This window comes from Drosophila bipectinata, chromosome 3R, assembly GCF_030179905.1.
Source record: "Drosophila bipectinata strain 14024-0381.07 chromosome 3R, DbipHiC1v2, whole genome shotgun sequence".
Taxonomy (NCBI): Eukaryota; Metazoa; Arthropoda; class Insecta; order Diptera; family Drosophilidae; genus Drosophila; species Drosophila bipectinata.
In genome coordinates, this window is record NC_091739.1 from 11900577 (window position 1) to 11970772 (window position 70196).

Genomic DNA, 70196 nt, shown 5'->3' on the forward strand with positions numbered 1-70196 from the left:
AAATGCCACTCCAGACACAGCCCAAGGCCAGCAAGCTGAGTGCGGCCCTGAACTTTAGCTGGAACCGCGGCACCAGGGGCTCCAAGGGCACTCCTACCGGCGCCAGTGGTGCGGTGGCCAAGAACTCCACCCACAGCAGTGCCGGGGCCACCAGTCCCAACAACAACAGCCCCGCCTGCTCCACCGTCGCATCTCAGTTGGAAAACAACAATGCATCCGCCAACCTCTCACCGGCGTAGATACATCCTATATATCGAAATTAAATCTAAAGTAATATCCTTAGAGACTCCGTGTAAATAGGACCGTGTACAGTTAGTCATATCTAAGTGAACTAAATATCAAAAAAATATCCTGCGTGTACATCGTCAAAGCAATAGATATTTAACTACTCGATCCAAACTCGATCTAAACTCGATCCAGAGAGAGCCCAAAGTATCTTGATCTTGGATATATAGACTTATCAAAGAGGGTTGCCATACCAACAAGTTTTCGCTCTGTTTCAAAAGCAAAACTTGCCGCAAAGCAAAGAACTTATAGATCCTAAGTGTTTTTCCAATGTGATTGCCAAATTCTACAATATAAAGCTAAACTAAACTTAAAACTAGGTTCTCGAACTAATTTAAAGTGTATTATAGAGCGTATGTCTATAATTAAGGTTAAGTTAAATATTTTAATTCTGTTTGTTATTTTAGTTTTTAAGCAAAGATTAAAAGATGAAGAAATCGGATTCACAAATGAGTTGGCCAGAGTTGGTCATCAAAATATACCAAAATATCAAAAAACTACAAATTATTTGATTTTTTATTTAATTTTTTTAGTTAAATATATATTTTTTTATAGCATTCTTTTGGGCATTTTAAGAATTTCAGTTGCATTCACCCACCAATATTGTTGCATACTTTTAGGAAACGGAAATATGTTAAACCCTTAACAGAGCAATTCTAATAACAGAGCAGTTTGACAAGGACTTGGTAGTTTCCCTGAAAAAGTTTTACAAAAGTTCCAAAGAAAGAAAAATTTCAAATAAATTGAATGGAAATAAATTTCCGAATAAGATATGGCAGTTTCTGGCTTGTGGTCTCAACGCGTTCTGCTAAAAATCCAAGCAGTTATGTACTGTACTGTACCATGACACCGACGCACGACCTAGCAGGCCATATATTCTCCACAAATTAATAATTATGATTAGTTACTGTTGATTAATAGTTGACTAGATTATATATTTATTTATTTATTTAATTTATTTTAACAACCTAAATGCATTTTATGCCTTTTGAAATCGAAAGGCCCAATCAAGACTGTTTAAATATAAAACATATTTTACTTAATGGCGAAACAATAATAAACTGTATAAACTAAACTCTAGTTGGTAAAGCTTTGTAAACTAAAACTTGATGCGAAATCCAAGCAAAATGCGAAAAGAAAATCAGAAAAAAAACACCCATAGGTATATCGAGTGAACAATTTTAGCGGGTGCCCCCTTGTAATGAACCCCGCGACTAAAATGAGACACTTCCTAGGTTGTATCAGAATTGTAAATAGCAGGCGGGGGGGTCACCTCCCACTGCCCCCTAAGAAATATCCATTGATAGTCCCCCGTACTTCCCCCGAATTTGTGTGTGAGGAAGCGAAATGTTAAATTTTCTAATATGAGCACAATGCAATGTATCCTATAAACCGTAGTCTATACATACATAAGCATACATATAGTACATATATAGCATACGGATTTGGACTAGAGCCAGTCCCTAGACATCCCCTTCCAAAAGTAGAACCTTTAACGGATAACTAAATTAGCTTAGATTACTAATTCAGCCATCAGCCATATGATATGCAATAATTGCTTTAGATCAAGATTAAGTCGTTGTGATTTTTGGAAAAGCCCCCTATGAATATATAGATATGGTATGAAACAGACCCCGAAAACAAAATGCAGTAGCACAATCATCGAGCGAGTGACAACAAAAATTGATAGCAGCTTACAAGGACTAATCCTAAACATTAACTAGATATATGGTTCTCAACCTATGCTTTCGCTATTCTGTCCAATTACTATCTATTATTTTCGATCTTATTTTGAATCGTACATATCAGCGATCGTATTTATGTAATATAGCACACCTGGTTTCTAATACTATCAATATCAGTACAAAAACTATATTAATACCACAAACTTTTATCCTAAACTTCAATCCAACTCGATAAGAACTTTTTCTCCATCGCCAGTTGTACATACGGACAAGTCAATAAGAAATTTTCGCTGTAGTTCTTCCAAACGAAAAAAATCATAAAACTTAAAAACAAAATTATTAAATCGTAATTGTAAATTGTTAAAAAGGGTCTCTGGATACTTGTGTTACTTAAGCATCAAATTGAATTCAATTGAATTGTATGTAAATAGTTGTTTTCCTGTTAATTTACTGATAACTTTCGGATAGCATATCACGGCAATGACTCTTTGTAAGGATCTTTCGTATACCGACTAAATAGTTTTCTACAACTGCTTAGATTTTATATGTAGGGAGTGTGGAGAGATGATCTTTTCAATTGTGTGCAGCGATAGAGAGCAAAATAAAAAGCGATTTAATCGAATTTATAATGTTTAATGGCAGTTAATCGAAGTAAACAGATGTCCCAATGGGAAAAAATATGAATATCAATTAAATTAACAAAATGATTAACTAATTAATTACGCCCCAACAAATAGTTAGTTTATAAATTTTTTGTAAAACCAATTTAACAATTAGTTTCACCTTTTTCTATAAGCAGATATGGATAATAATTAAAAGAACGAGATGAAAAAACCCAAAACATAAATCAAATTATGAAATATGAAAGAAAAAGTGTTTTATTTGTTCTGCAAAGTGATTCGGGACGTGGAAAATAATTAAAACAGTCACCAAAAAGCAAACTTTCTTTTGGAAATGCAAAGACAGGATCCAAGCCTGTTCCTACTACTTTCTCCGCCCTCTTTCCCAGACATCAGGCCCTGCGAAGGCGTAAATCTGCAGCAAATTAAATATGCGCGCGTGTGGCCCGAAAGGAGGGAAAGTGTGGGCTGGGTTTGTTTTAGCGCTTGTGCATGCAGTTAATGTGCTTATTTTAAAATTTAAATTGGCTTGCGCAGTGCGCACTCTTGGGCAAGGACTCGGGCCAGGACTAAGAGTCGTGGGGGTGAACGCGTGTGGAGCGAAGGGAGAAAACACGCCTGCACGACTCAGTTTAATAGAAAGTTTGCATTGCACTTTCTTCCTGCCTTTCTCGTCCTTTTTCTTGGGGCTTTGCATACAGCTAGTGGTGTAATTAACAGTTACTTGCAGCATGTGAGTGGCAGTGTGCTAGGGATATGTGTGCATTAAGATAAACAACTTAATTATTTTACTCTGTCAATGGGCTGCACTTTTCCATGGGCTGCCAAGAGCACAGTGGCTTTTCACAAGCGACAGGGCTTTTCTAGGTAATTAAGTCTAGTACATCAGGGAAAGTGCTAGTTGAGTGTATATAGCTACTAGAGAGATGATAAATTCCTGTTTACCAACCATACTCTCGCTTTCATTTCCGAGTCTCTTTCTATTTTTACTTACTTCCTACACGTGCCAGCCATCCCACACAATAAGCTTGAATGGATCGCATAGATTATTTAATTGAATTCTGGGAAGGCCTCAAATGTCACCCAACTTGGGTTCAAGTTCACCTTCAAATCGTAGAGGAAACTGACCTAGACAACAAAAGTCAGCATCCAGATTTAAGAACATAAAAGATAAATCAAACATTAGAGCTTCATGGCCTTTTTGCGCCAATTAATCGCTTGAATAAATCAGGAATAAAACAAAGCCCATCAACTTTATTATTAGACTATTTATGCAATTTGCTCGGTGGCCTGGAAACGTTTTCACACCTCAACAGTATACTGGGTTAATCAAAAGTTTCGGTGTTCACTTTTAGCTCCTGAAACTCCTAAAGTCTCTGAACGAAATACCAAAAAGTTGTACTTCAGTTGTGCCTGTGTGCCGAGGACCGTTTTGTCATTCATTAACAATTTTCACACATGGGCCAATTAAATTATTTAGACTCACACTGCGAATAGTTTTAATTAAATAATAGATACTAGCTTGTGTCCTAGTTGAGGGTGTGGCACCTTTTCAGCAACTTCTGCACTCGGCTTTCCTGTTTTCTAGTTTTCTCTCATTTGCCAGTCAACTTTCGGCAGTTGGCAAACTTTTTCCATGGCGAAACGACTCCCGAGACAAAAGCCTATGAATGTGTGTCAACTGTACCAGAATGTTCGACACACGCACTCAAAAGACATTGTATATCCCATCCAATGGGTTGTTCGGGGCCTGGCTGAGCATTTAAAATTAATGTGCTTTTGAGGCGTTTTCGAGAGCTTACAGGACAAGTCGAAGACAAGTCGAGGACATGCAGCCGTTAGCATAATTACTAAGGCTTAGCACACCCACGCAATACTCGTTTCCAGTCTAAAGTTAAGAGCCTCATCACGTGGGGCCTCTTTCAGAAACTAGAGTTCTTTCTGAGAAGCTCCAGAAAAAGTGGGTCACCTTTTATTAACTTTTAGCATGGTTGGCATTGTTCTCCTCTATTGAGCAATGACCTGGAGTGGAAGTGCAGACCATTGGCCTAGGAACTATTTGCGAAACACTTCAGCTAGTGTATCAGGTATCAAATATGATAATGGTCTTATCACTAAACAGACTTACGATACAGTAGGCTGCAACAGTCATATTTTGTGTCCACGATGGCCTCAACTGATTGGCACTAGAATAACACGTCGAAAGGGAACTATAGTTCCCATATATCATTGGTCTTTAGGGCAACTTAGTGAAAAAGCACGTCGCAAAAACTAAAACTTTAACGCTGTGAATATATTAGCTTGTCTAGATATTAAATTTCAATATTGATTAGCTGGAAACTAAAGTAAGGGCACACTTTTATCGCAAACCAATTTCTATAATATGATGGATGAATCAGTATCGGAATCGGAGCACTATTCAAACAAAGCTTAGATTGTAACGTAAATTTATTCAATAACATTTTTTGTCATTAAATCATTTCCAGTCTGAAAAGTTGACGTAATACATTTTTTATTTTTATTTTCCTTAAAATATATTTCGTTTGGCAAATTGTTTGAGAATTCCTTCGAAAGTGAACTTATGCATTGAAGGACAGTATGACACACAACGATAGCCATAACTTTGTCAATTTACATCCGATTCTTAATCGGAATACCTTAAACGCTTTGTAGATCGATTCTCCATCAAGCTGCATAAAAATCTTGCGACAAAATATTTTTAAGATTTGTTGTCAAATTTTCTGGGGCTTCCGCTTTATTTTTCAAAAATGCATGGATGCACAATATGACCCGGAGCGGAGGCCATATCTTTGGCAATTTTAATCCGATTCTTGATGGGAATACCTGAAACGATTTGTAGATCGATTCTGCGCAAATCTGCATCAAAATCTAGAAACAAAATATTTTTTAAATTTTTTGTCCAATTTTCTGGGGGCCTCCCTTCAAAAATCCCAAAAATGCATGGATGCACAATATGACCCGGAGCGGAGGCCAGGTCTTTGGCAATTTTATTCCGATTCTTGATCGGAATACCTTAAACGATTTGTAAATCGATTCTGCACAAATCTGCATCAAAATCTAGAAACAAAATATTTTTTAAATTTTTTGTCCAATTTTCTGGGGGCCTCCCTTCAAAAATCCCAAAAATGCATGGATGCAAAATATGACCCGGAGCGGAGGCCAGGTCTTTGGAAATTTTATTCCGATTCTTGATCGGAATACCCTTAACGATTTGTAGATCGATTCTGCACAAATCTGCATCAAAATCTAGAAACAAAATATTTTTTAAATTTTTTGTCCAATTTTCTGGGGGTCTTCCTTTAAAAATCCCAAAAATGCATGGATGCACAATATGACCCGGAGCGGAGGCCATATCTTTGGCAATTTTAATCCGATTCTTGATGGGAATACCTGAAACGATTTGTAGATCGATTCTGCGCAAATCTGCATCAAAATCTAGAAACCAAATATTTTTTAAATTTTTTGTCCAATTTTCTGGGGGCCTCCCTTCAAAAATCCCAAAAATGCATGGATGTAAAATATGACCCGGAGCGGAGGCCAGGTCTTTGGAAATTTTATTCCGATTCTTGATCGGAATACCCTTAACGATTTGTAGATCGATTCTGCACAAATCTGCATCAAAATCTAGAAACAAAATATTTTTTAAATTTTTTGTCCAATTTTCTGGGGGTCTTCCTTTAAAAATCCCAAAAATGCATGGATGCACAATATGACCCGGAGCGGAGGCCAGGTCTTTGGCAATTTTATTCCGATTCTTGATCGGAATACCTTAAACGATTTGTAAATCGATTCTGCACAAATCTGCATCAAAATCTAGAAACAAAATATTTTTTAAATTTTTTGTCCAATTTTCTGGGGGCCTCCCTTCAAAAATCCCAAAAATGCATGGATGCAAAATATGACCCGGAGCGGAGGCCAGGTCTTTGGAAATTTTATTCCGATTCTTGATCGGAATACCCTTAACGATTTGTAGATCGATTCTGCACAAATCTGCATCAAAATCTAGAAACAAAATATTTTTTAAATTTTTTGTCCAATTTTCTGGGGGTCTTCCTTTAAAAATCCCAAAAATGCATGGATGCACAATATGACCCGGAGCGGAGGCCATATCTTTGCCAATTTTATTCCGATTCTTGATCGGAATACCTTAAACGATTTGTAGATCGATTCTGCACAAATCTGCATCAAAATCTAGAAAGAAAATGTTTTTTAAATTTTTTGTCCAATTTTCTGGGGGCCTCCCTTCAAAAATCCCAAAAATGCATGGATGCACAATATGACCCGGAGCGGAGGCCAGGTCTTTGGCAATTTTATTCCGATTCTTGATCGGAATACCTTAAACGATTTGTAGATCGATTCTGCACAAATCTGCATCAAAATCTAGAAACAAAATATTTTTTAAATTTTTTGTCCAATTTTCTGGGGGCCTCCCTTCGAAAATCCCAAAAATGCATGGATGCAAAATATGACCCGGAGCGGAGGCCAGGTCTTTGGCAATTTTATTCCGATTCTTGATCGGAATACCCTTAACGATTTGTAGATCGATTCTGCACAAACCTGCATCAAAATTTAGAAACAAAATATTTTTTAAATTTTTTGTCCAATTTTCTGGAGGTCTTCCTTTAAAAATCCCAAAAATGCATGGATGCACAATATGACCCGGAGCGGAGGCCATATCTTTGGCAATTTTAATCCGATTCTTGATGGGAATACCTGAAACGATTTGTAGATCGATTCTGCGCAAATCTGCATCAAAATCTAGAAACCAAATATTTTTTAAATTTTTTGTCCAATTTTCTGGGGGTCTTCCTTCAAAAATCCCAAAAATGCATGGATGCACAATATGACCCGGAGCGGAGGCCATATCTTTGCCAATTTTATTCCGATTCTTGATCGGAATACCTTAAACGATTTGTAGATCGATTCTGCACAAATCTGCATCAAAATCTAGAAACAAAATATTTTTTAAATTTTTTGTCCAATTTTCTGGGGGTCTTCCTTTAAAAATCCCAAAAATGCATGGATGCACAATATGACCCGGAGCGGAGGCCAGGTCTTTGGCAATTTTATTCCGATTCTTGATCGGAATACCCTTAACGATTTGTAGATCGATTCTGCACAAATCTGCATCAAAATCTAGAAACAAAATATTTTTTAAATTTTTTGTCCAATTTTCTGGGGGTCTTCCTTTAAAAATCCCAAAAATGCATGGATGCACAATATGACCCGGAGCGGAGGCCAGGTCTTTGGCAATTTTATTCCGATTCTTGATCGGAATACCTTAAACGATTTGTAAATCGATTCTGCACAAATCTGCATCAAAATCTAGAAACAAAATATTTTTTAAATTTTTTGTCCAATTTTCTGGGGGCCTCCCTTCAAAAATCCCAAAAATGCATGGATGCAAAATATGACCCGGAGCGGAGGCCAGGTCTTTGGAAATTTTATTCCGATTCTTGATCGGAATACCCTTAACGATTTGTAGATCGATTCTGCACAAATCTGCATCAAAATCTAGAAACAAAATATTTTTTAAATTTTTTGTCCAATTTTCTGGGGGTCTTCCTTTAAAAATCCCAAAAATGCATGGATGCACAATATGACCCGGAGCGGAGGCCATATCTTTGCCAATTTTATTCCGATTCTTGATCGGAATACCTTAAACGATTTGTAGATCGATTCTGCACAAATCTGCATCAAAATCTAGAAAGAAAATGTTTTTTAAATTTTTTGTCCAATTTTCTGGGGGCCTCCCTTCAAAAATCCCAAAAATGCATGGATGCACAATATGACCCGGAGCGGAGGCCAGGTCTTTGGCAATTTTATTCCGATTCTTGATCGGAATACCTTAAACGATTTGTAGATCGATTCTGCACAAATCTGCATCAAAATCTAGAAACAAAATATTTTTTAAATTTTTTGTCCAATTTTCTGGGGGCCTCCCTTCGAAAATCCCAAAAATGCATGGATGCAAAATATGACCCGGAGCGGAGGCCAGGTCTTTGGCAATTTTATTCCGATTCTTGATCGGAATACCCTTAACGATTTGTAGATCGATTCTGCACAAACCTGCATCAAAATTTAGAAACAAAATATTTTTTAAATTTTTTGTCCAATTTTCTGGAGGTCTTCCTTTAAAAATCCCAAAAATGCATGGATGCACAATATGACCCGGAGCGGAGGCCATATCTTTGGCAATTTTAATCCGATTCTTGATGGGAATACCTGAAACGATTTGTAGATCGATTCTGCGCAAATCTGCATCAAAATCTAGAAACCAAATATTTTTTAAATTTTTTGTCCAATTTTCTGGGGGTCTTCCTTCAAAAATCCCAAAAATGCATGGATGCACAATATGACCCGGAGCGGAGGCCATATCTTTGCCAATTTTATTCCGATTCTTGATCGGAATACCTTAAACGATTTGTAGATCGATTCTGCACAAATCTGCATCAAAATCTAGAAACAAAATATTTTGTAAATTTTTTGTCCAATTTTCTGGCGGTCTTCCTTCAAAAATCCCAAAAATGCATGGATGCACAATATGACCCGGAGCGGAGGCCATATCTTTGGCAAATTTAATCCGATTCTTGATCGGAATACCTTAAACGATTTGTAGATCGATTCTGCACAAATCTGCATCAAAATCTAGAAACAAAATATTTTGTAAATTTTTTGTCCAATTTTCTGGCGGTCTTCCTTCAAAAATCCCAAAAATGCATGGATGCACAATATGACCCGGAGCGGAGGCCATATCTTTGGCAATTTTATTCCGATTCTTGATCGGAATACCTTAAACGATTTGTAGATCGATTCTGCACAAATCTGCATCAAAATCTAGAAACAAAATATTTTTTAAATTTTTTGTCCAATTTTCTGGCGGTCTTCCTTCAAAAATCCCAAAAATGCATGGATGCACAATATGACCCGGAGCGAAGGCCATATCTTTGCCAATTTTATTCCGATTCTTGATCGGAATACCTTAAACGATTTGTAGATCGATTCTGCACAAATCTGCATCAAAATCTAGAAACAAAATATTTTTTAAATTTTTTGTCCAATTTTCTGGCGGTCTTCCTTCAAAAATCCCAAAAATGCATGGATGCACAATATGACCCGGAGCGGAGGCCATATCTTTGGCAATTTTATTCCGATTCTTGATCGGAATACCTTAAACGATTTGTAGATCGATTCTGCACAAATCTGCATCAAAATCTAGAAACAAAATATTTTTTAAATTTTTTGTCCAATTTTCTGGCGGTCTTCCTTCAAAAATCCCAAAAATGCATGGATGCACAATATGACCCGGAGCGAAGGCCATATCTTTGCCAATTTTATTCCGATTCTTGATCGGAATACCTTAAACGATTTGTAGATCGATTCTGCACAAATCTGCATCAAAATCTAGAAACAAAATATTTTGTAAATTTTTTGTCCAATTTTCTGGCGGTCTTCCTTCAAAAATCCCAAAAATGCATGGATGCACAATATGACCCGGAGCGGAGGCCATATCTTTGGCAAATTTAATCCGATTCTTGATCGGAATACCTTAAACGATTTGTAGATTAATTCTGCGCAAATCTGCATCAAACTCTAGAAACAAAATATTTTTTAAATTTTTTGTCCAATTTTCTAGGGGCCTCCCTTCAAAAATCCCAAAAATTCATGGATGCACAATATGACCCGGAGCGGAGGCCATATCTTTGGCAATTTTGATTCGATTCTTGATCGGAATACCTTAAACGATTTGTAGATCGATTCTGCGCAAATCTGCATCAAAATCTAGAAACAAAATATTTTTTAAATTTTTTGTCCAATTTTCTAGGGGCCTCCCTTCAAAAATCCCAAAAATGCATGGATGCACAATATGACCCGGAGCGGAGGCCATATCTTTGGCAATTTTGATTCGATTCTTGATCGGAATACCTTAAACGATTTGTAGATCGATTCTGCGCAAATCTGCATCAAAATCTAGAAACAAAATATTTTTTAAATTTTCTGTCCAATTTTCTGGGGGCCTTTCATCAAAAATCTCAAAAATGCATGGATGCACAATATGACAATGAGCGGAGGCCATATCTTTGCCATTTTTGATCCGATTCTTGATCGGAACACCGTAAACGAGTAAAATAGTAAAATTAGTAAAATTTTCTAATTATAAGCCTTTATAAATATCAGCTAAAATTTATATTGTTTCTGTTTCTGTGGTGTTTCTGTTTGAGTAGCTGAAACCAATGGACTTTAAATCCATTTTTTTAATACTCTTTGAAAACTAGGATTAAGTGTCTGGTGTAAGTGTTCCCAATGAATGGGCTTCCCAATAAATGCACATGACAACTCTCTTGCAAATACACTTTTTTTTTATCGCTTCTATATATGAAGCTCAAACTCATTAGATATCTTATGATCGATTACCGACACATGACAGGTAATTATGTACTTGAAGACCAGCCACGGAATTTTTCCGGCTTTAGTTTTCGATCTGAAGCGGAGTCACCAGCAGTTCAAGCGGAGCAATGGCAGCAAAGGGGTACCACATTTTGGGATTTTCTTGCCTGATTTTTGTAGCCTGTCTTCTGGGCAGTCGCCTGGCTCAGGCCCAGAATACGGAGTCTGCTAGTCTCTGTAGTGATTTGCCGAGTATAGCTCTGGATCTGGACAAGGTAAGGTATCATGATGATGGATTATGTTCAATGAATAACCAAAGAACCTATCATAGTTCTCTGGCATCTGGTGGGAGGTTGCTCGTCAGCCCTCCACCTCGTACTTCTGCACGGAGGTGAACATCACAGTGGTTCCCAACGTCACTCAGGATAATGTACTGATCCACACAGCATATGCGGTGTCTCCGGACTATCCCTGGGTTAATCAAACCATGAATGCCACGATTACAGTGGCCAACATGACCGAAGTTCAGGAAGGCTACAACTTTACTTACTGGAACCCTCCCAACTACAATCCGTACACTGTGTTCAAGGTCCTTTACACCGATTACATCAACGTTACTTTCGTTTGTGGCTATACAAATCAGACAGATAGTTCGACAGCCTTTGGAATTATCCTCACTAGGGATCGCACACCCACCACCGATGACCTTGATAAAATGGAAGGTTTGGCGACGACCTATTCCTCCAATTTCCTAAATGGTACAATGTCACTGATAACTCAAGGGGAAACGTAAGTTCTAAGTAGTTTAATTAAAGAAAGAAGTTTAACGATTTTTTAATCAAAATTAGCTTAGCTTATTCAATATCAGCCCTATTTATAGTAATAGTTTTCCTTTTTTCAGATGTTATGCTGCCGGAGCCAATTCTTCCACATTAATCTCTACGCTGCTAATTGCCTTGACCTTGCTGTTTTGTTTTATAAGAAATTAATATTATTCACATCTTCTTGTTTTCATTTAAAAATTGAAAGCTCTTAATAAAATGTTTATATTATACATCATTTCACGGGTGTAAATGTAATATTATTTACATTTTTATTGTCTTGTATTTTATTATGGAAGATAATAAGTCTGATGATTCATGACTTCTCACTTGCGAAACAAGATTATTATTCGCTTGGGGTTGGATTATTTTTTCTTTAAATAATTGCCTTCTTATCCCATATTTCCATACAGAATAAGGTTCTGACTCATTTCCCTTTACTTCTTTTACAATTTCGCGATATTTTTACAGAGAGATAAATCACAAAAAGATTAAGATAAAGCTAGGCGTGGCAGACTTTATTAATTATATGTCGTCCTCTTGTATCTACCAGTAATGTGATAATGAAATGTACTCTCCTTATGACTTTGTCGAGCGTCCGAGATGAGTAATGGGGAATAGTACACAATTATCTATGCGTGTAAAAAAAATTAGATAAAGTTCGTGTGAAATATCATAATGCATAAAAACATTAGGTGTGTGTCTGGTAATAAACAAATATTACTTTTAAAATTATCAAACATTAAACGAATACCCAAAATTTTTTATTATTTTGAAGATTGTAAAGTTTTATTATTAAAGGAATAAGTACGAGATAACAATAATTAAAATAATTCAATAATTAATATAAGTAAGAGATAAGCCTATCAACATATTAAGAAGAAACATTCTTTATGAAACATTTTCAAAGCAGGGAAGCCTAGCAGCACTCTATAATATCAGCTATATTGTAAGCCTAACCATATCCTAGTTTATCATATCAGAATATGCAAAAGTACTACCAACTTTGATACCAAATAACGATAATAAAGCGCCTATACAAAAATTAAAAAGTTTAAAAACTTTCTAGCGATTGATATTTAATTAGACATCCAATCTATTTTTGAGCGAATTGATAAGTTTCCGGGAAAAACCTGGAGGCTCAATGGGCTTACCAGGTTCGATACTGTCTCAATCAGAGAACGAGAAGTTTTTATGAAGCCGTAAAGGAATAATAAAAAAGATAACTGATAACTAAAGCCGAAGAGCCGAACTTAGTCATGCCATGGAGCCGATAACAGACGTCAGATGTACGTAAATCGGTGCCTCGATAATGGCTGCAAAATAATACGGGAATGCTGAAAAAGTACCCCAGTATAAAAGACTGTCCCGGGTGCAGAGCAACTTCAGTTGAACGACGACTACCGAACCGATCGCAGGAAACCCAGAATCGTGAAGTGTTCTCTAGAGCAAAAAATCAAACCGTATCCGGAAGATAAAAGTGACATCATGTGCAAAAGTGTGTTGATTAGTTTGGCCTTTTTGGCTGTGATTTCGGCTACCTTGGCCCAATCAACTCCTCAAACCTGTGCTCAAGCCTCCAGTCTGGCCTTCGACAATGCCGCTGTGAGTGAAGCTAAAATTTAGATATATTAATTTAAAACTGTAATGAAAGCTGGCCAAATTTAGAAGAACATTTTTAATTCGAAACAAAATGAGACAGACCTCAAATTTATTTTTCATTCTCATGGAATCATGGAATTTCAAGCTAACGTTCCACCAAAATAATCTGTAACTTGTTCATTTTTAGTACAATGGAACATGGTTCGAGGTGGCCCGCAATCCCGCCCCAGCGGTGGGCTGCATTACCTTGGAAGTGAATGTTCAGCCACAGTACGTCCAGGTCAATGTCAGTCACTCTATTAGTACTACCAACCTTAAGACCGAATCCCGCGAAAGTGCGAATATCACTCTGACTGCTGGCAGCACTCTTGGCTACAATGTGTCCTTTGTGGAGGGCCAGGACACTACCTATAAATTTGTCAAGGTGCTGCAACTCATTAACAATACCTACCTGGTTGGCTGCACATATACGAATGCCAACGATGCTTCGACTAGTGCTGGATTCATTCTGGCCAAGTCCGGCTACAACTACACCCTTACCGAGGGAGTGAACAACAATGCTTCTGCGCTGTACACCAACTTCCAGAGTGGTGTTGTGAACAACGTCACCCAGACTGGGTAAGTTTTGGAAACAAAAAAGTTGTGTAACTATTTTGACTCAAAAATTGTATCCCTTTCAGGTGCTTTGCCAACTCTGCAGGACAGACTCTGCCCATGATCACCCTCTTCCTGACCATCGCCCTGCTGTTGATAAAGGCCTAAAGAGGATGGAATCGACTTCCTGCAATTCCTAGCCATCATAAAAAATACTAGAGAAACTAAACCAAAATGTTTGCCTAAGTTATTGCGTCAGTCTCTTTATTTAGTTTTTAGTTTCACCCTGCACTCCAGCGCTTCAAATCGAAGCCAAGGCAATTCGATGTCAATAAAAATCAACCTAAATGGGTGGGGACCCGCTAAAAAAACCCACTGAAAAAAAAACACAAACACAATCAAAAAACACGAAGCTAGATAAAGTTGGGCAGACAATTCCAGATGTCTTGGTTCTTCGCTCCAATCAGTGCTTTAATTTGCGGGCAACTTGTTCAAAATTCTGCGTGATAAGATAGTGGTGGCCAATGGCAACAATAACTACATATGTATATGGCTAACCAATTCACCCAAACCTCCAATGGAATTTTCTCGTCCATTGCTAATATCTAACAAGCATCTCATAAATCAATCAAAGGCCGGGTGTTCACAGACAAAAAGATTTGCTATGTTTTTCCACTGATTAATTGATTGACAAATCGCAGCCACTTGTGCTAGAATCGTTAATTACTCTGGTACGAGTTTATGGTTAGCTGATTAGAGGGATTTCAATGGATTGCTCACATTGGAGAGAGGGCCATGGGGTTTACAGCCTAATGAGGTTCATTATGTGATAAACAAAAAATCGATTGGATATAAACGGCAAATCAACTGCACAACGGTAGCCTGACTTTATGAGTCATAAACTAGTAAATTAATAAATCAAAGCAAGAGACTTTAATTATAAAAAGCAGTATGATAACACACCCCTATATATGGCGAGGAAAAACCCCAACAGTCAATTACTTTAAACCTTTTTTCAATTTCCTAAATTTATAAATTTTATGAAAAGTTAATAAAAAAAATAAAGTTTTTAATGTGAACTTTGATAAGATATTTAATTGGATCACGACCCAATAAGATTGTTTAGATAAAAGTGGCGTTAAGAAATATCATAATGTAATATTTATGCTGAGGTTTCTTTGGCGGCGAGCTTCATTCATTGTACTCGGATTTATTGATGTTAAATATTTATGTTATTGCTTGTCTGCATTTCTCAACGAGCTGATAAGATAGGAACTTATGGAAAGACAAATTTCGAACTGAAGACAAGGTACTTACTCATAGGTAAAATATTTTGTCTGATACTTGACGCTCTCATATAACACTTTGTCAAATGTCAGAACAGTTGTCACCTCCGAAAAGCACCACAACAAAAATACTGCCTCGCAGACACTTAATTGTGAGGACGAAAAAAAAAACGCAAGTCACAAGCCAGAGCACAGAGACAACTCAGTTAACATACACACTCGAAAATGTGATTTGTTTACCACCCCGTTCCACCAAAAATAAAATAAAACACTTAAAGTCCTGGCCAAGTCTCAAATCAGATACAAAATCCTCCAGAGCCTCTGCTTCTTATACACTTATCAGGCTTCGGGGCTGGCTGTTGCTGATTTCTTGTTTATTTATTCAGCTTCAACCCAATCAGACCACCCACACCCCGCCCCACACACACGCACACACTGTGCTGCAAACAAACCCACACGAATGTAAACACAAGGCCACTAAATCACTGAACACTCTCAGCTTTGGCATTTACACCACCACCAGCCCCGGTCCCCTAGTCATCTAGTCATTCAAAGGACCTGCTCCTGGTCCTGCTCCGGCTCCGGCTCCTGAAGCGATTTCTTTTGTTGCTGACCCGCGGCTCCTGTCCTCTGCCCTGTGCCCTTTTCGTCTGGCTGGGCTGGGACTCTTCTGCGTGGGGTTTGTTTATGTTTATTTGTTGGCACAATTTGGTTACATTGTTTGCTTACAATCTACTCATTGTTTGCCGGGTTCGTTGTTGTTCTTGAAATCAAGTTTACATCGATTAAGTAGCTGTAAAATCTGTTGCCAAGAAAAACACAAAGGAAGCCCGCTGAAGGTATAAATAAGCCCGGTTTCTACGAAAATGGTTTCAAAGTTTTAGTCAAACATTGCAAATATTTCTGATCTAAAAGGTGAAGTTCTTAAGGCTTCAGGCAGAATGTTTCATAACTGTAGACCAATAGCTATGTAAAGATTTAAATGTTTAATATAATTATTTATAAGCAAAGTGTTTAATGAATTGAAAGTTTGAATTCGTAATGCAACTAGGAATTCTCACACCTCCAACTAATAGATAATCAGAATACTATCCGACACAAAGAGACAATAATTACACACTCCAAAGTAGCTAATCATCCATCGAGCCGTATTACCATTGAAGCCCAGGCCAAGCCCGACCGCAACCAAGACCGGGCCAAGGTTTTTGGTCAAATGCCAGACAAACAAAGGACGTCTCCAATCAATGCTAATAGCAATGGTCCTGCAATATACCCAAAGTGCTTTGAAAGCCGAATGCCAAACCAGCACGCTTGCCGGCTTCTGCATGTGGATTCAGGATGGGAAAAAGGACAGAAATAAGGAGGAAAGCAGGACCGTGACGAGGCGAGGGGCGGGCCGAGGGGCAAAACTATTAATTAATTTCCCAGTCACTGCAGGCCATCGACATTCGACCCACCGCATGCCGTTGACATTTCAGTCAAAAGCAAAGCCAATACAATTTCCCCTCGGATCCCAATCTCCGAGGAGGTGTGCCGGGCTAATGAATTTGCCAAATGGTGTGAGCCAAGTTTTTATATACCCACAGATACAGATACAGATACACATATCGATACTGTAGGGAAGAGAGAAATTTTCTGAGACATCCATTCGAGTTGGAGGTGTGTAATTGCCGGGGAGGGGTGATGTTATCAAATAAATTGAAATCTTAGCCAAGTTTCTGGCACTCGAGTCTCGAGCATTTCTTAGAGCTGCCAATCGTCACTCAAGTATTTCTGTTCCTAAGCCACTCTAGTGCACTGAACGAAGTGTAAGTATTTCCCAAAGGTAACAAGTACATGACTTGCACAAAATTTCTCTCACTGCCTTATTTTGGGTGCGAATCCTTAATTTATGCTGATCCCTGGCCTTTCACCTATGCGCTCTCGCATTTGCATAGATTTCCCAAACTCGGCAACAAAAACATGATTTGATTTCCACCGGCATCTGATAATACTTCTCAATATGCAGCTATATGTGTGTTTATGCGGTTGTAGAGGTCCTACATGCTCCACAGGTGGGGGTAATTGAATGGAGGTCCTCAGTCATTTACATTCAATTAACAGTTGTAGGCCTGGTCGCATTGCCATCTATGAGATACTTGTGGAGACAGTGTTACTTGGTCAGCTATAAATATTCATAGAAAGCACCAGGGGCTTAGAGACGGAAGGATCTACAAAAAACTTTAAATAATTAAACTAATAGTTAAAAGTTATCATAGTTATTCAAACTTAAAAGTAATTATTTTAACTTTGCTCATTATAGTCTTTAACCTTTTAATAAAACCCCTAAAACCACCGCCCCTGGTTAATTCCTATTTGGGCATAATTTATGCCCCTTGAACTTGGGCCTTTGAGTAATGGAACTGTGTTTGGCCCCTAGTTGACTTTAGGGCTAATGCATAAGATAATTACTGTTCCAGAGAAAGTGTCTCAAGGATTATATTTCCATCAGAGGCAGCCTGTAGCCTGTAGTCAGTTGCTTTGATGAATCACAATTCAGGTCGTATGAGAAAATTATGATAAATAAGGACAACAACGAATTGCAAATGAGAGGATGTTGTGTATAATTATAGGAATGATGTGTTTTCATATGAGACATGAAACCTTTAAACCATATATCTATGTTGCGTGTGTTTCTCTGTAAGATCAGTCACAGCCTTTTAAATAAACTGAGGACGTGCTAATCCCCATTTGACAGCCCGTCACATCTGCAATTACGGCAATTAATTAAGTTGGCCCCACATCACCTAATCGGAGAACTCGAACTGTAAAAGAAAACGATAACCTGGCGGGGAGGCTAGGCATCCTCAAACCATTATTGTAAATGCCAATTCTAGGGGCAATGGCACAAATTGCTGTAAATCCACGGCGGATTGCTCCGACACCTTTGCTCCGTTCGCTGTCGATTTCCACCCATTCCATTTGTGTTCTATGGGAGCAATGGTATTCTGTTGGCACAGGCATTATTCGTAACGAGCGACATGATCATAAAAATAAACGCAAAATATAACACAAAATGCAAACACAATAATGGCCTGGGAGTGCCTTAGTTTTTATTTTTACACCTGTTTACAAACAAAGCACCAACAATGGCACAGGACGAGGACAAGGACGAGGAAGAGAAAATTTGACTGCGCCAGCACGCACACAATTAAATTTCCGGTACAACACCTACATGCATGGGGATATCCCGAAAACCCAAAAAACCATGGCGCCCCCTCAAAATACACTTTGATTTTCAATGTGTGTGTTTGTGTGTGCTCAGTGTGTTTGAGCCATTAAAATTACGCCTAACGGAGTTGCAAACACACCCAAACACAAGCAAATACGCATACACAGCCCACACACACACAAATAGGAAAAGTAAAAATGTGCCAGGCTTACGCGGCGTATGAGTATTTTTCTGACTCACTCTAACTGCTCTAACACGTTTCATTTGAAATCCATGGCACGTTTGCCTCAACAGCGACAGTAGGACCCGGACACGGAGACACGGAGCAATTTTCAATATTCCTGTCACCTCCCCAGACCCACCTCCCCAACCGCTAGGCGAGTAGGCGTGGCAGGTGACGGAAATAATGCGGCGGCGACGACAAAGGCCTGAGTTGCTGTCAAAATTGGCAGAAATCGTCGATGCCTCCGCCGGTAACTAAAAATCAAAGGCATCTTTCGCCTACTTTGAGTCCTTGGAGGGCATCTAGCTACGTGTGCGGGCCATAATATTTTCAGTTTCTGCACAAGCACACAACAACACATACACACTCGCATGCAAACTTTGGCACACTCGCTCACACTGCGTATACGTAATATTTGCTTGGGATTATTACAGGCTGGCACTTGAGACGCACACACGTCGCTCCTCCAATAAAAATGTATACATCTTTATGTATGCGCCCGGCTCTTAATAATAAAATTTCGTTTAATTTCGAGTTTTGAATTTCATTTTTATGATTCTTTTCGTTTTCCTCCGTTATTCCTGTTGCTTATTTATTTTCTCCAAGCAGGTGTTTGCCGTAACGTGATAAAAATTTAATTATATTTGCTGCCGAGGAGATTGGTTATTTATTTTCCTCTTATACTTGCTGTACTTGAATGCAGGATGAATCAGAGTCCGATTCATCGATAAACTACTTAAGATTTGAGTTTATAAGAAGGAGGGTATTCCCTTTTCAAAAATCTCACTGATGAATAGAAAATCCCTGACTCACAATCGCAATCAGCTGACGATTTCTCCTTGAAGTGAAGATCTCTAAACAACAACGAATGCATATACTTATCATTGATTGGCAACCAGAGTAACAAATTGGTTGTTTTCTATATTGTGTTTAGCTGACACATACGACCGTATGTCCGTATCATATCAGTTCTTTCAGAATGACTTCTCTTAGATAACCGAAATTATTTTATCTGGCGAAATTTTCAATGAGTCATTAGACCCAAAGAAATAATCTTTTGCAATGCCAATTAATTGTACTTTTTAATTAAATAACACATATACCTTCGCGGAATGGCACTTTTGTAAGAAAAAACGATATTATTCTGCTGTAGACGCCGCCTTAATCTGTCTAAGAACTCGACTGGACAGCCGACTGACGAAGTGTCTGTCTGATGGCCTTTCTGTTTGTTTTGCCTTCCTTTCGACTTCGCCTAATGGACGCCTGCCAACAGCTGGCAGGACACTTCGAGCAACTCAAAATATCCTGGCAGCTCCTGCGAGTGGCAACAATGTATTCGAGTCAGGTGCGTTGTGAATTTTGCTGCAACAGTCATTATAATAATGCCACAACGAAGTGTGCTCGGAAATAATAATCAACTTGGTCGGTCTAGGCGTACTACGTACGTGGGAAAGAGACGCCTTAAAATGCGAGAATGAGAGAGGGAGTGGGTGCCCAGCTGCCGGCACTTGATGGTTTCGTGTAGGTAGTAGACCAGGCAAGGCACTTAAAATTTCATTTAAATATGGACTCCTCGTTGAATGTGCAATCGTGCATTGTTGCACTTCAGCTGCCAGCCACCGTTGCAATTGCTATAATCGCCTCGAATAATAACTTTAAGTGCATAATTTCATAAAGTTTCAGCAGATCCAGGTATAGTTATTCCTGGTATTTCAAGTACGTGGGAACATTTCGCCCTGCCATTGCATGAGAGTTTTAAAAATGAAAAGGAATGTGTACATATTGCATATATTTAACCTAGATTTTTAATGATATTCCTTACAATTGAGTTTATACAATAATACAGGTGTATTCTTATATAAAGAAAAGAAAGGTCATGGGAATGCGGCTTTCCGCATGCAGTTGGGCTAGGAAACTAGCCAAAACTTGGCTAAGATATATCAGTTCCATGAAAGTCTGTAGACCATTAGAAGCTTAGACTTTGACCAAATTTAACTTTAATCTATTGTTTCTGCATTGATTCACCTCATAAATAAATTTTTCTAACTACATATTAAAAAAAATACTTATTAACTTGTTTTAATACTTGTCCAAATATTAATTTACATTCCTGAATTCGCGTATATACAATTATTTTCAGAATTAACATACGTTATTTGTGCGATAGAAAAACTTCTTACTTTGGAGTGTTCAAAAGAGCAAAAGTTTCATGTCAATCAAACTTTTTAATTTTAATTTACATTAAAATTGCGTTGACATTTATTTAGTGTACCATTTGTTGATGGGGCCCAGTGCTTTTGATAAAAAAATTTGCATACAAAAATTGTACTCACTTGGCTTTCCGGAAAAGTTTGCTTCTTTTTTATTTGCATAACTCAACATCTAGACAAACACATCTGCAGGTGGTGGGTGGGTGAAGAGTGAGACCTAAGTGATAACGTTAAAAGGGAAAGTCACGGAGAGCAAATATGAATCATACGCCATGTGTGGCAAATTTGTTTCAAACAAACATTTTCACACCGAAAGCTAAAAATAATTTCAAAGTATAAATATTTATATAAAAATGGGCGCAATGCGTGGGTGATAAAAATTAATGGGATTCTAAAAGACAAATGAATGCCAGGGAAGGAGAAAATAATATGCAAATTGTTATTTCTTAAAACAATATAAGAACCTAACGTATTACTATCTCACGAGCTAAAGCCCATCTGGTGTCATCTACTATTGATTTTAAAAATTAACCCAATTCATTAAGAATTTTACAAAGCTCTATTTAAACTGAATAAACCATTGTTTACAAAAATCAATCGGAATAATAAGTACCTGCTACACAATTCATTGTATTATAATTTTTTGCGTAAATAATAACTCATGTGTTAACTTCGCGATGTCGTCAATTGTAGTCCGAAAGATAAACAGACTTTTTAGCACTTTATTCCATAGGTATCGCTTTGATGCAAATAATTAAATAAAAGTTTATCAAACTGTCAACCCCATGTTGTAATTTACAAATGGATACTTTTTGGACCAGTTTGTATAGAATGCTTGCGAATTCTCATATTTATAGTGAGAGTATATATGATTCTAATCCAACTTTTCATTGAAAATACCCGGTGCTAACAGTATCGCGATATCGTCAATTGTTACATGCCAAGTGACCAGACTTTTTGGCACATTTTTCCAGCATCTAATCCAGCTATTATCCAATTAACAGGTGTGAGATAATTGAGGCGGCGTCAAATGCGCTGCCAGTTGGGGAATTGAACAATCAAACAAGGGGGTTTGAACTAGATATGTTTTATTACAGACCGACCTGCCTCGAGACCTGAGAGAGAGGGATCCCATACGAGATGTCTCAATGCCATTTGAGGCTCTGATGTCTAAGGCAAACACACTGAGATCGCGGTCTTGGAGAGGAGATCATTATCAGTGGGATGCTTGGGAGCAGTGTCATCATTACGCGTCTGCGACTTGCGGCGATCAGACGTCTGATTAGAAAGGAACACCAGGTATCACGATAATACAAGATGTATCCCCAACTGGAAACGGAGGCAGAGGCGATCGAAAACGCCACTGCCCGGGCACTCCTACCGGGTGCAGTCAGTAAGCCTGCGAGTGAGGCTGGAAAAGCTCCGGCCACCAGCAAATGGAAACGCCGCCTCCATCGCCATGTTCCTATTTTCCAATGGCTTCCATTCTACACCACGGAATGGGGAATCGATGATTTCATAGCCGGAATCACACTAGGACTAACGATTATCCCGGAGAGTATGGCCTGTGCCCTGTTGGCGGGTCTTCCGGCTCGATACGGTCTCTGTTCTGCCTTCATCGGCCCCTTGATATATATGATCTTTGGCTCCATCGACAAGGTCATTATAGGACCCACCAGCCTGGTGGCTCTGGTCAGTGTGCAATTCACCGTGGGACGACCCATCGAGTTTGCCTTCCTGCTCACCTTCCTCAGCGGAATAGTGCAGATCATTATGGGGATACTGCAGTTGGGTAAGTAATGTATATGCAATTTCAATCCAAAATCAAGACTCATTCTTCAAACAAATATTAGACCTAAGTATCAGCTGTTCTTCGTGTGATCTCACTTTAAATTGACTTAAGTGCGTCATGTGTATGTCCCATGAACTTGGCCACTGGCCGCGCCAATTGAATCGAAATAGATCCGCATTAGAGCTCACTTTAGGCCCCTAATTGAGAGAGCTTCGTGATAACTGTTATGCGGTTTCCCTTAGATTAGCACAATTTGTCTAAATTAACACTTCATTGGATTAGATTCGGGGTTTGCGGATTTGTTTGCGGAACTAGAAGTGACACGTGAAACTTTTGAGGGGGCAGGGTCTATTTATTTGAACAGCAATTGATCCGTGATTGTATATGAAAGTTAATTAAAAAACAAACAATTCTTTATTTATGTTTTTCAGGATTTATCTTTGAGTTCATTTCGATGCCCGTGATCAAAGCCTTTTCCTCGGCCACTGCTATTCTGGTGATTGAATCTCAACTCAAGGTCCTTCTGGGAATAAAGTACTTAGTCGCGGGTCTCATGAACTCCGTGGGAATGCTGAGCTCCCGAATCGATGAGGCCAATATGGCTGATCTCACTGTTGGAGTTTGTGCCATTGTTTTCCTACTTTTGCTAGAGGTAAAACTACTCAAAACCTATAAATTTTTATAATATTGAACATTCTTCTTTGCATAGTTACTCGATCGTGTGGCTCACAACGAAAAGAAAAACAAAGTCCTGAGAATATGTTGTCGCTATCTGTCTACCTCGAGGAATACTTTGATTGTTGTTATCGCCGCCATTGTGTCCTTTATTTGGATACGAAATACTGGCCACGTTCCCTATGCTCTCAGCAAAAATGCCTTGTCCACTTTGCCAAATTTTACTGTGCCCAGCTTGGATATTGTAACTCCAGAGAAGACTTATAGTTTTTGGGAAGTGTTGCGAGAACTGAACTTGGGAATCATAGTTATCCCTATTGTGGGGATATTGACGAACATTTCTATTGGAAAACTGAGTGAGTACATATGATAATGATTTTAGTGGAAGATTTACATTTTTGATTTTGCAGCCCCCAAAGGACTAGTGGATACAAATCAAGAGCTCCTCACAGTCGGCCTTTGCAACATGTTTGGATCCTGCGTACAGGCCATGCCTTCTTCAGGAGCATTTACTCGATATGCCATTAGCACAGCCTGCGGTCTCAGGACTCCCATGGCCAACATGTATTTGGGTGAGTTGGAAAAAAAAAATAGTCAGTGTCTAGAAGGGAAAAAATCATTGTCCTCCGCACAGGAATCATTGTGCTGCTGGCCCTGAGCTATCTCAGTCCGTACTTCAACTACATTCCGGAAGCCACGTTGGCAGCCATTCTGATATGTTCGATTTTCACGCTGCTGGACTTCCGGCTTCCCCTGAGATTGTGGCGCGACTCGAAGCGGGACTTTGCCACCTGGCTGCTGTGCTTCTGTGTCTGTGTCCTGTTCGGCGTCGAGGTGGGTCTGTTTGTGAGTATTGTGGTGACTGCCCTGCACCTGCTCTACCTGTGGGCACGTCCCGAGATCAAAGTGAAGATCGAGCAGCTGGACGAGATGCAGTACATCCGAGTCACTCCGGGCAACGGACTCTACTTCCCTGCCATTAACTATTTGCGGGAGAAAGTACTGAAGGCCTGTACTCAGGCGGAATTTAAAATCACGGTGGTGATAGACGGTCAACGGATTACCGGACTTGATTATACGGCGGCCCAGGGTATATCGAAGCTATCGAGCGATCTGTGCCGTCAGGCGGATGCAGCCAGTTCGACTTTGCTGATCCTCTACAGGATTCCCGAGCACCTGCAGCGACTAATCGACCACACGGATAACCTGGTCTTTTGCGAATCGGAGAATAAGGTGAAGGAGTTCCTCACCCAGGAGTCCCTTAGAAATGGTTACATCAACCTGCAAGAGCACATCCGGGCCTCCATCGATTTGGGCTATAAAATCGACATCGATTAGGAACGGATTTCCTTAAAACCACTCCGCTCCTCCGCTCCGTGCCTCCTAGCCTAGTTAGCCGTTTGTGTTATTTATTTAAGTTTAGTTTCGAGAAATTGTCGTCGCTGGATGGAAATGGAAATAAAAGTGAAGAAGGAAAAGTGGAACAAATGCCTTGATGGCAGCAATTTATAAAGTGCCCCTCACCGAACTGACCTCTGGTCCTGAAACGGAGGGGTGCGAAGGAGATACAGAGAGGAGGAGAGCTGGATATATGCGGTGCCGCTGGCGACGCCGTCAATGATTGCCAAGCTAATGGATTTCTGTTTACTTTTTCACTTAGAGCAGGAGCTGGAGCAGGAGCAGGAGCTGGAGCTGGAGCAGGAGCAGCTGGAGCACAAGAAAAAAACAACGTTTTGAAAAATAGCGTAAAAGAAATTAGAGGAAAAGCGAAAGCGCACAGCTAACTTTTCTAACCACTCACACACAGTCACACACAGAGAACACCCACAAGGTGAGCAAGGAGCTTGGGAAAAATGGACCAAGGAAACTCAGCTGAAAAGAAACTGCAAGAAATTAAACTAAAATCCTAGCGTTAAGTGGATCAAACGCAGTAAAAACAAACCATTTCCAAATCAAGTAAGAGTCTAACGAATAGTTTCAACTCTATTTTTAATTCAAAATAAACTGAAAATAAAATAAATAAATTAGATAATATGTATCTCTAACTATTTAATATAACTATTTAATATTTAATTTATTTTAGCTAGGATAGAGCATTAGGTAGGAGCCCTTAAGTCCTCAGCAAGCCAAGTTAATTAGGTAAGGTTAAAAAAAAGGCAGAGAAGAAACAAGAGAGAGAAGGCTAGTTAGACAGAGAAACTAAGACCAGACCAAGTCCGGATTCTAAGTAGATTTCAAGCACTTGAGGCGGTGTAAATGAAATGCGGTGCTTTCCTCCGCCACTCGCTTCTGGAGCCTCGCAATCCAAGCCGTTGTTGATTGCATTGGCAAACGAAGTGAGCAGATTTAATGAAATTTAAAACGCTGTCCGGAACTCGTTCAGATACGAGCCAACGAGGAGAGGGAAGCGGTTAGCCTAATGCAGATTTGCAAGGTGGCCAGGTCGAGTCCAGTTGAGGCCTTAAATCCAGGCCAGTGCAGATTTCCAGCCAAACAGCTCTGACTGTTAATTATTTCAATGGACTGTGTTTGCTCAGCTTTTCAACTTGGCTTGCGATTTTCTGCATTGTTGGGCTAATGAGATTTTTGCGCCACCACAGCGCAACTAGAGCGCGAAAAAAAGGTCAGAAAATTATAATTAATATGCTAATCAATCTATTGATGGAGAAATCACTTAATGGTCGAAACCAATAACCATAAAAAGCGTAATATCCGTGTCCTCTGACCACGAAACCCAATATCATTCAAATTGCGGTCCGTGCAATCAAATTTTTCACACACCAAAAAATACTTAAAAATAAAAAAAAAGAGTGGCCAAAAGCGCGGCTATTTTTGAGTAGCATACTTTTGCGGTGAAATCAAACTTGTTGACACAAACGGCAACTGCCACACAACCCGGTTAATAATTTATAACCCACCCAGCCACACCCCCATCGCGGCCGATAAACAAACATACGGCCTATACAACCTAAACCACATTTGTTCTGTTATTCCACTTTAGCGTCTGTTTATTGCCAAATGTGCAATATTATTTTATTTTGCAGCAATTTCAATGCAAAATTGAAATAATAATAATAATAAGGCTAATAATATTTATTTTCAAATGTGGTTACTAGCAAGATAATCATTTGCTTTGAGCCCGATCCCGTGCAAAAAAAATTTGCTTTAAAAGCTTTTAAAAAATCTTCTTTGTTCAATTTGCAACATCAACAAAAAATGGTTCATGTTTGTGTACATTAAACAACAAATTATGTAAATCAAAAATACATTTGAGTTTGTTGCAAAAAAAAGCTAATGTATTTGTTTATCACGGCTTCTGTAGATGGCTTTAATGCGGAAAAATAGTATTTTATGTATATAACTTTAATATTTTTTTTATACATCATAATTTTAAAGTTTTTTATTTCATTCAAGACCTTGCCAAATAGTGTATTAAATATTTTGCAAACCTAATTTTTTAGATGCCAATGCCACAAACGAAACAGACAACCGACAAAAAATACAAATTAAATTTTCATATGAATTATTTTGCTGGTCACGTAACAGCAGAATAGTTGGATGGGGGCGGTCTTGGATGGGGTATACTATGTGGGAAGGAAGAGATTCTGGGGGGAATTGGCCATTGATACGTATTATGTGACTGGCTGACCAAAGCACAGGCCGAATTTCATTTCCTCAACGACCCCCTCTCTCGGAGTCCTGCTGGCCATATCCTTCCTCCTTTTTACCACCAGCAGCAACTTAATTGCTTCGCCTACGTCAATGCGACAAAACGGCAAAGGACATAATTAATAGCAGCGAGGGGAGCAGCAGCGGAAAGCCTCTCGTTTATCGATTTTCGGTCCCAAAAAGGAACTCCGCCGTAAGGCAAAGGACTCAACTCTAGACTCACTCAACTCGCTGGAAATTGGCCTTTGGCCATAAAGCGTTTTAATATTCGCCCAAGTAGTCAAAGTCGGGGAGGGGCGGAGCAAACAGCCTCGTGTTTGCTTGTTTAAATTGTTTAAAATGTCAACTTGATTGCGCGTAATTAAATGCCCGAAATCCTAAAGGACAACAGACCAGCACAAATTCTCCGGCAGGGCACACGAAACTTTCATAACAAGTACAATGAAAATAATTAACAATTAGTACAAAAACCCAATCGAGAGCTATGCCAATGAGACGACATAAACCAGGGCCGGGAATGGGCATCTATTTAAAGGACATCTATTTAGGGAGAGATGTCTGGCTGTGTGGCTGTCTGGTGCTGGTTTCCGTGATTCCTCAACGGCCTGAAGGACTTGTCCTCCCAAGTGCCCGGCCACATGAACTTGTTAGACGTTTAAATTCAATTACAACTCGATTTGTTTCGCAGGAAGTATTTACTTGATTGATTGGCTTGGCCGTTAATGGAGACAGGATAAGTAACCACTAAATTTAAGGACGAATAATTGACAATTATGAACCAGTTATTCAAGGTAAACGCTTCCTAAATGAGTTCAAGTCTTGCATTGGCAATCAAAATGTTTTGAAAATGTAAACATGGTGAGAGCCCTTAACCGCAGTATCCATCTGGCCTATTTGGAAAACCTATTCGTTAGACACAACTGCAACAGCTTGAACCGATTGCACTTGAAATGCCCGGCTTCCAGCTCCGAGTTATTAGAATCACTTCAAGCAGAAGTAGGGCAATCAAAATGTGGCCTAAAATAAAAGTTAATGCCAGCAACAGTTGCAGTAACACTTACAGTAACTCACTCGAATGGACATACATATACACAAATGTGTCTAAAGGATACCAAGGAGAACACAGCTGCGGTGAGGCTTTATGACTGCAACCATCCGCCTCCAGTCTTCCATAAATTGGTCCTTCTTTATTCTGGTTTCTTTATGTGCAACTCCTGCTTTTCTTTGTGGCGGAGCTTAAAGCAGCCAAGTTAAACGAACATCAAAAGCCAACTAATTTGGCTGTAAAAATAACATTAAATCACATTCAAGAGCATCGAATAAAGGAAAGGCTCACATATGTAAGGACACTTGAGGGGAAAATGGTAGGAAACTAACTTTTCAAATTAATGTTTTCATTTTAATGCGAGCTCTTCAGAGAACTCTTTTTTAATCCTATTAAAATGTTAAAGGCTTTATTTGTTTGAAGATGTTACTATTTTTTTATCCTCAATCATAAATCTTTACACAGATAGTGGAAAATCGAATTGGACACACACACATGCTGCTCTTCAGGGCTCGAGAAAAGGTAAGGGCACTCCCCTTTCGCTTTCGCCCCATCACGATTTGGTCTTTAAGCTTATGTTGCACTTGACTGAGTTTTATGCTTTGATGCTCAATGATTTTATTATTAAAAGCAACTTGTCCCGGGCCAAGGATTCCCTTCACGGCAGCCCCCGTTTGCCCTCGCCGTCTGGGCCACCGCGTCAGCCAATTCTTTTGGGGTTGCACGAGCGAGTAGCAGCCACCCTTGGTCTAGACTCTAGACTCTAGACACTGAAAATTGCCAATGGCTTTTCCGGCTCTTCCGGCAGCCACTGCCTCTGCCGTTGCAGCTTCACCTTGGGAGTCGCTTAGCTGTCTAAATATGTCACTTGAATTTGATGACGGCCACTTGCGTAGCAGCCAAACAAAAAGGAAAAGTTGGAGAAAAACTGTTGCCTGTTTTCCACCACCCGCCCCAAAGACACATACGATTAAGTTTCTCCCCTCAGTGTTTTCTTAAAATATTAGTTCCCTGTTCTCTGGGTCGGTTCTTTTTTGTTTGGTTTCTGGCTATGGGGAAATTGTTTTGCTGCTTTTTATTGTCATCTTTGTTATTTGTTATGGCCACCCCAGCCCACTCCTCCTCGTATCTGTATCTGGTATTTGCCCAGACTCAGTTACAGATACCTCGGGCTATAGTCACACATACACGGCATGTATTTACTCGAACACGGGCCAAGAGGCAGTCGTCATGAATAATGAAAAAGCAACGTGAATATATTTTCTTACTTACTTTGGGGGCGTTAGAGCCAGCCAGGAAAGAGTCGGGGAAATAGTGAAAAATAGAGGAGGAAAGTTGGCATCAAGGATCTGCCTGGAATTTTTTTTTAAGTTTCATAAACAAATATAATTAAAACTTTATGAGTATCTGGGCTTTAACATGGGATTATAAAATAAAACCGAATTTTCACAAAAGCTCATAAAGTTGTAATTACAAAACTCGACTCGTCCTTTATAAGATTAAGGGATTCCCGGATAGTAAAAGTATTATTTGAACATAAAGTTTTTACCACCAGAATTCCTTTGTAGAACTTCTAATTCAGTTAAATAAAAAATAGTCTCTCGGTTGACCAAGCCTGCTACTCAAATTCCTTGTCATCCCCAACCCCTCATGTGACATTCCCAGAAGCTCCCTCTTAGTTATTTCAATTTTGCTTCTATATTTTCCTTTGAATGGCTTCGACGTTGTTTGCGTTGGAAATTCCTTTGGACACTCAATGGGAAAAAATCGTAGGAAAACGAAATCAGCAAAGCAAATAAACCCGCAATAGCAATAAAGCACCCAAAAGTGTCAATCGATTGGGGGTTATAGAAGGCGACTAGATAAATCTCAATGCTAATTAAAAGCAAGCTGCGTAAACTTTAAATGAACTGCCAGCCGGAAAGGCCAAATGACAGTCAATGTCAGATGGATGCAAAAGTAAACAAAAAGCACGGAATATTTTGCGTTTAATGAAAAACTTGGGCCAACAACGCTCTTCGAAAAGTTCAATTCAGGCAAATGTCAGCACGGAGTACGGCCAAAACAAAAACAAAATCAGTTTAGAGAGGGTTCTGGGGGAAGTATCCAAAATGAAAAGTTTTACCACCAAGAAAATGGCGATGATGGTAGGGCCGGAGCTGATGGCTAAGGACTGCAATTTTAGCCTCAAACCAAAGACAACCAAAATGAGTCCCGGATGTGGTGCAAACAAGAAAAACAAAAATGCTAAACCAACAGAATATTACAACAACAAAACCAGGAGAAAGATGCTGCTGCTGTTCAAACCGCAATACAGATAAAGGCCAAATTACTTTCTGGCCAAGAAGTTGCCGCCACGGACCGCAAGTTGAAAACCATCGGACAAACAAGAACCCCCAGCACTGGCCATGTTGTACTTTTTTGAATGCCTCTTCCCGAGGACGAGTTTATGGGCGGCGATCCTTTTGGGAAAAGTTATCCGCCGACGGCAAGGACTACCCTGGGGATTCGAAAACTGAAAAAGTCTGACTTTGATAGGTCTGCGGGCTAGGGTGTGTGTGTCTGGGTGATTCATAAGGATCCTCGTTCATGTTGACTAGAGCTCTTTGGGGACCTAGAGTAACGGAAACATAAGGAAACGAGGTTCTCGAAAAGCTAATACTTGGCAGACAAGTAAGATTTACTTATTTATTAAAATATCAAAAATTCCTTCAGCATTTTTGCTACTTTGCAGAATACTTTAACAATCCAAAGAGATTTACCAAAGAAACTAAAAACTCAATCCTACACTAAGACCCTGCCTAATCACTTTTAAATTCCCAAACTTCTTTCATCCAATCCGATAAGAAAACTTTTCCCTTCCAGCTTAACCTGTACTAGAAACTTCACCTGCAATAATCATTTGCTCCTGACCATATAAAGTAGACATTAAAGCCACCTTACAGCCCTCGATCCATGTGTGACCACAAAAACCGGCACAAAACCGACACAAACCCAAATCCGAGATCCGAAATCCTGCAGCCTTCCATTGCAAAAAGCGGCAACCAGACAATGTTCGTAAATGGGCTACAAGAAAAGTTTGCCATCTCCCGCCCAGAGGGTGAGCCTCTATCTGTTTGGGGCACAAATTGTAGCTGCAACTCGGTGACAACCACAAAAATAAGTGTTTACAGCATTGATTACAAGAAATGGGCGGTGGCTGATGCTGTGCCAGTGCTAGTGGCACTGGCAGTACCAGTGGCACAGAGTACCTCCAACATCAAAACCACCAGCGGCAGGAGTGGCAGCATTTGATGTTGATTAGAACCGCAGCAAGCCGCAACCATTTTTGCATTTCTTAAGATTGTCTGCAGGACAGCATACACTAGGAAAAACACGACATCACCTTCAAGGGAAATAATATTAATAAAATAATCTTTACGTAACTGAGATACATCAGTCACTTATCCATCAGATTTAAAAAAATGTTTATATTCTACCTTTTTTCGCTCAGTGCTGTGGCAGTCAGTTAGCGTGTCAGTAGTGCCAAGGGATTGACCAAGTCCGCTGAGGCGGCAGAACGTGGCAGGATGCGGGGTGGCTTTGGCTGGTTTTGCGGGAATTGGTTTAGGTGTCGACTCTGCGGCCGCACACAATTGACAAACAGTGAAACCCTTTTTGTGGCACTTCCGTTGCGTTTTGTTAGCTAGTTTACAACCATTCCATCGCATCCTTCTCTCACTTCCTCCTCACTCTTTCCCACTGGCATATCCTTGCAGCTCTTGCTGCTACTGCCTGTTGTGACAAAAGTTTATACCCCAAGCATTTGAACTGCATTTCATTACGGCGACGACCTCTGCAAGTGGAACTGCTTCTGGAATTGATGGGGAGAGGAGGCGGAAGCGGGGCAAGGGACAACTCGAAAATGCAAATGGTGTTGGCGCCATATTGAAAGCTCCGCAAAAACACTTCTGGCCAACACTTCCCACCAACAGTATAGCCATTTTGTAGCCTTCTAAGGTAAGGTATTGTACTATTCTAATATAATCTATCATACTATTAGATGATTCTATTCGTTTGAAAAAATAATAAGAATAAATACTAGAATTAAAACATATATTTTGAAGTATTATTTATCCTTTATTTTGGCAGCACTGATAAAACTTGGAACCCTCCAGTGCCATTACCCGCATTTGTAGCCACAACGTCAGTCTTTTGTGGTCTGCAAGGAGGGGAGCTGGGAGCTATGGGGGCCTCGGGAGGTGGCCACCAACGAAGCGTATAAGTGGCCCTTATCCCAGCTTGAAGTTGGAGTGGGCACACTCTTCCAGAGAAACCTACTGGTTGTATATTGTATTGGCAAATATTCTCATGACAATAGGAATTTTTATTGAATTTATGCAAAAAATTGCAAATTTCATTTGCTACTTACAAAGCGAACTCTGTTGGTGGTTGGGCAAAAAATAGAAAACATTTTCCATATTTCTGCAGTACTAGTAGCACCTAGCAGCCACATCTCGTGTTTATGAAAAGTGGGTGGACGGCAAGTGACACCGAATAAAATGGAAATGCATTCGTTATTTGATTTAAATCTGAAATCTCTACCAGCCATCAATTTTTGTTGATGAAATTTTATTACTACGTGTCAGAATTACAACATTATTGATTTAAAATACTACAATCTCCGATAGTCCCAAAAAAAACTTAAATTAAAAATCATTTTCGGATTCAGAACTCCGATCGCAGTTTCTCCAAAAAGTATTCTATGTATTTCTGCTCTTTCTGGCCTCTATTAAAAAGACGAGCGTTGGCTATGGCTATCTGGGATTCAGATTCATTATTCAAACGTAGCATAGCCCCGCCCCTATATAGCCAGGCTCTCAGGTGAATCGGATCTAGTTTGAATATCACATAATCCAAGTCGAAGAGGGCCAACTTAAAGTCTCTTTTCTTGATTTTCGCCAGAGCTCGATTGCAATATAGAACTGGAGAATCAGCCACATATTGAATCGCTTTCGTATAATACTGAATAGCTTTTTCATAATTAGTTCGGCGATATTCCTCGTTTCCCAATCTTTTGGTGGGTTTTTGTATTTCAATTAAATAGTTTTTTTTTTAATAAACAAAGACTCACCGACGAAAACTATCTGCAATACGTTCACGATCACATCTGGCCTCCAAGCGCTCCTCAGGCGTGACATCTATCTGACGCATAAAGCAGGTCTGATTAACGTTCGAGTTAGTTAGAATCTTTTTCCAAGGTCTTGAAGACTTTTTCCGTAAGTCTCGAGAGAACACTAGAAAGTTGGTGTCTGTAACATTCCTGGATGGATCCACTTCCGGTGGCTTTTCCTCCTTGCCCTTGGTTCCAGTGCTGAAAAGAATAGGTGTTACATGAAAACACTAGCCTTCAAGAGTCTTCTAGTAATCCTACTCCATTTTGTTGGCATTCAGCATGTCCTCCAACTGCTTTGATACATCCATTAGAAGCGAACGCACTGTGAGGAAACTTTCATCAGCATCCATTTTTTTAGCCTTCTGTTACTTTTGTTGAATATGAGTCTATATTTTAGTCTCAAATGTAAAGTGTGAATACTGGTATGACCCTTTTTCCAGGGCCAACTTGGCTAATCTTTTCCAAAAAGCCATTATCATTAGGTTCAGTCTTGAATGCAATTCAGAGACTCCACTGCAAAGTGCAACATGTGCTACGTCCTTGCAAAATTAGACAGACACGCCGAGTGACATCTGGCTCGTTAGCCTAGCAGGGGCATGTGGTTTTGGAGATTAGCTCAATTAAAATTTTGTGGCATTAAAATTGTCTTGCCAGTCGGCAGCGGCATGACTTCGTGTAAGTATAAAATTCTATGAAAACATCATCCCTCCCATACCACACATTTTCATCTTTATTTGTGCCTGAAATTATTTAATTGAGTTTGTTGGAAAATTTCTTTTAAATTAAGAAAGTTTTTGCACGTGATGCTTTTTTTGGGGTCGTTTTTTTTTTATACATTTCGTGGTGATTCACAACTTTATTTGTCGCTGGGCATAAGGGTGAGTTTTTCCCAGAAGGGGGTGAGGTAAGGCTTTTCCTAGAGCAGCACGTGCTGCAGAGTTCGTAAAAGTTGGGGTTTATTCTATGTTTCTTTTTTTTTTTGGTGACACATTTAAGGTAATCCAAATGATAATAATCATCTGAAATCACGCATTCGGCAAGGATTATAAAGGCAGCATGGAGGTAAAAATGGAACAATTTTTAAACATATTTTAAATTATTACATTTCGTTGCCTATTAAATTTCTGAAATTGTTTATTTTTATTAAGATTTTCTTTATTGAAATTGGATAATCGTTGCGTGAAAAAGCATCTGTCATAAATATTTCGGTTACGGTTGTAATTTTCTTTCATCACTTTTTATGTGACGCATATTATTTTCAATTTTGCACGAAATGTGGGGCACGTCTTGCAGACTTGGCTCATTAATATTGGTTAGAAGTCGCTGCAGCTTTTACTTTTGCACCCCCGATGGTCACTGGCCTAGTAACCCAGTGCGTGTCCTGCAACTTGTCTTAACCCTCTGAAGGACTAATGTTAAAAATGTATATTTTGTGATAAAAAAATAATAAGTAAAATACTGGAAATTATATTAAAACTATAAACAACTTGTATAACCTAAAAGATATTTAAAAAAGTTTAAAAACAGTTTTAAAGTAATAAAATCAATAAAACAAAGTATATGGAGAAATTTAAAAATATGTATTTTAAATAAAATATTTTTATTCCTGTACAAACAAAAAGAATCTCAAGACCAAGGTTATATTTAGAACCTTATTCCTTAAGGGGTTAAGGGCTCTGTATCCAAGATGGGGACCCTCCTGAACTAAATGTGCGAACATTGCAAAAGCTTGGAATAGTTACAGGCAATGCTGTGATGCTGTCACGCCGACATTGATGACTGCGTTGACAAGTATCCCTGGCAGCTGGACGACAACAACAACAACAATGACAGTGTCAGGAGCAGGAAGGGCAGCCGGCAGGAGGCACGACAAGGACGTGGGCGTGTCTCTGGAGAAATGTGTCAAGCGCGGCGACTTGAGCTGCATAACCAAGCAGGAAATGGCGATTCTACTTGGGTCGGTGGGGGGAATGGTCTTGGGGTGAACTATTTCTGACTTTACGTTAAGCTCGCCATTGTTTCGAACTTTAAACTTTGCTCGGCTTGATCACCGAGAATGTTTGTTTTTCTCACTACGGAACTATGTTAAACTTCGGCTTAAAGTTTCCTGGAAAAACGCTGACCGCCCCCAGCTGTGCAACTTTTCAGCTCGTCTTTTCACCTTTTAAGCGACGGGAATAATATTAATGTTATATACATAAAAAAAAAGTATGAAAAACTTTGAAAATAATCGTTATTTTCCAAACAAAAAAAAAGATAAATATTTTAAAACTTGTATGAAACCTTAGAAAGTCTCATTTAATTTCAGCACCTGAGCTATAAGTAGCCAATTTTTACAGTGCAATTGCTATATGTACCTACATCCTTTTTTCGGACCATTCCCCGAAAAGGACCTGATGCCAGGGCAGTCAGGAGTTCAACTCCAGCGACAGGCGGTATGAAGCCAAAGACAAGCAAAAGATTATACATTGCCCAGCCGGCGGGCATGCTTTGTAACCGAGCTGAGCAGTGAAAAAAGAGACAGGTCCTGAGTGGAACAGAGACACAAGAGGGAAAGGGGGTATACAAGGATTCAGGGGCGCGAAGAACGTGCAGAAATAAATTGCATAAACGCTGGAGCGCACGCGGAAAAAAAAAGCAAACATGTTTAAAATGTTGTTATTCACACACACAGCTTACCGTTCCAGGACGAGGCCAGACCGGGAAGGACGAGGCGCCCCCGAGAAGACCCTGTCCCGCAAATCTGACACAAAGATTTGCCTTCGCCCTTTGAAACATTGTTTGTGGGCCTTGTTTCTTGATTTTTTACTTACTTCCCCTTTGTACTCGTTTTTCCGCCATTCCACTTTCCGCTTTTGGCCCCAATCTTTTGGCGTGTTTTATTTACCTTGTTAACCTTTTCGGGTTGACAAACTGCGGAAATGCCGGTGTGCTATGTAGTGCGAGTCTGCCCCGCCGGGCGATATGAAAAGTGGAAATCCGTGGAAATTTGTAACGAGCGAAAGGCATTCGACAAAAGTGTCTTACTGGGGCTCTGGAGCGATATCTCATACAAAATATTGGAGTACATTTATAAGCACATGGCTTGTGGGGCAAAAGCCGCAAAAACTTTAATTCTTTGTTATGGTTTCAATTTCATTAAGTTTCAATCGCAATCAAAGCCACAGCGTTTCATTATAAAGACAACAAACAAAAAACTGAAAAGCAATTTGGATAAACAAATTTAATATGCAACAAACAACGGGGAAACAAAATTTGAATTCATTTTTAGCCCCTCGCCACATTTTGTACATATAATTTTTAATAAGTTTATCAGGCGAGTTCTGCGAGTCAAAGGCAGGCTCGTATTATATACTCATCCAGTATACGCCATGTGTTACCCGCAGCAGAAGAAGCGGCGCACAGAAACCAAATTAAATGCTAAATTAAAAAATAAGATCAAAAGGATTTCACAAGCCTGTGTAGGTAAGGAGAAGCCTGGAGAAAGCTCTTTTTTATTTCAATCTTTATATTTTTTTGTAAATTTTAATATTGTGCCATAGAATTTGCATTTGATATTTGCATGTTGAGTGTGCGTTGGCGTCCTTTATTGTGTATATGTATATTCCAGAATGGGATAAGCGTATTAACATGCAAGGCATATTAGGGATAACTGTGCCGTATTGCAGTACCCATACATACACAGACTGTCACAGGACAGGACAAAACCAATAATGCGCATATTAGACTTCACGATGATGATGACAATGATGATGTGCCATGTCCTCCACCAGACTCGTACAATACTTCTTTTCCGTTTCATACCCTAAGACTCTGGGATACGAATTTTATTGGCAGTGATGGGGCAATGGCTAATAGCATGAACATTTCATAGAAAACTAGGATTAGTTGAAGGAGCTTTTCTTAAAAATGATCAGAGAACCAGGTGCATAATTTTAGTCTCTGGATATGGAAGACTTTGATCCCCTTTGAAGACTTTTTGATTGTGGGGTATGGTGTTAGTCCTTTCTCCTTGAGTTCGATGTTGTTGTGGCTATTGTTTCTTTAGAGTTGACCATAGGGAGCTCATGTCGAATGCATTCTGTTTGAACTGCAAGTCGAATTGCCCCCAAAAAGAACGAATGGCTGTGGCTCTGAGGATAAGGAAGCTTTGGGATGAGGAAAGAATCGTCCAAAGAGGGGGGCAGGCACTTTGTCTAAGCCAAAAACGTGCACAGTCTCTGGCAATCAACTTTAATAACATCACAGAATGTCAATAAATCCACAAAATGGTTGGCCCCATCCTGACGTCCTTGCATCCTTGGTCACTCCTTCAGCATGTTGTTGCATCCGCTTTGCTGCTGATGATGATGATGATGATGATTACGGGGATAGAGTCCTGCTGCTGTTCCTGCCGGGAATTTCCCTGATGTCCGGCAAGAGTATCATTAACAAAAGGAACTGCGTGCTGCAACTGACCGAAAACAGAGGCCACAATGCTGATCCATCTATCCCCCCAGTTGCCCCTTTTTTTTTGTGTTCCGAGTCAGGCATCCTCTCTTAACCGGATGAAAGGAACTTGAGCTGCTTATTGGATAGTCCTCTGCTTTGGCTTGTAATATGTCCAAAGGTCTGCATCTATTGATGGGCAAAAGGCTTTAAGCTTTCACACACCCCAATTATGGCTAAAACAGAAGGCTCGATGAATGGGAAACAAAGGATTCCAAAAGCCAACTACAAAGGCAAACAATGTGTCGGAACTCATTTAAAAAGAATTAGGATTTTAGAAGGGAATACGCTTTAAGCCACATTAGATTTCTTTAATGGGAATTCAGAACTATTATCTGATTGTTTACCAAGAATAATCACTGCCACCAAATCAAATGCTTGCTCATTGATCTGACAACTTCAATTTACAATTAAATATTTAATGAATTATTTCAACTTATCGGCAGTGCAACAATAGCCCCTCCGCACCTCCCCGGGGACCACAGGTTTTGAGCTGTAAATGTGCGGGTATTTACAGAACACACGCTGACCATAATATATGGTTGAATCTGTGTTTTATTTATCCACACACAATTGACACTCGGCGCGACCCTAAGCACATTTATCATCCAACAATAATCCCCGATGGTGCGTATCAGTTCCGCATCCCGCCTGCACCTCAGACCCCTTGGTGGCACTTCTCCTTGCCATCAGCTTTAAGCGACAAAATTGTTTATGATTATCATTTAGCGATAATTTATGGACAACACAGGCAGCGGCAAAAAGTATGCGAATAAATAAATAAATAAGTTCAATATTATTTTCATATATATTACATCATCGGCTATTTGCGTAACTGCCGTTTATTGATAACAAAAAAGTGCATAAAAAATGGAGTTTGTGCCAGAATTTATAGCCTGAAATAGGCCTGCAATACAGATTTTTAAAAATAATTATATAGAAGCTCCTAAAATCACAGTGTCTGGCCCTCAAAAGCTTACCTTTTGTCTTGGCCCCACCTTCTGGGCCAGCTTTGTCGAAAATTCCTGAAATGTCTGGGAAATATTTGCGCAATGCATGAATGCAACAAATTGCTGAGCAGACTCCCGGCCCTTCTTCATCTTCGGCCTCTCACCTAATTGTCCGGGTGGAAGGTGTGCCATTTATCATTCGAGCAGGGCCATTTTGCATTGCAGGTTGTCATTGAGGTGGGGATGCACGGGAAGAAGCAGGACTATTTTGGAGGACCCGGAAGCCGGATAGCAAGGAACTAATTCCACAACCTGGCCCAATCTTGGCGCAGTCGAATTCAAATTTATCATACGCCCCGTATGCTTCTCGCAATATTTAAACTGTAGAATATGAAAGAAAAGCATCCAAAAACCATTTCCACAATTTGTTCATCGAATGGTCAATGCACCAACCCCGGCTCGCTCGCCCCTCTTCTTTTTCCGAAAAACGTGACGATAATAAATTTATGGAAATGGCACTAAATATTTTATTATTGCTAAATATGCAACAATGCAATATCGCTTCGAAGTGTGCGTCTGCAACTGCATCGGCCCCTGCCCCTGTAGCTGTATCTGTATCTGTGGCTGTGCAAACGCATAAAACAATCGCCTGTAACAACTGAATGCACTGCACATTCAAGGGAGAACGTATAGGGCCAATATACATACATATATATATATTTATGGAGGGGTAGCGAAGTGCATGAGAGATGGCAACTGCCAACCTGCACTCGCTGACAATGCATATAAATTATAAATACACAGATACACCTCAGATACGCAATACGCATGCCAACAACGCAATGGTGCAAGATATCTCCAGAATGGGAAGCGGCGAAGTCAGAGAAGGATGGTGAAAACGTGGCAGTGCAAAAATTTAAGATTTATTTAAGTGGTTTTTATAACAAATATTTAAAAAACATTTGATAGAAACTATATGTTAAACATAATCGACTATAAAGATCCTTCTACATTTTATGAAAGCATACCCGTTTAATATTTGATATTAATATTGAGAGACTTATTTTCATCCCGTGAATTATTTATCCAAACTCCCGAAAATCGCTTCTTTATCCCCTTGCACTGATAAATAAATCTGGGCCCTCCCATCCCACGCGCGGCACAATTGCATACAATTTCCAGGCCATTGTTGCCGCCGTGTTTTGGCTGCGGTTGCGTTTTGAGTGCGTGCCCAGAACGATTAAAATTTTAAATTTACACGCAATTGTGCATTGAACCCGGGATCAGGGATGAGGTGGCCAGAGATAAAAACGAGAAGGGGGTGGCAGAGTGGGGGCCATCATGTTGACCGAGCGGAAGTGGCGTTTATGATTTGGAACTAATTGCAGTACTGCACGACCCATAAACACAGCACGGGGCGCTGGGACGAATGGAAAAATTGGAAAGCCGGCAGTGGGAGGGCTGTGGCGGTCATTTGAAGGACTTTTGGGTGCGGAAGCCATTCCGGGGTAATTACAATTGCATTGCGGTTAACGGCCAAGGCACACGCTAAATCACTCAGCGGGGAGAAGAGTATGCGGCGGTGTAATCAGGGGGAGATTTTCCAATTTTGAATAATGCAACTGCCCAGCCCCGGGCAAAGGTACTCCGAGGGGGCCAGGGCACATCCCTACACCCCCACGCACACACAAACACATACAAATACGTGGCAGGTGGGCCCCAAGAAGCCGTTTGTTGCATAAATCAACAAACCGGCAAATAGCCTGGCGGGCAAATTGGCGACTCAGAGCCGACTTTGACTGCAGCCCAATCCCCATTTCCCATTACCAGCCGGGTATCCCCCAAGCCATTCAGGACCAAAAGGAACCGGCAGCTGCTCCCAAAATCGTATCCCTACTCCCACCCGAAATTTCCTTCGCATTGTGGGGAAATCTCTTGTTGACTTCCACAAATGAGCAAATGCCGAAATCGTTGCCCCGACTCTGACATATGCAATTTGTGTATAAATATTTACGCGGCATGGCCGAAATTAATGGCCTCCCTCGTCCTGCTCTCAGCGGGGCCTTATTCTCGATAAATATTGTTTTTGGCTCAGTTTTCAAGCATAATTTCTTATTAAGTGCTTCAACACTGATCCAACAAAATACACACTTTAATAGTGCAAGATAATTAATGAATACAATGTTAATATTAAACCTTTCAGGAACAGTAGACAAAAAGGGGAAAAGCTTAAGGTTTAAAACAATTGCCGCTTTAAGCCGATTTTCCCTAATATAACAAACTTTTTATCGGATTCTAAAATAATGAACCATAAACAAATAATTTACTATTATTTTCCAATGTCATCATTTTGTTTCCGACCTGGCCACAAAAAGTGCACCATTGAAAACAAAATGAAATATTTACAAATCAACAGACAGAGTATGTGGAAAAATTACCTGGTAAAGATTTGGCATTAATAATTGAATATACACAATGGATTTTCTATTAATTTATTCATGCCCGAAAATAATTAATAAATGCATGCATTTCCAGCGTTCACTTCATTCTCTAACAAATTAAATAATTAAATGAGATTAAACATTTTTGCCTGCTTAAACAAATTTGCAAGGGCGATGCAGATACTACATTTATATAGAGTGGGAGTTTGAAACTCGGAACGAATGAAAATCGAATTAACAAATTGTGCACTCAATCAATGTGAGTGTGGCCTCCGACGATGGAAAATTCAATCAAAACTCTGCAAATTATGTTCGGTATAAAAATAACTTAATGAATTGCGTAGCTGCACTAAATTAATTTAAAATGCCCTACAGGGTCAAGGGTTGGGGGCATTAAATAAACCTTTCAAAATACTTTAAAGGCTATTCAGTGTATTCCCACATTCCTACATCAAAGCTACTGATTATCTCCTCTGTATTTCATTACGAATTTGTCAGTTTAAAATCGAAATGGCAAAAAAGTGACAGAGATTTCAAGTTGACAGCAATTTGCTGCCGGTTAAGTTGAATTGAATTTTGTGCGGGTTGTGCGCCCCGATCCAACGCCGAACAATGCCAAAAGATTTCACAGATTCACAGATTTGTTTTGCTGTTGTTTCAACGGATTTGCCTCTGTCTATCTACCAGGCCAGCCCAGGCCAGAGCCCGATCCCACACTGTCCCTTTTTATCCTGCTCATATGCATATATAGATTTTTCTTTAATTTTATTGTTGCCACTGTCCAGACGGCCAAATCCAAACACAGACAGCCACAGACGGGCCATTCGCATAGACAAATAAACAAATCTCGTCAAGTGCCTGCACCGCACTCTCACACTCGCACACCCACAATGCCAGCCATATAGTAGATGCAGATACAGAGTATCTGGCGGATTGCTGATGGCGGATGGCGGCGGATGGCGAATGGCCCGGCAAATGTGTTTGCGTTTGTCACTTTTGGGGCTCTGCGGTTCCAGATCGGGGGCGGACGAATAGCTGGCTTAGCGAGCGTCAACATTTTGGTAACACACACTTGCTCCCTCATCCTCCTCCAGGCCACTCGATCCACGCAATTAATTTCTGTATCAGAGCGAGCACTTCAACTGGCCAGCAAGGGGAGAAGGACCAGAAATCACGACCGGCCGGGCGGGACGGGGAGTGGCAGCCAGGTGTGAGTTAAAAATTCCACACAAGGGTTGTGCACGAGTATTAAAAATGAAACCAAAACAAACAGCAAACATCAAAAGCTGCCGAGTGGCGCGACAAAAGGCAGCTGGGCAATATCCGCCCTCGTCCTTTTGCTGGTCCTCGCCCTGATCCCTAGTCCTAGTCCAGCCCCCTTTGGGGACAGCCATGGCTGTCTGATTTTTAAGCTGGTCTCGGTTTCCGGTTAAGTATATGACAGTTTCAAGGTCCGTTTTGTAACCAAAGACCATGTTGCGGGGAAAGGCATGATTCGGTTTAGTCTATGAGTGGTCTGGCCAAAGCATTCAAGGTTTGAGACGAAAAGCTCCCGAAAAAATATCCGTAAAACACTTTCGGTTGCCGGAATTGGCCTTAGGGGATGTATTTTAGGTGACACTTTAAGTCTTCAAACAGTTAAGGTATTATTAGGACTTCAGGTTTAATATCTGATAATATTAAACGTTTGATGTTTTGAAACCTTAAAAATTTCCATAAGCTCTTTCAACATCATATTTTCTATGACTTTTCCTTTTTTTCTAAGGACCCATTTTTTTCTAACAGAAAACCCATATAAACAGAGGTAATGGAAAGCTAGAACCACAGAAAAAACAACAACATTTTAACCCTAAATTCTACTTAGTCAGAGTACTCGTCCGCACCTAGACTCTGCCGCGGATTTAAAGTTGCATATGTGCATTTCCAGAGACAAACACGCCACCGCAAAACGCAACCCCTATGCCCAGAAGCCCGAGCCTGGGCTCCCCACATAGGCTTACCCCCTCTTTGGCCCGAAATCCCCACAACCTCAGTCTTCTGGCCAACAACGAAAACTGATGTTTTTCACGCGCGAGATTTACGAGCGACGTGCATTTTGGGCTACAACGTAAACGCACTTGACGCTGCCTCCCCTTCCAGCCTGTATCCCCTTTACTTTACCCCATGCCCATGTGTGTTTGAGTGTGTTTATCTTGGACTATGCACTATAGGAAATATGAACACTTTTTCTGGCCAAAAATAATATCTCAAGAACGAAACAAGATATTTAAGTTCTGATTTTTGATTTGAGTTCACATGGTCAATAGATTCAATATTTTAAAAAAAGGTGGGCGTGGCACCGCCCACTTTTTAAGAATCACATTCTAACTCAAAAACTAAGCAAGATATTTAAATTTTGATTCTTGATTTGAGTTTATATGGTCAAAAGAACTCAGAAATGAAAAAATTGTGGGCGTGGCACCGCCCCCTATTTAAAAATAACATTCTAACTGTTCGGTTTTGCACTAGTCTCACAGCTAACAGATTCACATTCAAGGTGTTGAGGTTGCCTCCTTAAATTATGAGTTTCTTCGAAAGTGCATTTTTATGCATATTCATATTTCACTCATTTGAAGAAAATTAAACAATCTACAACATGGACTAAATTACATTGTCCGACTCCGCCAGACTTGGTTTAAATCTCTTTTTAAAAATGTGATTTATTTCTAAAAATTTCTTATGCTAGACTGCTTACATTTTCACTTTATTAAAAGGACAACACAATTTTTTTGGACACTTCACATACACAAACACACAATACAAACCACATTGAAAAGTATTCATTTCAAAACTTTTTATTTTGTCCATAAAATTTTAAGTATTCGTGTTTTTAAAATCGCACCAAAAAATCGTAAATTCTAAGCTCATGTAAATGTTAACATCAACAGCTGTTTTTAACAGCTGTTTTCTTCGCAGTGGCGCCATCTATGAAAATTTCTGGTATGCAACATTAAAAATTAATCTATTGTGAATGATATGCAGTTAAAATTATTTAAATCCTTTAACTTTCAAAAAATGGTTTTTGGCCAGAAAAAGTGGTCAAATTTCCTATAGTGCTATGGCTCCTGGTCTGTGGATAGGCCTTTTTCCTCATATATATATGTACATACATACATACATATGTACGAGGAAAACAACAAAAATGCGGGCCACCACTTGTACAAAACTTTTGCACACAAAAATAAAACATTGAAATGCTCTTTTGTCGGTATGCACTGTGTGCTTCGGCCATGGCTTTGGCTTTTAAAGCATACAGGCATTCAAGTATCTCGGGAAGCATCGGTAAGGCATTTAATTTTAAGGGAAAACAATGCCGTTCGAGGCAAACGGTCGAGAGCGATCCACACGAACTTACAGCCAATGGGCAACATTAAAAACTTCCGTTTCCGCTGGCAAACAAGCACAAAAGAAATGCAGCGGAAATGCCACAAAGTTCAAGCAAGAAGAGCCACGCACACTCCAGCCAACAAACAAACAAACCAACAGGAAAACCGCCAAGCAAACACTAACAGCATTAAGGAGCCAGCTAAAGTCCTGGCCGGTTCTTCTTTCCTTTTCCTCTCCCCCTTGATTTTTTCGTAATTTTTTGCCCTACCCTTTGGAGCTGCACACTCATTACCAAAATTGCAATAAATTTTTGTGCAGTGAAATTATTTGAAGTGCCCGCTGCCATCCATACACACATAAAAACGTCCATTCCGAAATTTACGAGAGTGTCCAAGAAGAATGTGCTAAACTTTTATACGCGACCAGGAGACAGGAAAACGTAACTCGTACTTGTAGTGTCAAGTGTTTCTGGGTGGCATGTGGCGCAGTAACGAAAGAGTCCCCCAAAAACAAAACCGCCAGAAAGAAAACGTTTTAATTGCTTTTTGTTTCGTGGGGGAGAGTCTGCTTCCGAGGTTTCAGTCTATACAGAACCGAAGCCAAACTGTCGTGATCGATGAGTTATGGGCTTGTGGGGGAAAATTGAAATTTCGGCAGCTGAAAAGTTTTTGGGGGCAAAGGTTTAAATGCTTCCTTTAAGTGGTTAAGTCACTTGCAATTTTAAAGCAGTTTTATTTTATTTTAATTTATTTAAAAATACTTATTCCCCTTTTAACCAAAAGGCTTATATAAAATTTCTGCTAAAGAGAAAATGTAATTGGCGGGAGCCCTGTTTAAGGACAAAAGAATAAGCCGACAGGCTCTGTCACTGTGCCACCCACCACTGCAATCCTTGCCATATTGATACTCTTTGTGTGTGTTTGGCTCATGGCATTCAATTTATTCATATATATCACTTTTTTTGTTGCACACGCAATGATTTATTAATGATGCTTATTATTATTGCTTAATTGCGGATATTTGCATTTGCACACAGACACAAAAACACATACGGGAGTGCGCGGGAAAGGACTCTGAGGGATGCAGAAGGCAGTGCACCCTTGTGCGCAGTGCAGCTGCGGATTTAATTGGTACCAAGTGAAAACATTCAACCAGTTTTCTGGTTGCGATTACCGAAACAATTTCAGAGCCACGCTCTGATTATATTCAATAATGAAATTTAAATAAATTTGCATTTAATGACATACCCATACACTGGCTTTCGATACAATACGCATACACGAATGCGCCTACCTAGACGCATTTTTGATATGCGGTTGGCTTTTGTGCGCTCAACTTGAAATTGTTTCGCTCTTTTTGTACACTTTTCACGATTTGGGCTTTCAGCGTGCTATGAAATTTTAATTAATTCGATTAAGTAGCGGATTTTCCGCTAACAAATTGCATACGAAATGCCACAATGGATTAATCAGTGAAGACAGTTACCAGCGACTGATGAAAGAATTAATATTTAATTGCCAAAGAGATGTTCAATATTCATTAAATATTCAAACGAATTTTAATGTATAAAATAATTAATTGAATCAAAGTTCAAGTATGGCTAATTTGAAAGTAGTTTCATATCTTTTTTTCACTAATTAGTTCGCTCATGAAAGACAGACTTAAGCCATCAAGTCAGGAGATGATTTTCCCTTTTAATTTGCATAGGCCGATAAATACTATAATCAGAAAAGGATCAAGGGGAAAATGAAAGATTTTCGTTTACACTTAGGAAAATATTAGGTTTATAAAATCATTTCTATATGCAATTTTTTTCTTTAAACTATTTTTTCCTGAAAAAATACTTACATTTTCCACTTATTATTTTTTTTTTGTAAAACAACTCTTTAATACATGTATTTTTTGAAAAGGATAACTGGACATCCACCCGTTAATCAACACACTCAGACTCCCATATAACTGAGCAGACTTTATGTGCATTGTCTCGCTTGATTATACGTTGCACCCCCACTCCACAGAGAAGGCGGCGAATCTGATTCTTATGCAGGTTTTTTACGCGTCCGCGACATGCAGACACATAAATTTAACAGGCAAGCTCGACCCCCTCGCCCAACGCCTCTGGGAACAATGCCTGGGAGATTTTTTGCTACGAAAAAAGGGGGAGGCCACTCCACCTCGTGCCCCTGAAATATTTATATGGTAATTTGCGTCTCGAAATGCAACCTTTAAGGTGGTCGCAGGACGGTCAATGGGGGCATTAAAGCAAAAACAAATGAAGAGCATAAAAGTAAATGCGAAAACGAAAACGAAAACGGAGCGTGTTAACCAACCCCAATAATTTAAGCAGAATTTATGGCATTAAGCACAGCGGCCAAAAGATACGCATAATAGTCGAGGAGGACCTTGGTCAATGGCCCATTGGTTTGGTCCATTGCCTGCCTGTTATTCTTTTCCGCTCGCTCATCTAATCCTTACAGGACACACGCACAAAAGGGGGAGGCGGCCACGACGGCCTCCGAACATAAATCAAATGCCAACACACTGCTCTTCTCAATGTGTGTATGTGTGCGTGGTTGTGTGTGGTTGGGTGTTAATTAGTATTTAATCTATGAACCATAAATAAATCCCTTCTGCAAGGACACTCAATTTCCGTTTGCTTGAGCATAGAAGTGGGTTGCCTCGGTCGAGTCTGGTGGCAAAGAGGAGAAAAATGCCTTTTGTGCTGCTTAATAAATTGCCAATTGTGTGTCATAGAAGTTAAGTCAACTAATTGCACAGTTTGCGATTCTTTTTTGAGAAGCTCAAGTGGTGTGAAGACGGGAGATGGAGAGTTAAGTGTTGTGTTTGGATTTATATTGGTTTAGAAAAAATGTTAAGCTACAAATATTTGGATACTCTACCTCTAGTTTCTATTAGAAGACTATTAATACTTGCTTTTATACAAAAATATCATTTTTTTCAAGCCTTGGGACCTCTTTGTTATAAGCAAAAATAGTATAGCATACTTTTCAGGGCTCGTTAGGGTATGATGTGTTTTGTTATGGGTGCGTTAAGTGGCGTCAAGTGTGTGTCTGTGTCATGGGAAAAGTGTCAATAAAACAGTTTAATTGATTGTGCGCTAAGCTGTTGCCAAACATTGGCAGTTAACCCCCCAGACCACCCCACCCCACGCTCAAACACACACACACAAGCACATTGTGGGCTATAAAAGTATTTTCATTTGGCGCCATCTGTTGACAGCGCGCGAGAGGTTCGCCGGCAAACTAATGCTTGACATTTGCATTGCAAATTGCGCATTTTGAAAAGCGCGACAATTACAGCTCACACTCCCCAATCCCACGCCCTATGTCCCAGTCCCACACCTAAATGTCTTCGAAAGCAATTAGCGATTAGCAAGCGAAACTTTTCAACTTTTCCCCAACGCGACGATGAGCAAAGAAACCAAGCGAATTGTTCGTATGTTTCAAACTCTACATTAGTTTGATTTGCATTCGGTTCATTTAATTTCAACGCTTTCGCGTTTTTTTGTTGTGTCTTAATTCCTTCTTGTTTCGCATTCGATTGCGCCACCCACGATGGGGTTTTTCCCATTTGCATTCACAATTGCTCATTGATTTTCACATTTGAATTTTCTCATGGCTTTTAAATGCATTTGGCAATTTTCTGACTTGCCGTTTTAATTGTGTGTGCATTAAAATCAACGCAATGATGCATTTTTAATTCAAATTAAAAATCGCTTGCACCATCAACGATTTTATGCAAAAATGTCCTCTGGCAATCCCACGAAGAAAGAAAATCCGTGAAAGCTGCTTGGAGGGGAAATGGAATTTGGTTGGTTTGGTTTTTGGTTTTCGGGTTTGTGGGGAAGCATAAAAGATTCTGGGTCGCGACAATTTAATTTGGTAAAGCAAAAGTCAATTAATTTGAGAGGAATATATAATCAGATTAAGGACAAAAAACGGGAAAGCAAAAAGGAAAAAAATACGAAAACACATACACGGTAAAGTTTGAAATTCGGACGAATTTTGACAATCCAAGTATGTTCTCTTATAAATTTTTCAGGTTTTGTTCGACAATCTTATTATTCAGTGCCATTTACACTATCAACACGCTTCAACTACACATAACACAAACTACACAACCATTTAAAAAAAATATTTTTAAGTTATAAAAATGAATACACAAGATAATCCACAGAATTCGCAACCCAAGACTGATCCCTTAATATATCACCATCCACAAGTAGATGAGTCATTCCTCCATGGGCCCTCGAAACTAGACGAAGTGTTTGAATGTTTGGATAACATCATGAACGCCAATAAGACGGAGTAAGCCTTAAGGGAAATTTAGTTTTAAATCATTTATTTAAAAATTAACTTTCTAGTTCATCAAAGGAGACAAAAAAGACATCCTTTTCTAGTGCAGCCTCCAATGTCACGGATACTAACTTCTTAGTTTGCAGCAAGCCCATCATTTGCCGCTCTTCTGTGAGGCGGTCCAAGCCTAAGAAAGTTCCGCTAAACACAAACCAATTCACATTCATGCGGCAGATCGATTGCGATCCGGAGGACCGAATCCTAGCCAGAGAACAGCGAGAGGTGACGGCCGAAACGTTTCGCAGGATGGGTAACTTTGAGTATCGCAAAATGAGATTCGATTCGGCCGTGGCCTTCTACACAAAAGGCCTGGAGTACATAAAGGATACTCCTGTGTTGTATGTTAATCGAGCCATATGCTACATAAAGTAAGTTCTTTAAATATCAGCCTTTAGTTATTTAATAATTCTGATCTCCCTCCAGAATGCGTGAATTTAAGCGAAGCATTATGGACTGTGACTATGTAATCAACCACATAGATGAACAATACCTAAGGGCTTGGTTGTATCGGGCAGCTGCATATAAGCGTCTAAATGATGAACCGAACTTTGAGGCTAGTATTTACCAGGCCAAGAGGGAGAACTACACAGAACATGAATACATCGATGATTTTGTAGACAAAATGCGCTCTTTACTCTAGTAATCGAAATTTAAAATGAAGTTTGAAACAATAAAGTATCCCTTAAGGGCTTAATTAATATAAGAATCATTTAACACTTTGACTTCAATTCACTTCCGGGATTACTCCATTTCCGCTTCGAACACCTCTTAAGCTGCTTTCTCACAACACTCAGTTGATTAGCCCCTCTGATTTTTCACCTTTTCCTTCTGCCTTTTCACTTTTTCTAATTAACAGCCAGCTCATAAAAGAAAAACTCCAGCAAATTGATAAAGGATGAAGGTAAGATAGCTCGAAAAAAATCCCATTGAGAAAATAAATTGAAAAAGAAAAACTTTTGTTCAACTTTCTTTTATAACATTTGACTTTTTCAAGGTGAGTCCGTGAGACATTTATTTTGCGATTTAATATTTCTTCCCTTCATTCCATTTGGTGTCTCTGCTAGGCTTTCTGGCTTTCCATAAACTGCACTTCAGATGTCCAAAAGCAATTCTGTAAAGTCTGATAATTCCATCTGACTTTTAGGTCCTCGTTCTGTGCCTTCTGCAGGCCATTAAGGCGAATGTCGACCGGCAGAAGTTGACCCAAATATTACTCAGCACATTCGTAGGCAACAAATTGCGACTCGGACTACGTTTTGAAGCTAATGTTCAAGTGGATGCTGGTACTGGGTACTGGGTACTGGATGTGGCCATGAAGCTGAAACTGGTGCTGGTTGGGCTTGAATTTCCTCAGTTTCTCTCAGTCAATTTGATTTTTTAATTAAATTTATTATGGCAAACAGCATAAAATTTTATGTGGTTAGTCCATTTCTGGGTCACATTGCTAATGATTCTTTGGGGCACAGAGATGTCGGAGATGCAAGTTGCAGGCCGATGCAGGGTCCTTGAATTCTTGACAGTAATCTGCTGCTAATGCCTCTTCGTTTCTGGCTCTTGTGTTTCTCCTTGGTGCGGTTGTTTATTTAATTTTGTCTTTTTTATTAAAATTTAATTTGCTTTTGGGTTTTGTTACCATGTTTTTTTTTCAAATAAAAGTTTCAATATGTTCTGCAATATTAAAGATAAATTAGTCTTATATTGTGTTTCCGTCCAGTTTCTTTCAATGTTTCTCCGCCTCTTTTTAAACAAATTGAAATTAATTTAGGCTTTAATAAATTTTCCAATAACTGCCACGCACCTGAGCCCTGGATTCGCTCTTCCACTTGCCGGACATAAAATAAAACAAAGTTTAATTGAGGGCAGGAGAAAAGCCAAAGGCAGGACTAAGGCTAAATGTTTATGTTCGGGCCGTATCTTTAAAAAGATATATGTACGCTCGAATGGGCCACGCACCATTTACGAGTCTGTGGCGCCTGTCGAGCGTACACACTGCGTATACGCAACATGCAAGCACAAAACCGAACACATTGCGTATACGCATCATGCAGGCACCATAAACCTTCGCAAATAAAATGTGTTTAATTGTATCAAAGAGAAAAAAAGCAGGAGAAGAGATGAAAAAAATAACGAAAATATATAAAAGTGAAGGGGCGCGGGAGACACTGGCTAAACAAGTGGAAAGTCCCGGACCAAAAGGTAATTAAAGCTGATCTGTCCAGGACACTGGCAGTGAAAGTTTCTACAGTGCTACATTGTTAGTTCAATCGCACGGAATAATTTATTAATTAACTACAATTCGAATGAATGAATGAACGATTACGAGACGGAGTTGGAGATGGAGTTGGTCGTGGAATAGTCCATGGCGAGCCAGAAGCGACAAGTCCAATTCGCCAGAGCACGTAACAGGAAAATCAATTAAAAGCGCTTTATGTACGCGACAGTCTTCGTTTTCCTCGAACTTCGAATACTTCCACTTGGACTCCGACTGTCGCCTTCGATTCTATTCTCTTCGATTCCTTTCCGATTCGATTCGATTCGGTTCGCTTGGGTCTTCTGGGCGTTCTGGGACAAGTTTAGCGCCTGCCAAGTGGAACTTTGTTAGTTTCTAATTAATTGTTACAGTTACCGACGAAGCTGGAATTGACTGCAGCAGCAGCTGGTACCTATGTTCGCCGACTCCACCTCTGAGTTCCATCTGCTACTGCCAATTTTAGCATCCCTGGTTATTTATGTCGAGTGCTTGGCATTATTTATGCTGCATATTGGGCGCAGTCTACTAAATTAAGCAGGGGAGACAGGCGATCCTACACCGGCGGAGCCACAGATGGCAGTCTCCTTTTTCGTGTTTATTGGAAATGTCACAATAACTTTACAGTTATGACAATTTTATGGCGCAGATTTGGGCCCTAACGCGGATTCCTTACCCACTTTGGTAGTTTATTGGAGTTCCTGGCCATAATTGAATTTCAGAAAAAATTTTCAATGCTTTATTGGCTATTTCTTATTTAATTAAAATTGATATTCTATAACTTGGTTCTACAACACATTCAATCAATTTTCCATTCCAGATTATCTCTAGAATTATCTCCACATAAAGCTTTTACTCAATACCCTATTCAACTTCATTTCAGTTCAAATATGGAAGAGTAACCCTCGGAGTAATCTTTAATCTTTCATTCACTTTTCTGGCTTTCAGTTTTCGCAAATGGATATCCAATCATTGGCCATCTCCGCAACCGGGAGAACATTTTCGATAATTACCCGTAAAATGCCGAGCTCCCAACAATTGCCAACACTTTTCACACACACACTACCAGACTCTCAATATCCTTCGTCGATGCCAATTGAATGGAATCCCCCATGTTCATTTCCGATTTGATGGCCATAACCAGGAAGCCTTTGCCGCCAGCCTCGACTCCTGTCAATGGTATCTCAATAGTATCAATACTCAAATACTCAGCTAGGCGCCAAAGTCAAGCCATGAACTAGAGAAAGGAGCACTCGGCGAGAGGAAAAATAAACGCCAACGGAAACGGAAAAGGCTTAACAGCTGCGCTCACCCGGACACTGAAAGATGATGATGACGATTTCCAGAAGCAGGCAGTACGGGGTGGAAAAAAAAGAGTCGGAGAATAAAAGGCCAAGAGGAACTGGGCTGGACACTCTCGAAATCCGTAAGCGCATAATCATGAAAATTGTCAGTACATAATGCCTCAAAAGGGCCGATAGCCAAGCCGAAAAGGCGGAAAAGGTTTTTACTCGCAACTTTACTTACTTTACACGCTTGACTTTCAGGGTGGCCTCGATTGGTGACTTCGATGTGGCACAGTGGTTAAATATTGGTTTAGAAATGATAAATTCAACATTTTTTAATATTTTTTCTCGAAATTATACTATTTATTGAGGCTTTCTTTCCACTATTTTATATATATTTATGTATTAAAACACCTATGTCCTTTAGAGGACACTGTCTCCCCCTTGCAGAAATTTGTAGAGCGGAAAGTAATTTTCTTGCGCTTTTTATTCGCTCTCGTTTTTTATGGGTCGATTTTTCCCTCGCCCCTCGGACCTCTCCCGCCTCATCGCTTCTTGGCCTCTTATGTCCTGTACTGTCCTCGTATTAGCTTCCCATCTCATCCTCCAAAGCAGAGCATCAGCAGCAACAACAAAACTGGATAGAAAGCAAAAGAAAGTTTACTTTCACATGCCGGCCGCACTTTGATTTTGTTGTCGGACTTTTTTATTTTCGCTTCGAATCCATTTGTTGTTGCTTTTGATAATGGTCGATGGGGAAAATTCTTTGGCTTTTGGCTGCTTGACTTTGCTGGCTGCTGGCGTTGGCAAAAATCAACTTTTGCACGTTTCGATTGTGTAAAGTTTTTATGGCTTTTTGATTTTTTTCACTTATTGCTTTGGCCGGCCGACTGAGTGTGAGTCTGTTGATGGGCGTGTCTGAAGGTCCTCCGGCAGGACCTCCTGTCATCATCAATAAGGTGCCTCATTGGAGGCACTTAAATAATTACAAAATAATGGATGCCAATGGCAAAATGTCGAAGACACTTCTTTGCCATTTTGAGGGGGCGCCAAAGGGTAACCCGAAGATGGGTTCAAGGAGCTTAATGCAAATCGTGCCCAAGTGCCACTGACTCGGTTTGAAAACTCTTTCCCATCATCGGGTGAAAGTAGTCGCTCTCTTGGGGGAAATCGGAAAAATCGGGCAAAGGCAAAGGTGAACTGAGTAAAAGGGGTTGCGAGAATGATATGCAAATATTTTGTAAAGTGAAAATCAGTAAAAGTGCCACCGGGAAGAAGGCCTCTGTTTGTTGTCACTTTGATTTGTTTGCCTCATTGTAAATATTTAATGGAGCTGAAGTAAGAGCAAGGGAGTCGAGATGTCTCACCGGATGTGCGATAAAGTTATTTGATTTGATTTTCTTCATTTTTAAAGCCTTTACACTCTCTTTAAAAGTTGAAAATAAAGAAGCCTATCTTGGAAAACTTTTCAAGCCATCAAATTTAATAAATAAAATAAATTCGTTTTTTAAAGCCACAATCAAGTGCACTGAATTTATATTTTTATAAGTCTTTATAATTTTTTTTTAGAAAATATTCCTTTCCTTGTTATTTTCCAAATATTTGTTTAAAAAAGAGCTTTCCACTTGAAACCCCTTATGGACTCCAACTATGCAACCCGATTGTAACAACCCCATTTCATTTCCCCCGAGGTGGAGCATCCGCATTCTCACAAAAAAACCTTTTATTGATAACGAATTTACGAAATTGCTGCCTTGGAATTGCTTAAAATATTAAAAATTTATTGCCAACTTCAACTCCTCTTTGCTGTTTGTTTTGTTATTTTTTTGTTGGCACTTTTTTCAAGTCGAAATAAATAAAATTAAATTATATGCGAAATGTATGAAAAAAACACGAGCAATTAAAAAAATAAACACGATAGTAGGCATTTTACACACAGTCCCAAAAAAAAAGAATTCAATAAAAAAGTGCCGCAACAAAAGATAAATAAATACATTTTTGTGCATCGAAATGCGATTGAATGGTATTTTTATTTTTGCATATATATTTTTGTATATGTTTTATGTATCGCTTCAATGTTTTACAATATCCACAATGCTGGACAGCAAATATTTTAAATGTTGGCAGTTTTTATTTATTTTTTCCTGTTTTGCTGGCAGTGTTTTTCAGTTGTAGCATATCATTTATATTTCAATTTTAATTTATATTCATTTGAATATTTACTCCTGGTCGGTCGGGAGCCCTTGTTGACTTCTTTTTTGGCCACTTTATCGGAAAAAGCTCATAAGTTAATAGAGGCCTAGCCAGAAATGCAAGTTAAACATTGTAAAATCAATTGGATTTAACAACCAGCTCCTTCATGTTGTTTGTTTATTACATTGCAATGGAAATCCGTTTGCTATCTCAATCACTGGCCAAGGATTTCCATAAATGGGTCATTTTTGTTTACCTTAAAAAAATAAACTAGGTGACTAGTACAACAGATTGTTTGATGTTTTCCTGACAAGGGATCTATATAGTGTTATACTTTATAGTTTAATATGCAAATGGGATTCTGGACCGCACCCAGCAATTAGCCATCAACAAGTTCTCTGGGCAATACTTTCCGTATTTACTTATGATTATCATGTTGAATCGCCTCCCACTCCAAACAGTGCCAACCAATTCTGATTTCCCTTTGAGCTCCTGCGGTTTTCCGGCAAAAGTTCTGCGGTCGCGTTGGGCTTTGATTTGCAAGCTGCGAATGCGGGCGGATGGGTCCCCTTATATTTTAGCATATTAAATTAAAGCAAATGGCTGTGATGGCTGGAATGGCAGTGAGCGAGGCGTAGAACAAACCAGACAGCCACAAGCTGCCGGCTGAGTGATAAATTTAAGTGCTGGCGTCTAAATAAGTGATGTCTTCACTCTGGAACAAAAAAAAAAGCACGGGCTTAACTTCTGGAGTTGGATGGGCTGGGGGCGGGAAAAGTACAAAAGCCCAAGCCGCGACTGAGCTGCTGAATAAACAACTTTTGCATTTGCTTTCATGAACTCCAACTGGAAATCGGCTTAGAAGACATCTGGCAAACGTCATTGCCATTGTTATTTATGCTCCTTGCACTGAGAATATTAGTTTGCTTTCTGAACTTTTTAATTTGCCAAGCTATTAGTCATCAAGTCTTATATTAAAGTTTTTTTTGAAAGTGTTTCAATTGATTACCATATCACCACTTTAAGGAATTTACAAACCTGCCAGTGCAGCTGCTTTTTGACTTCAACACACTTGCAATTATTCCCATTAACTTATAAATGGAGCTGTTCCACAGCCCGCAAGTCATTCCGCACTCTTCGCCGCAATGAAAGGTTGGATTTTAATACTTTTCGGAGCCTGCCTTTTGAGCCAAGCTCTGTCTGCTAAAATAGACTACTGTTCGACGCCCTATTGCGGATTCAGAAATGTGGCCTGCCATAACAATGTGGTAAGTATTAGGTGTCATCAGATGAAACCCTTCTTTCACCACCATGGCATTACAGTCCTTTAGCAGCTGCCCCAATCACCCACAACTTTTGAAGATGAACAGATATATCACTCGTTTCGCCGAAACTTTAAATGCGGCGCGAAATAAAGTGGCCACTGGAAAATTCAGAAATCTTCCCGTAGCTGCGAGGATGGCCAAGGTGGTTTGGTCCCAGGAACTGTCCTGGTTTGCCCAGCTGATGTTGTCCAATTGCAACCCCGACCCTCACGAATGTATGAGCTCTCCCAATTTTTATTATATTGGCAACATTTACGAACATAGTTCCGTCCCTATTGAGATGGTAACTTTTACGAACTTTGCCATTTTGATGGGAATGTTGGAGAGCTGGCTAAAGGACATAAAGGGCATTCCAAAACGACACACTCTGCGATTGCCCTCCAGCATGCCTAGGGCGTAAGACTTATACTACTTACTTTAATTGTATTTTCTTAATTTTTCTTGTATTTTTAAGATCTACCTTGGACTCGGCTCTGATGATCAGTGAACGTCTCTCACATTTTGGATGTGCAGCTGTCCTTTCCGAAAACTCTGAGAAGCGGGACTATAATTTCATGTGCACCTTTGCCACAGATATATTTCCCGGCCAACGGCTGTATAGTTGGGGCCGGACGCCCGGCTGCCACTGTAAGCAGTTGGATACACGCTTCAAAGGATTGTGTTCCACTAAAGAGGAGTATTATAACAACAGACCTTCAAAATTCGGAGGCAGCATGTTCATTTAGTATTGCGATATTTTTGAATTAATATAAAAGATTAAAACTATTCTATTTGGGTTTGATTTTTCATTGAGTTTGAATCACTGATGTGTCATCTTGGCTTCCAGCATCCATAATTCACCTCAGTGAGTCGGAAAACCGCCGAAAATCCAACAAAATAAAAATCAAACAGCCACGAAAACCTCGACGTGGACACTTACTCGCGAATCCTTGCTCCATGCATCATCTTTATCCTTTGAAAGCCGGTTCGGACGTTGGCTTTAAATATTTCATGGCCTGCCGAATGGCCTGGCGACAAAGCTGAAAAGGGATCAGGGGGAAAACGGTGCTCGACGAGGAGAATAAAAACCAAACGGCACAAGACGATGCCACATAAATAATGTAAAAAGTGTGAAATGCGCCTAATGGTGTGCCAAGCCGAAGGAAAAGCGGATCGAGAGGTGGGACAGGACTCGGGAAAGCACACGAAATGGCGCATAAAATGACAATTGACAGCTGATGATATTTTTGCTTGGATGCGCCGTCTGGAGCCGTCCTCAACCTTTCATGTATATCATAAATATTTAATCGAACAGCCAAACATTCAGTCTATGTAACATTTTCGTTTCTTGTTGCCAGGTGACATGACATAAGAGCAAATACACAAGTTCAGTTATAGTTTCAAACTTGAAAACAAACTCGGATTGATTTCTTACTGATACCGCCAAAAAACGATCGCAGTACTTCGATTGAAAGAATATGACATGCAAAAGCTGTCCCAAGGACGATGAGCTGGGCTCCTTTTTTCCGGGATGCTTTGAGCGCGTCAGCGGCCATTGCACCAAGAAGAATCCCGGAAATGTTCAGAATCTACACATCCTGGCCCACCGGGTGATGCCCAAGTTTTTCGACGGCATTGAACTGGATTATCTACACCGCCTGGCACCCAACAAGTACATTACCGCTTCCTGGGTCCTGAGTCACGTGAGACCGGCCGGATTCCGCTTCGGCGGACTCTACACATTCCGGGTCAAAGATGACACTATGGTGAGCTAATTGGTGATAGATTTATTATATTTTTACATCGTTTTTTCCCCTACTAGTTCTCTCCCACTATTATGGGAGACATCCATCCAACATCCTTGGCCGCCAACCTGAACATCCTGTACTATCCTTTCGCCTCGCTGCGCATGGAGGCCGTAATGCAAAAGGCCAACGTGGAGAGTCCGGTGGAGAGTCAGTACACGATCGAGTGGACGAGGCCGTGTGACACCTGGACCGCCAACTTCTACAACGTTCGAAACGAAAACGGACGCTGTACGCTCTCGATGATGCGATCCGTGTCCGCCCACTGGGCCCTCGGGGGGGAGATACTCCTCGAGTGGAACGAGCCAAAGAAAATGAATACGGACCTAGCCGTAGCAGCGCGGTAAGTCTGTTCTAACCCTATATTGTATTATCTACTATCACAAAAACCCCTACAGCTATTCCCATCATCATTATTCTTTGGCTGCATCCGCCTCTCGTCTGGGCCTGGACATCAGCTACTGGCAGCGCATCCATCCCCAGATCCAGATGGCGAATCTCCTAGCCTGGAACCGCAGTACGCGCAAAACCATAGCCACCATAGGCTATCAGTGGAACTTCTGGAACTCGGCCGTGCACGGGATGATCGATTCGGATGCCTCCGTGGGTTTTATGTGGACCAAGTGAGTATCATGTTCTAATTCAAATTATAAATTCAAATGTTTAATTATTTTTTGTAGATATTTGCATCATCTGCCGTTGCAAATGGGTTTCAGTGTGGTAATGAGCCTGCCCACCGATAGGTTTGCCTTCGGGATGCGTTTTGTGCTCGATCCGAGCGGGTTGAGGCGCGACTAATGATTTTAATTAATTATACTATTTTTATCATATTACCAAATTATCAATCAAATATCATAGTCCAGAGTTAAGAGAATTACAAATTTACTGTTTGGAATTTTAAAGTATTTATTTCTTCTACTATATTAATTTTTAGCTTGACTCTTAAATACATTTATGCCAGAGGCGGAAGTGACTCTCAAATGTAAGTACGGAACCCAAATGCAGTTCTGGCTTGCAACACGTTTGTGCAACACATTAAGGACCAACACACACACTAGCTTTCGAGCTAAGAAAGTTTTCCTTTTGGCCATAAGAGAAAAAAGCTTCTGGTATGCATTTGATTTATTGGCTGGCAAGTCTAGACACTGTAAATATTTTTTAATGCCAGCTCCGAGAAGCAGAAATCTCGGCTCAAGAGGGAGCTAAGAAATTTATACGTATGTACTTAAGCATGGACATATGTATCTATAAATCTAAAATAAATACAATTTACACAATAAATTTGGACTGCACTCTCAGCTGAGAGCCGGGCATAATTTAGCTTGCAAAAAGATAATGGTTGCTAATCCGATATAGAGCTCTGATACCTCCCCAGATGGTTCACTGCCATGACCCATAAACCAAAGAAAGCAAACAAAAACCCATGAAAATCACGAGAAAGACAAAAAGGAGTTGCCCGGGCCTGGGGCTAAACTTTGGATTGATTTTTGGTCTGGGCCTGGCCAAACAAAACTTTTTTAGCCAACTGGATTTTCTTGGGCAAACATTGGTTGGCTTTAATTTTCATGGGTGTGTCGGATTGTGTTTGTATTGGTAATGCCATGAAAACTTTTCAATCCTCCCACACACGCACTCGCATTCACTTACATGAGCAAATATTAATATTCCAATGAATGCCGAAAATCCTTTCCCACTGCCTATCCCCAACAACCCATCATCAAGAGGGTAAGGCAGTGTAAACTTTTCCCCAAAAAAACCCTCCGGCGATTCTCGTCCCCCTTTTTTCCGCTTATCGACGCCTTTACAAATCATTAGATTTTCATATCCGATGAATTTTACAACAATCTGAGCACAAAAAGAGCCCAGACCGAAACACAAATTTTCTGTCTCCTGCTTTTGCAATTTTTCGGCCTCGATATGTCAATTTGTTGTTTTTCTGCTCTGGCATAATATAGGGAAAAGCTAGTAGAAAGCACTAAGCCCACGATTTTATACCCTAGCATTTCCCTGATATATGTATATCAAGAGTAGAGCTCCTGCGAAAGCCATATCTTTGCCAATTTTCATCCGATTCGTATTCGGAATACCTTAAACGATTTGTACACCAATTCTCCATCAATCTGCTCAAAATCTAGAGACAAATTATTTTTCAGATTTTTTGTCAAATTTTCTGGGGTCCCCCTTCAAAAATCTCAAAAATACATGGAGGAACAATATGAGCCCCAGCGAGAGCCATATCTTTGCCAATTTTCATCCGATTCGCAGTCGGAATACCTTAAACGATTTGTACATTAATTCTCCATCAATCTGCATCAAAATCTAGAGACAAAATATTTTTTAGATTTTCAGTCAAATTTTCTGGGGACTCCCTTCAAAATTCTGAAAAATGCATGGAGGAAGAATATGAGCCCCAGCGAAGGCCATATCTTTGCCAATTTTCATCCGATTCGTAGTCGGAATACCTTAAACGATTTGGACATTAATTCTCCATCAATCTGCATCAAAATCTAGAGACAAAATATTTTTTAGATTTTCAGTCAAATTTTCTGGGGACTCCCTTCAATACCTTTGTGCAACACATTAAGGACCAACACACACACTAGCTTTCGAGCTAAGAAAGTCTCTCCTCTCCAGAGACAGAAGGAACAATATGAGCCCCAGCGAGAGCCATATCTTTGCCAATTTTCATCCGATTCGCAGTCGGAATACCTTAAACGATTTGTACATTAATTCTCCATCAATCTGCATCAAAATCTAGAGACAAAATATTTTTTAGATTTTCAGTCAAATTTTCTGGGGACTCCCTTCAAAATTCTGAAAAATGCATGGAGGAAGAATATGAGCCCCAGCGAAGGCCATATCTTTGCCAATTTTCATCCGATTCGTAGTCGGAATACCTTAAACGATTTGGACATTAATTCTCCATCAATCTGCATCAAAATCTAGAGACAAAATATTTTTTAGATTTTCAGTCAAATTTTCTGGGGACTCCCTTCAATACCTTTGTGCAACACATTAAGGACCAACACACACACTAGCTTTCGAGCTAAGAAAGTCTCTCCTCTCCAGAGACAGAAGGAACAATATGAGCCCCAGCGAGAGCCATATCTTTGCCAATTTTCATCCGATTCGCAGTCGGAATACCTTAAACGATTTGTACATTAATTCTCCATCAATCTGCATCAAAATCTAGAGACAAAATATTTTTTAGATTTTCAGTCAAATTTTCTGGGGACTCCCTTCAAAATTCTGAAAAATGCATGGAGGAAGAATATGAGCCCCTGCGAAAGCCATATCTTTGCCAATTTTCATCCGATTCGTAGTCGGAATACCTTAAACGATTTGGACATTAATTCTCCATCAATCTGCATCTAAATCTAGAGACAAAATATTTTTTAGATTTTCAGTCAAATTTTCTGGGGACTCCCTTCAAAAATCTGGAAAATGCATGGAGGAACAATATGAGCCCCTGCGAAAGCCATATCTTTGCCAATTTTCATCCGATTCGTAATCGGAATACCTTAAACGATTTGTACACCAATTCTCCATCAATCTGCATCAAAATCTAGAGACAAATTATTTTTCAGATTTTTTGTCAAATTTTCTGGGGTACCCCCTTCAAAAATCTCAACAATGCATGGAGGAACAATATGAGCCCCAGCGAGAGCCATATCTTTGCCAATTTTCATCCGATTCGTAATCGGAATACCTTAAACGATTTGTACACCAATTCTCCATCAATCTGCATCAAAATCTAGAGACCAATTATTTTTCAGATTTTTTGTCAAATTTTCTGGGGTACCCCCTTAAAAATCTCAAAAATGCATGAAGGAACAATATGAGCCCCAGCGAGAGCCATATCTTTGCCAATTTTCATCCGATTCGTATTCGGAATACCTTAAACGATTTTGACATCGATTCTCCATTCTTCGTCAAAAAATTAATTAAATTTTTTTGTCGCAGACTCTTTGAAAAATAAGCGGAACCCTCTGATAGGGTATAAAAAGGGTGCTGAGGTGGGAGATGGGGCAGTCATGCATATGCGGACACATTCTCGGTGGTGTCGCCCATTTTATGTTTATTTAAACTTCCCTCGTAGGCGGCAAATGGAGAAATGTATGAAAGAAACACGAGGAATCAGAAATAACAATGGCTGCAGGAAAAGAACAAAGGAAGCGGAGAAAAATATAATAAAGAAATTCTTTTAAATACCCATTTCTCTGAATGTGACTTTCTGACTTTAATAACTTTATGAAATCAATGGAAATACAATTCAGTAAAGAATTTTATATTTTCTTTTTGTAGAATCTTATATTTTCAAGTTTGACAAAAAGGTCTCCAAAATATGTTCTAATAAATTGCCATTTCAACACACAAATAGGTCACAATGGCACTCAGGCATTAAAAACTTTAAAAAACAAGCTTTAAAATAGTACAAATGGAGAAAGGCCACTAAAAAATGCGGAGCCACTGCCACAAAACATAGAGTAAACACAGAAAATAATACTATATATACGAAGGTGCACGTATATATTCTCGGGCCAGAAGTTTTTCTGCTTAAATAGCAAAACAAAAAATTCTAAAAAATACGAAACGCAAAAACAAGCAAAGAAAGGCGAAGGGAAACTTGTTTGCTTGCCACACCGACCAACATTTATGTTTATGTTTTAAGTGAAAGAAAAAAAACGAAAGAAAAACACCGAAAACCAAACACATTTTGCTTGTTTTTGTTTTCCTTGCGTTTTGGGTTCGCCGAGTGGAAAACATATTTAATTAAAGCTATCCGCATATTAAAAACTTTTCCTCGTCCTGCCCTCCCTTCGGTACTTATATTTTACACTCGGCTTGAGATTTTTTCTTTTTTTTTCCTATTGCTACGTACTTTTCGGCTTGCAAACTTAAGCTTGCCACATTACGAAGCATAAACAAGAGTTTTTTCCTTCGAGACGCAAGGGGGTGGTGCAGCAGAAGCTTTAAAAACAAAAGTGCCCCAAGGCGCCAAACGGGGGTCACTCAAGTTTTATAAATATGCAAAATTTTAATGAATTTTTGTTTGCTACCCGCCCGCAAATTGCCTCCCATTCGGCCCCCAAAAAACAGGACCCGGACCGAGTACGACCCTGCAGCACAATATTCGTTCGTTTCAATGGGGGTCTGCCAAACATTTAAGCGGCTTTAAAATGCGGGTCAACTCGTCCGAGCGACGGCGATGGGAAGCCTCTTCGTTCCCGATAAGCAGGCCAAAAGTGGAAATTTTAGCAAACAAAAGGAAAGGTAAGGCGAAAACCAAGAAATGGAAAAGCGAAAGGTGAAAGTTCGCCATATACTAGGGCAACAAGGTGATACCCTTTACAACTCTTTATTTATTATGATAAAAAGGGTATTAAGTGAATATAATATTACTATTTTATTAAAAAAGTGTACTATCTCTTAAATATAAAGTCTTTCATGACAACCAGCAGACTCAAAGATAAAATGGATTCGAGCCAGTAGCTTTTCCTCCAACTTCATTAAGACTGAAAGGAAACTGCCTTGTAATGTGGACCCACACCCACCCCTCACCCGATCATTTCCCGCTCGACCTGTTGGTAATTTCATCTTTTGAGTGAAAGTCATAAAATCGTAATAAAATCAGCCAAACTTTTAATTTAATTGCCAGCGTACTTTTAACAAAAAACTTTTGCTTTTTTTGTTCGCTGCGCCCTTGTTGTTGTTCCAGTTGGGTTTTTCATTTATTTTTCCTTTTTTTTAATTCAATGCCCAGCAGCCGCAAATGCTGTTTGACTTGGGATCGCATTAAACTGGCCAACGCATTAACATAATCACCTCATATGTGGGCGAGTGCCAGTGGGCGGATGTGGCAGCAACAAGTGGCATCTGGCATTTCCGTTGAATGCCAAGTAAGTGGGTTTTGCGCAGGGCCAAGTAAATGCGCTTAAACGCATTAAAAGGCAGAAAGGCTTTTGACCAGGTTCATGGAAAGGGATTCAGGAAGCTGAGTAGACTTATAGTACCTTCGGTAAGTGGCCGACTAATATCCTGCTTAAATTTGATTCCAATCTCAGGATATGTATGCTCAGGACGTGTGAGCTTTGGAATAGACTGTAACAGATGCAAATCGATTAAATGATTTTTAGTCCTAAGATCCATAACACTTAAAGCCAAATTACCTAAATGGGTGAAAATTACCAAAACCATTCAAAGTATTTATTTTTTTACTTGCACCTCCTGAGAGCCATTACAAAAAAGTCCAGTCCAGCCACTTGGAGGTCCGCACCATCACCGCAATTGGCGGCCATTTTTATTGGCTCTATTACCCCCACGCCTTCGCAGCAACAACAGAAATGAGAGAAGGAATAGCGGAAATGGAGGGAAAGATGGAGAGCAGCTGTTCATCTTGCAACAGGAAACGGAAATTGTCTATGGGTTCCGCCTGCCGTTGCCTATGTGAGCGTGTGTTTGTGTTTGTTTTAGGTGAGCCCGCCAAAGTTTTCCTTTCATTTCTTTTCCCCGCTTTGTTTTCCAATATTGATGCTTCGGGAAAACGGAATGGCGGAGCCTAAGCGCCTCACAGTTGGACAGTTTAAGTGATGGCTATGTTGGTTGTTACCACTTGTTATTGGCCATGTCGGCCGGCCGAAGAAATATTACGGATCGAAACGAACAATTGGAGGCTGAGTGTTTACTTACACTCACTTCCCAATTTAGACCTACTTCCGGCTGTAAAGGACAATAAATATGTACTTTTCACGACTAATATTGACTTTATGTTGGATAGATATTAATTACTATCGTAAACACTTTGAAACCGCAATGGTAAAACAAGTAGAACAAGCTTTCAATTCTAGTTTAATTAAAATTTGTAACACTCAACTCACCAACTTGAATGCTAACAAAAAATGATTTAAAGTTTGGGAGTAACCGCAACGGCAAGAAAAAATAATTAAACTGTCAGAGGTCCTGGTGATGTCAATTACCAGCAGCGTTTCCTATGCGATTTCCAGCCGAGAGGCAAACCGTGAAAAACCCATATAATTTTTTCCGATGCGGTGCCAACTGCATTGCAATGCAAATGTTTTTTCATATTTAAATTGAAAATCAAACGCCGCTTCAGCTGTCAAGTACGGTGAAGGGGCAGAGTCTGTGGTGCAGTTGAAGTGCGAACTGCATAGGATTCTGTACATCAAAACAGAATTTCAATTAAATTCAATCCACACTATCGCGTGTGTGGGGAAAGTCGTTCTTTGCCTGCCAAATGCATTAACCGAAAGCTGTTCCACAAAAATTGCGTATTCGCAATATAGCTTAAGGGGGTGTTTCGGAGCAAAAAAAAACCAAACTTTAAGTACTCAAGCAACTTTTCAATTGCCAAATGAAAATGCTGATGAAAGGCTTCGGCTTTGGCTTCAGCATCGGTTTGGGTTGGGGCTCGGTTTCGACCACGCGGTGGTAAGCTGATACGCCCAGTCAACTTTTTGCTCACTTTGCCACTTGTTTATTTACCGCTTCGCCTCGTTGCCGTTTAACAACAAAAATAGAAGCTTCAGCTACAATAAGGACTCCCCATGGCAGGAGCTCTCATCAGCTGCGGTTGCAGCTCATAAACGTTTCGCACTACATTAAATTTTATTTAGCACTCTGCCAGTGCTCCTCCCGTGCCCGCATTCATATTCATTTGTGTTAAACGCAGCGTACTATAGCCTCACTCACAGACACACACCCAGAGACACAAACGGCAACAGAAACAGAAGGATGCTCCCAGAAGAATACCGATACAGAACCCGGCACCTCCTGCTACTTCTAGCTTCCCTCCACTTTTTTAAGAGCATTTCAAAGTTAGTTTGGGATTTAGAAGGCAAAAAAGCAAAGAACTTTAAGTTGAAAGTTATTTTCAAGTTGCTTTCCCATCAAATTTGACTTTGATTACAGTTTCACGTATTTATACCCTTGCAGTGGGTATTACACTTTTAGTAAAAAGTGTGTAACGCAGTGAAGGTGAGATCTACCTATAAGGAATGAATATTCTTGATCAGTATCACCTCTTGAGTCGATATAAGATAAACTATAAAAGCAAAAACGTAAACACTGATATTTCCATAGCCTACATTTAAGGGCTCTTAGAAACCAAATAGTAATAAAATGTACAATTTAAGCGGTTTTCTGTGTATAATAGAATTCCTGAAGATCCTTCAATTTTTTAACTAATCAATAAAATATTTAAAAATAATTAATTAAAAAAAAGCGCCCTCCTCCTCGATTCTCATAAGTTGCACGTAAGCAAGTCCGAAAAATCGGGAAAATAAATATTTTTTTTTATTATTTTTTTAGTCTTTTTTTTTTTTGTCATTTTTGTTGTTACATTTTTTTGCAACTATATCCAACTAATATTTTGCAACTAGGGTATGTCAAAATCGGCTCCTCCTTCGGTAAGCTTTCCTTTTTTTTTGAAACTTAATTAATTTTATGGGACTGAGTCTATCAAATAAATAAATGTTTGTCTTGTCTTTAAATTCTTTAAAAATAAGTGCCTTGATTTCCTGAGAAAATAAATATTTCTTCTTAATTGGCAAGCTGAAATATCATTCAACTGGAAGCATAAGACTCATTCTTTTTGGTTTAGAAATTCGTATAAATAACCATTACTATGTGGGAATAAAATATTCATCTGCTAGAGGCAGCAAGTGGAAGCAAAATAAACGCCTCATCAGTTTGCCTTCAGCTCGCAGCACGCACATCAAATGAACATTACGCATACGCCATGCTGTCATGCCCGTGGACAATACGGCTACACAACAAAGGCTGTCATTTAAGTCAATTGCCAGAAGTCAACAAACCCGAACGGCAGACACATGTCCCACTATCCAACCAGGTATGGGCAGGAGTGTGTGTGTGTGGCCAGTAGGTCCCGTGCCACTCATTCTATAGATATGGTCAACAACTCATGCAATTGCGTGCAAATTACCGAATTAGCCAGCGTTCACCTCAACGCTTTTCCCTCTGATGTTTTCCTTTCAATTAAAGCGAGGAACATGGACCGGAGCGGAGCAGAGGCAGTGATGGCGGACCAGTGGAAAAAGAGTCCAAATGTCCAATAAAAGCGCTGAATGACAACAACGTGCTATAGAAAATTAACTTGGCCCAGGCTGGACTGGACCAGACTGAACCGGAACCTGCTGCAGGATCAAGCTTCATTTTTTTCGGCACGTAGTTGATGCGAACTGTTTTATGGGAAATAACGAAAAATGCAGGGTGTTTTGGTTTGAACGAAAAGTTTAGGAATCCTCTACTAAAGAAAAATAATAAGGAAATAATAATCTTAAAAAAGGTGTTAGGAATAAAAAAATATATCAAGTAAGTTTAATAACTATTTAAATATATAAAAATATTTCATTTGTAGAACGTTAAGTTCTCTGATTAAGTCTTGTTCTTTAATCGATTCCTAATCAAAGATTAAAAAACTAAAAGCCTTATAAAAAGGATCTCTCCACCTTTCAGCAGCAATCAAGTTGGTGCAACACGCGTGCGTGACACTCACGTAACCGGGCAGTGCGAAATAAAACGAGGAATAAGCGCTGATGCTTCTATTAAAAGTGTCTGGCACGTTTCAAGTCAAAATGTCATTAAAAGGAGTTTGTTCCGCCGGCATCCCAGGCTGGCATTAAGTTGTCCAATTTCGGTTTCGCTTACCGCTTTTAAGAGAAAATCAATTTTCATAAATTTTACAGCCATGCGGCAGTTGCATTCGACTGCCACGCCCAAAAGCACGCACTGCTCTTTTCACCTTTGACACGACTTGCCTCAATTTTTGCCTCAATGCTGGCCAAAGTTCGAGGCATTTCAAAGTTTTTACCGTTGGTTTTGTTTCGTTTTTCCATTTTTTTTTTTTTTTGGCGAACGTGGCGCATTTTTAAATGGTCACGTTTCGCAGTTTAAGCGCCACGCCAAGGCAACGAAAATACATCAAAGCGGCGCGAAAGTGTAAACAGGCGCGTGTTGCGAACTGGGTGTGGCACAGTGACTCTGCCTCTGTAGCACACAACCTCTAGCCGTGTCGTGTCCCTGCCTCTTCGGTGACGTTAGTTCGGTGGCCACAAAGTTGCAGGCGGCGTGAAAAAAAAAAATGAATTTGCAACAGACTGGCGAAAAAGGAAGAAACTTGGCAAAAGTTTGTAAACTTTTTAAACGCGCATTACACGGGCTGAGCATGTTCAGGACTTGGGACTTAGCCCGAAAAAGGAATGCGCCAAGACGAGCGACGAAATCGGGGCGTCGCGGGCGTCTTGGAGAAATTGTAACTGAAATTTGACAGAAATCGTAACGAAATACGACACTTTGGTATGTCTGATATATGGGACAGGGGAAATTGGGGGTAGAACCCTTTTCGATTAGGCCAGCAGCAAACATTCCAAGTTGATTGGATCTCGTCCTTGGCAAGAATCTCAGGAGCTCCTTCAGTTACGTATTTTTGAGTAATTGAAATTGATGAGGAATTTTAAAAGCTTTAGCTATTTTGTAAAACTTTGTGGCATTATTCTAATAAATTGTATGTATTCCTACTCCTAGAACCATGTGTCATCCAAACACAAACACCCAGCTAACTGTCCCACCACAGAAGTTGGCCAACCTTTCACCTTTTCGGTAATTTCCGCTCCCTTCAAAGACCAGGGACCAACTCCGCCACTCACCCCAAAATAAAATAAGAAACAGGAAAAAAGAATATGCCATCATTTAGGTGCAACCACTTAAATGGCAACTGTAATTAGCATCATGGCCGCATGGCAGCTGCTATTAAATAGTCCATGCCCGAAGACCGCCGGCGGAGGGCAGGAGGGCGGCGAGTTGGCCAACATAAAGTGAGCTGAGGCCGACGTGGCGTATACGCAACGCCGGGCGACAAGCGCCCCTGTTGTCGTAAACTCTGCTAAACTGTTTGCCACTTTGTCGCGCAAAATGCTAAACTTTGTCGACGATGGCGATGAACTCCCCGCTCCAGATAGCAGCGGGGAGAACCGCGAGGAGGTAGGGAAGGAGGAAGCAGGACGAGAACGGGTTGAGGAACGAAAACCGAGAGCCATCATCAAAAGGCTTAAGCAGCATCAGTCGCAGTCGCAGTTTGCCATCAAAAAATGGGCGATGGCGCTGCGCAAACTTTACGAAATAATTTTGCATAAATTTCGGGGCAAAATTTGCTTTTGGCTTTGCCATTCTGTCGTCCTGCCGCTCTGCTGTTTTGTGTGCTCTGTGTGCTGCGCTGGTTTTTCCATTCATCCCCAGTTCAGTCCATGGCCTGACCTGTTCGCTGCCAGCTGCGGCTTATTTACAAGTTGCCATAATATTTTGCGTGCCGAGACGAAGCTCCGAGTCGGCCCTCGAAACAGCCTTACCCTGCATTCCCTTCAGTCATCCCCGTCACCAAAATGTTTGCCCTGTTCCCTCAACTTTGTCTGTTGTCGACAGCCATTTTCACGCTTGAACAAATCACAAGCTGCTTAGTTTCATAATTAGAAGCGTCACATTTTCGGGGCGCGCGCACTCTCGCACTCCAGTGCCAGAGCTCGTTGTGCATTATGGCCCAAAATGGCAGCAGTCGGGCTCAGATGAACCTGGCCAAGTTGCTTCAAGCTGCTTTCGACGGGGAATGTGTTGCTTAGCCAGAAGCATCTCTTCAAGTTCAGTTGGAAAATTTAAAGCACTGACTTGGAAGGGTAAGATTAGAGGCAATTTTAATGAACTCTTTAGAAATCGATAGATTTTTGAGTAATTAAGAGGTATTACCTTATGATGTTGCTCACCGATTCCTCCTCAGAAATTTCAGAATTTAGAAATCCCTCAAACATTTCATGATTGGAATAAGTGTTTCTTCAAAATATTAAATAGTGGCCTAAATAAAATATAATTATGACTAAAATATGTGCGGATGTATATATACATATAAAATTATTTTAAAACATTTATTTTGAACCCCAAATACCCCGCCAAATATAAATTCTATTTTTAAAAAGCCCGCCAATACTTTCTTTTAGCCTACTCTGACCAAAAATAGAACAACCCCAAAAATGAACTGCTGCCCGTGTAATTCGAATGCCAGGACGAACAACCGAGCAACCCCAGAAACCATAAAACCAGACCGAGGACGAGCATCCTTTCCTGGTTCCTGGCTTGTCATTATTTTAATAAAGTTATTTACCTGAAAGTATGCAACAACATTTGTTTGCCAGCCAAAGTAAGGCATGAAATTAGGCGCAATTGTAACAGAGTTACCAACACACAACGGCAATGACTCACAGGAGCGCACAAACACACCCACCCACACACACACACAAAGCCTCGCAGGACCAAATACAGTGACAAAAAACAAACTTGGTCCTTGGGAGGGAGTCAAGTGACGGAGAGAGGCTGAAAAGCAGGCTCGGCTGGGCCTGAACAACTTTTGCTTATTTATGTTGATTCGGCAGCC

At 40.0% G+C, this 70196-nt stretch overlaps 8 protein-coding genes across 8 annotated transcripts in view; 7 read left to right on the forward strand and 1 right to left on the reverse strand.

Annotated features, from left to right (window-relative positions):
* pxb overlaps nt 1-713 on the forward strand; it is an 18338-nt gene extending 17625 nt beyond the window's left edge. Inside the window, exon 5 of the mRNA XM_017247915.3 lies at nt 1-713. This exon is cut by the window's left edge and continues 1120 nt beyond it. Within this exon, the coding sequence (XP_017103404.2) occupies nt 1-239 (239 nt within the window). The 3' untranslated portion in view covers nt 240-713.
* A 10390-nt stretch (nt 714-11103) lies between these two features.
* Nucleotides 11104-12031, forward strand: LOC108129404 (uncharacterized). The gene is made up of 3 exons (XM_017247384.3): nt 11104-11274; nt 11331-11788; nt 11901-12031. The coding sequence occupies exons 1-3, from the start codon at nt 11128-11130 to the stop codon at nt 11986-11988; spliced, it is 693 nt and encodes a 230-aa protein (XP_017102873.2). The 5' UTR covers nt 11104-11127; the 3' UTR covers nt 11989-12031.
* Nucleotides 12032-13190: 1159 nt separating this feature from the next.
* On the forward strand, nt 13191-14262 carry LOC108129275 (uncharacterized). The gene is made up of 3 exons (XM_017247231.3): nt 13191-13425; nt 13610-14040; nt 14103-14262. Exons 1-3 carry the CDS (start codon nt 13309-13311, stop codon nt 14182-14184), a joined length of 630 nt encoding a protein of 209 aa, XP_017102720.2. The 5' UTR covers nt 13191-13308; the 3' UTR covers nt 14185-14262.
* A 7946-nt stretch (nt 14263-22208) lies between these two features.
* LOC108129347 (sodium-independent sulfate anion transporter) lies at nt 22209-25370 on the forward strand. The gene is made up of 5 exons (XM_017247316.3): nt 22209-22738; nt 23170-23390; nt 23448-23769; nt 23824-23985; nt 24048-25370. The coding sequence occupies exons 1-5, from the start codon at nt 22264-22266 to the stop codon at nt 24749-24751; spliced, it is 1884 nt and encodes a 627-aa protein (XP_017102805.2). The 5' UTR covers nt 22209-22263; the 3' UTR covers nt 24752-25370.
* Nucleotides 25371-32737: 7367 nt separating this feature from the next.
* Nucleotides 32738-33708, reverse strand: LOC108129430 (tetratricopeptide repeat protein 12). Its single transcript, XM_017247412.3, has 3 exons — nt 33541-33708; nt 33241-33480; nt 32738-33180 (listed from the first exon to the last, which is right to left on the reverse strand). Exons 1-3 carry the CDS (start codon nt 33630-33632, stop codon nt 32835-32837), a joined length of 678 nt encoding a protein of 225 aa, XP_017102901.2. The 5' UTR covers nt 33633-33708; the 3' UTR covers nt 32738-32834.
* A 14893-nt stretch (nt 33709-48601) lies between these two features.
* On the forward strand, nt 48602-49597 carry LOC108129431 (tetratricopeptide repeat protein 12). Its single transcript, XM_017247413.3, has 3 exons — nt 48602-48855; nt 48912-49271; nt 49327-49597. The coding sequence occupies exons 1-3, from the start codon at nt 48701-48703 to the stop codon at nt 49541-49543; spliced, it is 732 nt and encodes a 243-aa protein (XP_017102902.2). The 5' UTR covers nt 48602-48700; the 3' UTR covers nt 49544-49597.
* Nucleotides 49598-55745: 6148 nt separating this feature from the next.
* Nucleotides 55746-56725, forward strand: LOC108129453 (tabinhibitin 6-like). The gene is made up of 3 exons (XM_017247432.3): nt 55746-55898; nt 55954-56351; nt 56410-56725. Exons 1-3 carry the CDS (start codon nt 55776-55778, stop codon nt 56678-56680), a joined length of 792 nt encoding a protein of 263 aa, XP_017102921.3. The 5' UTR covers nt 55746-55775; the 3' UTR covers nt 56681-56725.
* A 550-nt stretch (nt 56726-57275) lies between these two features.
* LOC108129412 (mitochondrial import receptor subunit TOM40 homolog 1) lies at nt 57276-58634 on the forward strand. Its single transcript, XM_017247394.3, has 4 exons — nt 57276-57700; nt 57757-58082; nt 58138-58362; nt 58420-58634. Exons 1-4 carry the CDS (start codon nt 57413-57415, stop codon nt 58535-58537), a joined length of 957 nt encoding a protein of 318 aa, XP_017102883.2. The 5' UTR covers nt 57276-57412; the 3' UTR covers nt 58538-58634.
* The last annotated feature ends 11562 nt before the right edge of the window (nt 58635-70196 follow it).

Coding starts and splice junctions, on each gene's coding strand:
- LOC108129404 (XM_017247384.3), top strand. CDS start 11,128: ATGGCAGCAAAGGGGTACCACATTTTGGGATTTTCTTGCCTGATTTTT. Junction 11,275..11,330: donor TAGCTCTGGATCTGGACAAG/GTAAGGTATCAT, acceptor AACCTATCATAG/TTCTCTGGCATCTGGTGGGA. Junction 11,789..11,900: donor CTGATAACTCAAGGGGAAAC/GTAAGTTCTAAG, acceptor TCCTTTTTTCAG/ATGTTATGCTGCCGGAGCCA.
- LOC108129275 (XM_017247231.3), top strand. CDS start 13,309: ATGTGCAAAAGTGTGTTGATTAGTTTGGCCTTTTTGGCTGTGATTTCG. Junction 13,426..13,609: donor TGGCCTTCGACAATGCCGCT/GTGAGTGAAGCT, acceptor GTTCATTTTTAG/TACAATGGAACATGGTTCGA. Junction 14,041..14,102: donor AACAACGTCACCCAGACTGG/GTAAGTTTTGGA, acceptor TATCCCTTTCAG/GTGCTTTGCCAACTCTGCAG.
- LOC108129347 (XM_017247316.3), top strand. CDS start 22,264: ATGTATCCCCAACTGGAAACGGAGGCAGAGGCGATCGAAAACGCCACT. Junction 22,739..23,169: donor TATGGGGATACTGCAGTTGG/GTAAGTAATGTA, acceptor TATGTTTTTCAG/GATTTATCTTTGAGTTCATT. Junction 23,391..23,447: donor TTTTCCTACTTTTGCTAGAG/GTAAAACTACTC, acceptor TTCTTTGCATAG/TTACTCGATCGTGTGGCTCA.
- LOC108129430 (XM_017247412.3), bottom strand. CDS start 33,632: ATGGATGCTGATGAAAGTTTCCTCACAGTGCGTTCGCTTCTAATGGAT. Junction 33,481..33,540: donor CTGAATGCCAACAAAATGGA/GTAGGATTACTA, acceptor TATTCTTTTCAG/CACTGGAACCAAGGGCAAGG. Junction 33,181..33,240: donor ATTGCAGATAGTTTTCGTCG/GTGAGTCTTTGT, acceptor ACCCACCAAAAG/ATTGGGAAACGAGGAATATC.
- LOC108129431 (XM_017247413.3), top strand. CDS start 48,701: ATGAATACACAAGATAATCCACAGAATTCGCAACCCAAGACTGATCCC. Junction 48,856..48,911: donor ATGAACGCCAATAAGACGGA/GTAAGCCTTAAG, acceptor TTAACTTTCTAG/TTCATCAAAGGAGACAAAAA. Junction 49,272..49,326: donor CGAGCCATATGCTACATAAA/GTAAGTTCTTTA, acceptor ATCTCCCTCCAG/AATGCGTGAATTTAAGCGAA.
- LOC108129453 (XM_017247432.3), top strand. CDS start 55,776: ATGAAAGGTTGGATTTTAATACTTTTCGGAGCCTGCCTTTTGAGCCAA. Junction 55,899..55,953: donor TGGCCTGCCATAACAATGTG/GTAAGTATTAGG, acceptor ATGGCATTACAG/TCCTTTAGCAGCTGCCCCAA. Junction 56,352..56,409: donor CCCTCCAGCATGCCTAGGGC/GTAAGACTTATA, acceptor TGTATTTTTAAG/ATCTACCTTGGACTCGGCTC.
- LOC108129412 (XM_017247394.3), top strand. CDS start 57,413: ATGACATGCAAAAGCTGTCCCAAGGACGATGAGCTGGGCTCCTTTTTT. Junction 57,701..57,756: donor GGGTCAAAGATGACACTATG/GTGAGCTAATTG, acceptor TTCCCCTACTAG/TTCTCTCCCACTATTATGGG. Junction 58,083..58,137: donor GACCTAGCCGTAGCAGCGCG/GTAAGTCTGTTC, acceptor AAACCCCTACAG/CTATTCCCATCATCATTATT.